The sequence below is a fragment of the Macrobrachium rosenbergii genome, chromosome 47 (assembly GCF_040412425.1).
Source record: "Macrobrachium rosenbergii isolate ZJJX-2024 chromosome 47, ASM4041242v1, whole genome shotgun sequence".
Lineage (NCBI taxonomy): Eukaryota > Metazoa > Arthropoda > Malacostraca > Decapoda > Palaemonidae > Macrobrachium > Macrobrachium rosenbergii.
In genome coordinates, this window is record NC_089787.1 from 11,658,263 (window position 1) to 11,730,351 (window position 72,089).

The window sequence follows — 72,089 nt, forward strand, 5'->3', positions numbered from 1 at the left end:
ACCCTCATGCTAACCATTTAGCATTTCCACCTGACTTTAGTTTCCTTTGCATTCTTATTCATACCCTTGTATGAATAAAGGCTTCAGGAAGTGTCGAATAAATTAACTAAATTAGCTCTGATAAATGATGCTTCATCAATAAAAACAAATAAATATACCCACTGCCCCGAATTCAGTAATACTTACCGAATTAATTCAAGAATATCTATATAAAAAACTTGTTTTTCTTCTCAAGCCATCGTGACATTTGGTTCAGAATGTGGAGAATCCCTCTCAAATTTGCAGAGAATTCTAAAGTCTCATAAATGTGGTATAGATTGCTTTGCTTTGAATTTGTTGTTGCCGTAAGCAGATATTATAGTGACACTTTGGCAAGCATATAAGACTCTTACTGAGAAGAAAATCGAAATGAATTTTGAATGTAAGCGTTCAAAAGTAAGTTTTGTAAAGCAGCTCTGGGATGCCAGGGTTATACTAAATAAGCAAGATGCTATTACGACGGAGATCGATGATTTTGCAAAGTCCCTGTGTCCTACAGACAGGAAAGTGCTACGAAGATTTTCGGGAATGATGTGGTTTATCAACCGCCAAAAATAGAAACCGAGAGAAGACAAGACCTCGTGAATTGAAGGGCCTGGCAAAATCTGACTTTCTATCTGAGAGTTTTCACTCTTTGTGTAATATTGTTTTCCTTATATGAAGGTGTCACTATGATCTATTATTTTCAACTTCTCAAGTACGTCCTTCATTAATCCCCTTGTCTTAAGTAACCTCAGTTCAAAGATAAGATGAGAGGGGAATTATTATTCGTCTGAATTAGCTGCAACTGGCTTCCTGACAATTGTGAAGTTAAGAAAAAGTTTCTCTCTTCAATTATAGGACGATAAGCACCACACTGAATTCTGCCTTTGAATAAACGTCGAATGAATAAACATCAAGAATCCTTCATGCTGGGTCAGGGGAAAGGAAAACGCTCCCTGGATCACTGCATCGTTTCTCTACAGTTGTTTTCGAAGGAGTGACATGAATTTCAATAAGTGGTTGTGTTATTAAAAGGATCCCACTCGTTACTACATCACTACGATTCTACTACAACGCTGTTAAAGAAGAGGATGAAGTCTCTTAATTCATGTTGTTCTTCTTCACATAACTTTAGTCTAGCCCTCCAGGCGCGTTTTCCCGGAAGGGGTTAGTGCTGTCGGTGCGCCTCACGCGCTGCGTTGTAGGTATTACTTAAGGTTCTTTGCAGCGTCCCTTTGTCCCCTAGCTACAACCCCTTTTGTTCCTTTTACTGTACCTCCCCTCATACTCTCTTCCACCTTGCTATCGACCCTCTCCTAATAATTGTTTCGTGGTGCAACTGATAGGTTTTCCTCCTATCACGCCTTTCAAACCTTTCTGCTCTCAGTTTCTCTTTCAGCGCTGAATGACCTTAGAGGCCTTTGGCCTAATTCCTATATTCCTATCCTTCCTTCTAGGTGTGTCGGCCACTCCAGTCCTCCTCCTCCTGGATCTCGATCCCGTGTTTCCTTAACAATACACCCAATCTCTCCTTTCATGTGTTTCTGCACATCCCTCCCTGTCCCTGTCGCTCTCCTTTGAGGGCATTTTAAAGTGATACTCCCAAGGAACAGAAAACTGACGGGTCTTTCAATAAGCTTCCAGGGAGATATTGACGGCCTTAGAACGAAGAACTTCTCAAAGAACTCAGAGTTTCACAACAGGTTATCAGGACCGGCCTTTTCATCCGATATTGAGATGTTTAATGAGATTTATGATGTCTTGTGGTGCAAGGCAACGGAAATCTGGGTCCGCAATTTTTCACCCACATGAATATTCGTAATCATTGTTTATGTTCAGGTTCTAGAGTCTTCATCATTTCACCTGTTGTATATTAATAATTATTAACTGAAAGAATGGATTGTGGATTAGGCACTAATATCTGTCGTGTTTGGTTATTTTACATGCCACCCCCTTCCCACCCCTTCTCACTGCCACTTCCTATTGGGCTGAACTTGGACTTAAAGGGCATCGGGAGTGTCACTTTTCATCTCAGCGACCTTGAAAACTTTGGATTAGACACTAATATCTGTCATTTTCGGTTATTTTCACATGTCACCCCCTTCCCACCCCTTCTCACCCCACTTCCTATCGGGCTGAACTTGGACTTAAAGGGCACTGGGGGTGTCACTATTCATCTCAGCGACCTCGAAAACTATGGATTAGACACTAATATCTGTCATTTTTGGTTATTTTTACATGTCGCCCCCTTCCCACACTCCCACCCGCCTTTGGTGCCAGTGATGTCTTACCCCCACAGTGTTCTTTTCGAGATAGTAAGTCATATGTATACCAAGTTTGGTTGAAATTGCCCAATGCATTTCAGAGTGTATGTGGAACATACACACACATGCATACATACATGCATCCATTTTATATATATATTTATATAATATATATATGTATATATATATATATATATATATATGATATGTGTGTATAAACTCTAACACTCTCATATAAATTTAAAATAAATATTAGAAAATTTGCAGAAAAATCAAAAATACTAATCAGAACTATTATAACTGAAGTTAGTATCACTTCAAATAACTTTGCATGTTTCTTCAATTTGAACAATAAGATTAGGGATGTTCAGAGCAAACATAAGCTACATCTTATAGATAAGGCTAGTAGTAGTTTTGGTTTTTCATGCAAAAGCTTCTATGCTCAAGTTTTAATCTCATCATGAGAATCTGTTAAGTCATAAAAAGTGGTATCTTCTTCTTGCAATTTACCTTTCATGCAAACCATATAAGATTTTATAATAATCCCATAAATCTTAGACATATAATGGGCTTAGAAAATCACATGAATAAGAATATAAGTATTTTGCTTAAATTAATTGTTGATAGACTTAATGATATCATTGATAATAGAAAAACAACTGTTATCACTGAAAATACCAGTAAAATACTAGAATCGATTCCTTTTCAGTGTCTCTCTTGGTAGCATTATTCACAGGCATGCCACATATCTAATGATGAAATCTGGCTTATCAAATAAGCCTTTATTCGGAATATCGAGTAATTATATGAAATATAAAGATGATATTAGGACACATAGCATTTGACCAACCAACATTAAGTTTCCGACTGCTTGCAAGTTCACTGTTACTAGATAAAAAAAGAAGTTAATTGGAGGTAAGTTCATTTTTCATTTGCTTCCTTTTTAAGGCCACTAATCATCTACCTAAGTGTCATGTCATCTTTTTATACATCTTTTTAACCTTGTTCTCGTTTCATTCATGTACTTTTGACAAGCGATCCGTTTTCAAAAAATTCTTTGTTGTTAAGCACCTCACTGGTACTCTTCGGAACCTGCAACCAGCTGAAACCTACGAAGGATGAAGGCTTTCTGCATCAATTTAAGATCATCCAGAGGGATGTTTGCCTTTCCTAAACACCTGGAAACATTCCTCAGACCTGATGCGTCCCCTCAAAAGTTTTTCTAAGAACCTTTAAGAAAGAAACTCAAGCCGTGTTTATATGTGCATTCCAACGAAGGTTATTTGAGAGGCAAACTATGTCAAGAAAGGCGTGTTACTTTACCTTGGATCTGTTTACTCTTCTTCTTCAAAAAGTTTTACGGCAAGAACGCCACCAGGAGGACTGGATGTCCTGGAGAAGGAAAGGCGGAAATATTAACAAGTATTCAGACTTTTCGTCCTTCCTCCCCTTTCGTCTTCGAAGGAGGAGGTTTTAGTTTGGCTTCACATTATCCCCCATCTTAGGCTTATTGCTGAGATGCGAATGGTGAGATTGTGGTCACATTTTAAAAGCCTCCCTCACTGTTAGACTGGACGTGCCTATTCCGTGAATCGCATTACTTAGTCATCACAGTATTTCGAACATTTACATGCAGGCCTCAAAATTCTTAATCTTTTTCACGGTAACAGTAAATTACATCAGAAAATGTTATATATGTACTCTCTAAGTATCACTCAGGAACCAAATTTAAATTCGATACACAGTTTTGAATTACAAACAGAGTTATATTACTTATTCTGTCAAATTTATTCTGTTTCTTTCCATATTATTTCATTATTTCTACTATCTGATGCATTTTCACAGTTATAAATTGTTCATAAGAAAATTTAATTACTTGATACTACACTTTCTTTTTGAGGTAAGGGGGTGCGGAATTGAGACACATATTAAGCATATTTTTTTTTTAGGATTCTCCTTGGATGTCTATCAACAGTCACCAAGTAATCTTCATGACAGCGTTTATACAAGTATTTACGTACGAATATATGCGAATAAATTGCTTTACTTTTTATTGACTTCGAATCCCTCCTTATTGTTTGTCCTTCATCTGTTTTATTCCAGTCTCGGTAAACCTTTTAGAAACAAGTTCATGCTGTTATTGGCTGGTGAAGTGAAAACTGCAATTTGTTGTATTTAATTTTACATGGCTACTTAATGAAATAAATGAAATTTAGACAAATAATGGTTTGGCCATGTGGAGAGAACGAGGGAGGACGGGTGGGTGAAAGGAAGGAAGGTGTCACTGGGATGTGACAGGAGAAAACAGGAGAGGAAGACCTTTTAGAAGGAAAGTCTGGGGAGTTGGGGTGCAAGCGGTCTTGGAAAGGAAGGGTCGGGATGTCCAGGAAGCACCAATGAGTGCAAGAGAGGTGGAAAACAATGCAGAGTGTGGACCTGTTAAGCAATGCTAGGTTTGGTCTGTAATTGGAAAGGTAACCACCAAAAACTGAAATACGCTGTCAGCACACAGGTTGTTTGAACATCCACGTTAGAGTATGTAGGGCTAGCAACGTCATCCCATAAATACATGCTAAAATGTTATATATATATATATATATATATATATATATATATATATATATATATATATATATATATATATATATATATATATATATATATATATCGGTAGATTCTGAGGATATACTGTAGGTCAGAATACAGTGTATACTTATTTTATTACTGATCATTTCTTGAAAAATACTAAACGTAAAAGTGTGTAAAGGAACTGTGTTTGCTGTAATAGATAAATAATTCTGGTTTTTATAGTAATCCCCTTTTCTGTATTGCAATCGTGTCCTTTAAGGTCGGCATTCGTTAATAATGTAAATAATACTAAAAGCGTAAATTTTGTGTTTATGAAACATAAAACTTCTATTTTAATATAAAAATTGTTTGTTTAATGTAGTACTGGTATTATTAAATATCTCTATAACTTTTTTCTTAATTAATATGAAATATTACGTTTGCTTCGAACTCGCCCTGAAAATCTGATGATATAGTATTTTGTTATAAAAACAAAATGTATTCTAATCATTATATTTTCAAGTTTTACAAGGATAAAATATTATGTTGTTAATATTATTTTATATTATATTTATTTAATAGAGATATTAATCAAAACATGATAAAAGTGATACAATTCTTAAGCGTCGATCATTTCTCATTACAGGAACCAGGACAAAACATTATTGGAACATGACGAATAACAACAGTGGTCACTGGTCAGTGGGTCTGGGTCCGGCTGTCAAAGAACCTGAAAATTGTCGATAATATATCATATTGGTATGTCACACGTAAGCCGCTTTAAATATATTATCATAGTATATCTTTATGCGTAAACTATCTCTAGAGGAGGGCCATTAATTCCCTTTCTAATTCCGTCTGCATCACTAGAAACGAGAGAAAAGTTTTTGGTCTTAATGTCCTGTTGTGGTTTGCCTTTTTGTTTTTTTGTCACTTCCGTAGTTAATCGGGTACTGTATGTCTCTCACACCTTCTGCTGGATTAGCTTCTTGTATTTGCATATTTCACGATTCTGTGGTGAGATTAGGAAGTGCTGGACTCAAATACTGTGGACGCTGAGGATTTTTGTCTATCTGATGGGAGTCCTCGTTACTGGGAAGTCTAGCTATCCTGGGCTAGACTGACGCCCAAGGTTAAGTTCAACTGATTGTCAGACTGGATGAGGTGTCCACAGCTTATTTTACCTGAGTAGTGTTATGGTGAGCCATTTTGGTAGAACTATAGTAGCTTAGAAGTGTGTGAACATACTGCCTCTAACACAACTTTTCTAAAATTTTTTGGTTTCTAAATGTGAAACCATTTACCTTTAATTTTTGGCGCTCGATATAAATTAACCTGTAATTAACCCGGAAGTTTATCCAATCTATTTCCTAATCTTCGCAAGACAGAGCACGGGTATATACGTCTGTTGCGAACGGTTCATATCCCGTCCGGCAAAATAATGTACTTATTAAATCTTGGTATTTAAGTATCATAAAACACTAGCGAAGGACATTCCATTTGGCGGACAATCCCAGATGCATTCTGCCAATATCAGAAATTAAAAGTGTAAAAAACCGGTTGAAAAGGATAAAAACAGGCATGTAGAGCTAATATAGTATTTTGACCTTTAAAATTTGGAGAATGGCGACTTCTATAGCCACAGTTAGTATTTTATACGGTAATTCTGAGCCGGCTGTCTGCAGTGAGCTAGCCTATGGCAATTGACGTTTTCCTATGTTATTTGACGTGCTGAACAAGAATTTAAAATAACAATTTGGTTTCAGGCTGTAACTAAAATGTAATTGACCCTTGAAAACTGCAACTCTGCAGTGTGGGTCGCATTTTGCTCAAGGGTAAAATACAAAATAGCATAAGCCTGCCGGCAAAATGTTTTAAATTCGTGTAAAGCAAGCAAAAATGACAACACAGAAAAATGTCAATTACCATAGTCTTTTGGACACTATTCATTGCTTGCGACCGGGGTTGAAGAAACTTAACAGGCAAACAATGCTGCCATCTTGGGTTACGTAACCACTAGGGAGCCATATGTTGGGAGATGGGGTTAACTGCACAAAATACAAGTTGGTAAAGTGACGTGGGACTTACGTAGAGACGTGGCGGTAAATAACAGTTACCCAAAAAAATAACACTTCCATATAAAAAACACTCTGGTAAATCTATATATTAGCTCCGCGCCTGTTTTTACCTTTTCACCTGGTTTTTCTACACTTTTAGGGATTCTGATACTGGCGATCTGTTTGTTGTCGTTCCAAATGGAATGTCCCTTCGGCGGTTTAGTACTGGCCCAGGGTGTTGGGTACCCATAAAGTTAAAAAGTTAATGCACTTGCCGGATGGGATATGAACCATTCCAGACATCAAAATGCTCTGTCTTGTGAAGATCGCGTATGGAAACCCCTTGTTGGATGGACTTCACAGGTTAATTACACTCGAGCCCAAAAATTAAAGGTAAATTCATAATTAACAACCAAAAACTGTAGAAAAGTTAAGTTAGAAGGCAGTTGCAACCGTGGGAGCTACCATATAGTTCTACCCTCTCTGTCAGGGGCATTGGGTGAACTGAAAGCTCCCCTGTATATCGGCGCGTGCGTGAAAAGTGTCTTTGGAGCGGCTCCCACTGTCCATTTATTCTGCCTTTTTTTATGCTTCTTTTTTGTGTTCCAAATGGCATATGTAACAGGAAACACAACAGTTTAGGTGCAAACCTTTTCCCAACATTTATAAACCCAGAACCCCAGATTCAACGGGTCCCCCTTGAATTAGCTATTCTCAAAATGTTTTCACCCACCCAAAACCCAGATTCCCAACAGGTCCCTCTTACCAAAGTTGGCTACATTTCTAAGGTAAATTACAGCTCAGTTACTTTTGGCCAGCTTTAAAATATTACCTTGAATTTTTGTTCATAAAGTTCTATAGAAAAACGTCAATGCCATGACTAGCTACCACGGACAGCCGGCTAAGATCTACCTTTTATACTTGCCCATAATTACTAATGTTCTTTCATAGTTTTTTGGTAAAGTTTTACTTCAACCAGAATGGTATTCCTGGGTCGAAACTGCGGTTCGTATGTTAAAATGTGTGTTGTGAATGATCTGACGTTTCAGTAGAAAGCAAGTAGGTTGAAGAGGTACCAGATCCCCCTTTCATTCTACAAGTATGGGGAACCTCAGAGGAGTATCCTAGATTTTGGATGGGGAAAATACAAAATGAATAAAATTCAGGGGTGTGGTCTAACCTAACCTAACCTAACATAATGTCTGGGACCTTACCCGGTATGGGCCCTCCCTTACCCCCCACCCCACCACCTAACCTCACCCAGGGCACTGTAAATTAAAGTGAATAATAAGACTGCAGATTTGGTTTAGGTAGTATGTAGGACAAGGTATAACGGTTGTATATGTTAATACAATCCCCAGCTGACAAATGGTATAGAATGGAAGTTGCTCAGTGTGTTTTGAATTCTCCAAAAAACAGTAATTGGTCAATAATTGTTTTTTTTTTTTTTTTTTTTTGATAAAACTGTTGTAGTCTTGTTCCCGTGTATTTTTGTGAAGCTTGCCTGTAATTACTGACACAATTTTTATATTTCCTTGAACATACATACATGATTGGTGTAGGTATTTTCATTTTTTTTATTACATTGATCCAGAATTAAAGATATTTTTGAAATGAATCTTACCTGTCAATTATGATAGTTGAAATTCCTGCATCAGGCAGGAGGACAATAGTGTATTATAATTAAAAATTTAACAATCATTTAGTTTAAACTGTCTGTTGACCCATCCCTTTCAGGTGATTCAAACGTCTATTGTTTACCATTCAATTTTTTTTCTCTGGATTTTGGGTTTGGCTTGTCGTGGTGTTTGTCATCATTTAGGATGTCTTCCAAAGAGAATAAAGACAACTTGTTTCTAGTCTGTAAGGAAAGAGGATGTAATACCCAGCTTTACTCCTCAGTTTACAATGGATTATTCTTTATTCTCTTAGTAATCACTGTGATCAGTGTATTAATTGGCCAGATGAGACAAAGAGTGTTTAATTGAAAATATAAACAGATGAGAGAAGCAGATAATAAGAAAGATAAAAAAAAAATTCCAACACTAGGGCAGGAAGTGAAGATAGGAGTAAGAGTTCCTCATCTTTTCACAAAATGTCAGACAGTAAGTCTTCCTGCTCACCCTGTTTTCCTAGTAATGTTTCTCCATCAAAATTAATTCTCCTTCCAAAGCTTCCTGTATCATTCTAGACATATACAGTAGTAGCTAGTTTTAGAGTTACCTTTGAAAGTTTATGGGGGCTAACTTCCTCAACGATTGCTGCATTATTGGCTTAGTTTAATTGTCCTTTTTCAGGTTACCCCCTTCTGGCAGTGAAAGTGCCAGTGTCCTCCCTCCCTGTTAGCCATACCTTAGCCACGCCCAGTGATGCTCCCCCTACTGTTGGAGGTACAGGGAAACAGAGTATGTCTGGGAATGGAAGCGGTTTGTGGTTGTTGTTGTCTTCCTGTGGCCAACCTGGTGCATGCTGCGTACATGGTGGTGCTTGGTCACCCAAAGTTAAGCGCACTCACTCAATATCTGATTCCATTTCCCCTAGGCCCTACCTGGAGGCCAAGTACTTGTAGCGATCCTTTTCCAGGATCTCACTGTGGTCCTGCAAGAGGATTAGGTGTTCTCTCCGAGGTGATTGCCTAACACCGGGAGCTCTCCTCGCACCCGGTGCTCACATGCTGCTGGCTGCTCACCTGACTCCAGGGAGCTCACCTGGCACAAGGTGCTTGCCTGACTCCAGGTGCTCACCTGATTTGGGGAGCTTGCCTGTCTCTGGGTATTTGCCAGGCATTTGTGTCCTTGGTCTCCCGGGTGATCTGGTTATGCTGGTTTGTCTTCACTCCCTTTATCTGACGTGAGGGAGGTTTGTGCAAGTAGCCATGATCAGCTGTGTGAACACATCTGTTCCCCACGTTCACCTTCCTTTCTCAGGTGTTCTCTTCATTTGAGACTTCGTAATATAGCACTACTTGCTCTCATAGATTGCAAAAGTAAGAGATCATATGTTCTCCTTGTTCTGTCTCACGATAGCTGTTGGCGACGTTTAAGGCTTGGGCGCCACATAGTTCCCCTTCTCATTGGGTGTCGTGCTTCCAGTCTCATTCTCCTTCTTTGGCACCTCAGGCTGCTCCTGAGCATTCTAAACATTTTCTTGTACCACTTATGACATTGTTTTACCATGAACTGCTTCCCAGCCATTGAGGCAGCTTTTGAGGTACATGCTCTCAGGCCACTTTTAGTCACTTTTGGTTGCTTCTTCAGTGCCGATGATGGACGTATTCGACTGTTAGACAAGCAGATCCTTTTTCTTTGATTGCCACTGTCTCAGTAGTAGAACAGACTGGATTGTCTTGCCTTTCTTCAGATTCTTTTATGTTGGCTCATATGTCAGTTTTAGTTTTACCTTCCACTGAACTCTGTGTCAGTGCAGGATAGTGTTGAGTACAGGAAAGCTTCTGTTTCCTGCACAGATGATTCTTTTTCTCCAAGGCCCAAGACAGTGCCAACTAATCCTGTGGTATGGAGCAGTTTTGTTTTCTAATTAAGTAATTTTTAGAGTTGAAATTCCTTTCATCTTTGGAAGCAGGGGTTTCTAATGTCGCTACCCATTCTTCCCCAGGATTTCCTTCTAGAAGAGAAGGTAGAGTTATCAGCTTCTTAGAGATTAAGGTCTGTGCCAGCTATTTTCAAGGTGCTTTGGTGGCTTCTTGAGAGAGCTTTTTTGGCACCAGGCTCTGTCTCTCAAACATTTGGGTGTGACACTGTTGCCAAGTTATTAGCCATGTTTATTCACACATCAGGGATCAAGAGTACATGCCTAATCTGTCTGCTCATTCTAGATTGCTGTCCCCTTTGGTGCCTCACTGTGCTGGGCGTCACATTTGAGTTCTTGTTCTTTTCTGGTGGCACCACTCCTTACTAGATCCCCCTGTTTTGCACCTTGAACCCCTCACAGGTGTTGCAAGAGTGTCCGAGATGGCATTCTCCATGGATGCCATGTGTTCCTTTCCTGTCTCTGCATTTATTTGCTAGTTCTTTTCAGGTGCACTGAACAGGTTTTGAACCTGCACATTTTGAGGTTTGCTCCTGATCAGCCCGGTTCTTTCATCATCGGTGCTTCCAGCAATTTCAGCATTAGCGCCAGCCACCACAGCAGGTGCTACCTCTTTGGGTGCCAGTGCCTCATCGGGCGTTAACTGTCACATTGTCGGTGCTTCAGATGCTTTCATCGTTAACGCCAAGTGCCACTCAGCCACCAGCTTCTCCTTGGGCATTAATGGCTACATCATTGGTGCTTCAGACGTTTTAGGCGTTAGTGGCAGCCACCACAACATCAGTACTAAAGATGCTTTTGGCTTTGGTGCTGGCCACCTCATTTGGCACTGGCCGCCACATTGTCAGGGCTTAAGTCTCCTTCAGCATTGGCATCGTCCTCCATGTCATTGATGTGGGAGACTGCTAACATAGAGTTTTCTGCTTAAATAGAACATGTTCTGAATCCCTGGGCAAGTCCTTGCACTTCCTTTCAGTGCAAAGGTTGAGCATTAAGAACTTTGTTCTCTTCTCATTTCTTGAGTCTCTGCCTGAGACCATTGTAATTGTGACACCTGCTCATCCTTTACTGACAGATTTGGCTTTATACACCTATGTGAGTTTACCCTTCCTACCAACACTATAAGGAAAAGCTCCATATCCAGAAGTGAGATGTAGAGTTTCTTAAGCAAGGAACAGTGGAATTTGTTACAAAGTCGCCTCATGGCTTCTACAGTTGCCTTGTTTCTGGTATCGATGCTTTGGGGAAGATAGAGACTGGCACTGAATGCCTCATAACAAACCTTTTTTGTTTGCCTGGCTCTGATTCCATTGACTCTGGAGGTGACAAGTTTGGTTTTAGCAGTGATCCAGAGGAAGATTTGTTGCAGTCAGTAGACTTGCTGGATGCTAATTTCCATTTTTGCTTTTCCCGAAGTTTTTACAGGAATCCTGCCCTAGTTGGGCAAGTGGACTCGCCTGTTACTCCTCTTCTTAGACAACTTTCTGAGTCTAGTGGACAAGAGTTAATCTTGTAAATTAGTAGGTATGTGGAGAATACAGTCAAACCTCTTAAAACCGGCATTCTGTGGTCTGGAAACTCCTGTGGTTTGGCTCGATTTTGAATCAGCTGCCATTAGTTCATTGAGCGGCCACGAGGGCGGCACCACAGCAAAAATTTTGCCATATCTCTTTTGTTTTTATGAAAATAGTTGTTAGTAATAAAGAAGTGTGAAGTCAAATATGTTTTCGATATTAAATTTAAATGCATAAATATATTTTTTAAAGATTCCACTTGAGAAGGCTCTGCCAAGTCAAAACTTTTAATCAAAACAATGAGAGATTTGGCAACGCACGAATTCCTTACTCAGAGTGCTTGAAAGACCTCATTTCTTTTATGTAGCTATATACTTACCCGTTCGATATGCTACCCCAGAGATCTGATGATGCTAGAGGTAAGAAGCGAAACATAAATCTTTATAAATCTTTTATCTCTGCTAGAAAATGTTTCTATCCTTCCCTTTAGTTGGCAAATGTTTAGTGTATTTTCCTCAACATATGGCAGTGAGCTTTGTTTACTTTCTGACGGCGAATGTGCTGAGTGATTGCCGAAATTCATTCTTTATTTTTTGTCATCTCGTTACCCTCTACAGTCAAAATAAATGACAAAGAAACTAAAAGCAATAATTATGTAGATAGTAAATTTAGGAGATGAAAGTCACCGATAATATTCTGTAGATTCTGAGAAAAGTTTCAATGATTTACGGTTTAAGGCTAACTCGGGAATGTAAACTAAGAGTGTTAAACTACACTATTTTAAAGAAAATGATACAGTATGAAGTTATAAAATGATGAAGTGAAAATATAAGAGTAATAAAATGATAAAAAGAAATGATAAAAACTGGTGTTAGAACTTATCCAAGTAGTAGGCTAAGTCAGCAACTAGGCTATTTGTATGTGGAATTAGCTTGCAAGACTATGTATACATTTTTTAGGGGTGTATTCTATATTCCAGGTTTTTCTGTGGTCTGGTAGCATTTTCCCGAGATGTAACCTAGTACCGGAACCTTTCCCTGAAAAAAGCAGGACACCATATCTTAACAGCTAACAATAGAATTTTCTTGAAATAATCTCATTATGTTTCCCACATCCAAATTACTCTAGAGGTACGAATCCAATCTATGTAACCTAACCTAACCTAACCTAGGGGCATGGCAAAAAAACTGGGGCTGGTGCAACACATCTTAGGAATTTGCGGTCCTGCAGTGGCCTGGTCCCAAGGTTCCCTGATTTAAGAGGGTGGACTGTATATAAATACTCCAAATGGCTGTCTATGCTGGACAAATGGCTTCCCTAGAGAAACTGGAACCAAAATAAGGATGAGGCCAATCCAATTATTTCTGAAGAATCAATGGAATAAGAAATCAACCAATTTTCAAGAACTTCTGATCACCAGGGATTTAGAAGCCCTTGAGATGGTAGAATGATTGACCTCTTTGTTTATGAGGTTCCTCCCTCCAGTTGAAGAGCTCAGAGCTCACATGGTATTCAGGCATGTCGACTGAAAGTTGGAGTATGGTTGCAGCCAGCAGAAGTGTCAGGGGTTTGGTCTGCAGAGGAATGGGAGTTACGTATAAATTGGAGATGTTTACAGTGTAGATCCTTTTTGCATTGGAAGAGCCAGTGTAGGGTAAGAACTGGCTTACCTAAGTAATCAGTATTGTGGCTGACGTCCTTTCAAACGAGTAATTTATAGTTATTCCAAATTTTGAGGAAAGTCGTATGGAACACCTCTTATTCAGGAGCAGATCCTTCTGTCCAACAAAATAAGTCATAATAGTTATAATTATTAGGCCTATATTGCAATACACTCCCTGAACACCTGAATTTGCCCTTAATCCCACTAGCCTGAACAACTCTCAATTACCAATCCCACTATTGGGGAATTTTAACAGCCAGCATTACCAACGCTGCAGATCAAATCTTGTCACTTGAGCTACCAGAGCAAACAGTTGGCAACGCTGACACAGGTGTGCGCCGACACTCCCACTTTCGTCAATTGCTTTTTGTTCGTGCTGCTGGAAGGTTGTTTCCTTCTGCAGTGTGAGGTTTTAAACCTATTGCCTGACTTCTCTGTATTTTGGACTTGTGGTGAAGACCTGGATGGTATTACTGGTTTCTTATTCTGGATTTTTTGGATACCTTCGATGTGGAACGTCTTTTGGAATTGGACTCACTGGTTCCCGGTCTTGATTGGTCATCATGGACTCTTTCACCTTCTACTACCGCGCCTTCAGCTTCGACTTTGTCCTTGAGAGGTATACAAAGTTTTGTCAACCTGTGGATGCTGGAGCTCATCGCTTCTTCTTCCTGCCAGAGACGGATGAGTACCTTGAGACACGATAGACATTCTGTCAGGTATGTAGGAAGGTTAAGTGTGATTTGCAGACTCACTGCGGTGAATGTTCCGATTGGAAGGCACAAGAGACAGGGGATTACATTCGTCATCACAAGTCTTTGGCAAGTAAGGGCGGCAAACGTTGGTCAGATTCTTGTTGCCTCAAGTGTCTCAGGCTTCTGGTACAGATCAGTTGATGGATTTAGCGAGTTCAGAGGTAGTCAAACAGATAGAGGATAGGATTGATTGCAAGTAGTATGGAAAATTTAATAGCTAGTCTTCTTCAGCATTTCCCAGATAGGGATAGTAGTAGTGTTAGGATGTCTGATCCTTCTTCCTTAGCTCCCTTGCCTGTTCCAGAACCAGCCCTAACGGGTGCTGAGGGTAATGATAGAACTGCATTCATCTGAGTGGGTAGGGTCTGCCAGCCCCCTCGGCACGGAGCAGGCAGTGAAGGATCCCCCCCTCCCAACCCCCTTGTAGTATTGGTAAATTTAATGTTGATAATGTTTGTCAGGATCAAGATCTAGGTGTGATAAAGGAGGATAGGTCTGGGTGAGGTACTGAGGAGAAGGTATTATGGATGCAGAGTCATTCTCCTGGACGGGTTCTGGTTTTGGGTTCGAGTGGTTTTTGTGCTCTGGCAACAGTTTCACCTTCATCACTTCTTTTCAGTCTGGCTCAGTCTCAAGTCAGTGTTTCTGTTCTGGTGGTGCAGAATCCATCTGCCCTAGCTCCTAACTCACTTCCAACTGTTTCTGAATCTTCTACTGTAGTTTCCCCATTCTCTGTGTTTTCTACTCCTCCATCTAGTAAGGCAGATTCTGGTGTGTCCTTTTGGCTTCTACAAGTAGTTTGCAGGACCTGCAATTGGATGTCGTGGAATATAAGGGAGATTTTGTGGGTTTTTCGATGGTTACAGACCTATGGTGAGAGATTATTTTTTGAATGGTTTCTCTAACATTAGAGAGCATGTGACACAGTAGTGTCCAGAATTCATGTTGGATATGTTTCAGGATTATCGAGGGGGCGGATTCGGTGTACCTTCTGCCCTTTCATGCTAAGCTTTCTTCTGGGTTATCTGCCGCTTCATCTCCTGCTCCCACATTCTTTGTTGCTCCTCTTCGATCTTCTCCTCATCTGCTCCGGTCTTTCCTGCGGCTTCCCCAACTTCCGTTTCCCTCCTTCGACTCTTGGGTTTTCCTCTTATCAGGCAACCTTTTTTATGTGTCTGCTATCCCTCTGTCTTCTGCCTTTCCTTCCTCAGTACAGTTGGGTTATCTGTCGCTTTATCTCCTGCTCCCACATTCTCTGCTGCTCCTTTTTTTTTCAGTCTCCTCTTCGGCCCCCTCCTCTGCTCCGGTCTTTCCTGCGGCTTCCGCATCTTCCGTTTCCCCGCCTTCTTCGACTTTGGCTTTTCTCCTCTCAGGTAACTTTTTTTACGCATCTGCTATTCCTCTGCCTCCCGTCTTTCCTTCCTCAGTACAGTCTTCTCCGGTAGGAGGAGCTTCCGGACAGGTGAAAATGCAGTTTCGGCAGAATTTGGCCCCAGGTGTTTTATGTTCCATCCCTTCGGGTATGCACAACCCCTTGCTTCCGCAAGCGGCTTTTCCGGTAGCATCAGGTATTTCACAGGGTTTGCCTGTCATTTCCAGTTCGGGTTTGCGCTCTGTGGTTTTGGCAGGGCTTGCGGTACCTTCTTTGAGCGGCCCGCAGCTTTCATCGCCTGCATTTTCCATGGCGGTAAGTCCGAGGGTAACTTCTACCTCTTTCATTCTCCCTCCTTCTTCTTCATCATCTTCTGTCCCCCACAAGTGGTTTTGTTTGCACATCCTCCCCCAGGGTTTAGCAATGTGGGTTTGGCTACTCTCTCTTGTCTTCCCCCTGGTAATAATGGGGAATTGGCTCCGGGTTTTTCTCAGTTCAGCCTTCTCTTCTTCCCGGCATGTTTAACTACACGGATTCAGCTCTGGGTACCCGTTTAGGTGTGGGTCCGCAGCATTCTGGTTAGGATGGCCCGCTTGCGGACTCTTCATTGTTGTCCGGGCTTCATTCAGTTCCTCCTCCTTCATCGGACTTAGACCGTTCGGACATTGCGGAATAGTATTCTTATCCAGAGGTGCAGGAGATTCTGGCGGACTTAGAATGTTGTCTTGCCAGTAGTAGCGATTACGGATGTATGCATGAGTATGTTACTTCTTCGTACCCTCAAGTAAGAGCTCTGGACCTCCCAATTTCGTCAATTCAGTCTTTTTTTGGGGTCGGGGGGGGGAGGTTTTTTATGTCACTAAGCCAGCTCCTGCCTCTTTTTCATGTAGGCTGGTTTGGTTTGAACAGGTTAGACAGACTTTGGAGGAGGTGGACAGGCTCAACAGAACCCAATACTATAGCACAGAGTTCTGAGAGGGTGCAAAGAACGAAAAGCGTCTCTTCTTCCCCAATTTATATCGGGGAGTCTCAATACTGGCAGATTCGCTAAGTCGCTCCTGTCAGGTATTGCGGGGGAGAGTGGACTTTGGCTCTGGAAGTAATATGTCAGGTTCTCCAGAAGTGGCCAGCAAATGTGGACTTATTCGTGACATGATTAAACCATCGTCTTCTGGTTTATTTCTCACCAATGGTGGTCCCTTTGTCGATAGGCACCGATGTGACGTTACAAATTGGAATCACATGCAGGTGTATAGTCTTTCCTCCATCTGGTCTCATTCATCAGGTAATAGGGAGATTGTGGGAGAGTGTCAAGATGTCTATGACTCTAATAGCTCCCTGCTTGCCCTAACACGCTTGGTTTCCAGAATTCCTAGAGCTCCTTACGGAAGTTCCGATGTCCCTACCCATGCGAAAGTTCTTCTCAGACAACCGCACTCTCAACATTATCATCCAAACCCTTGTGTGCTGTACTTAGTTGCAGGGCAACTGTAGAAAGAGCATCTAGACTGTCCAGACTCCTTAAAGCAGTGGCTAGACAGCTTTCTTTCAGCTTGAGAAAGTCAACCCATAAGCCTTACCAGGTTCAGCTGGACAAGGTATAGAAGTTAGTGTCATAAGGAAGGTCATTCCATCTCAAGACCTTTCATAGCCAAAATGGATGATTTTCTTTTATTCCTTTGGAAAGTCAAGGGTCTTTTGTATTTGGCTATTGCTGACTACCGCTCAACGATTAGCGGTACAATTAGTTTCCACCTTCCTGAAATTTCTAGTAATAAGATAATTGATGATTTATTACGTTCTTTTAAGGTTGAACGTCCTGTCTTGCTGACTTGGGCCCCTCTGTGGGACTTGTTGGAAGTACTTAAATATTTTTCTTGTGTTCTCCTGCCTTTGAACCCATTGAAGCTATAACATTAAGACACTGACTAAGAGGTTGCTTTTTCTTACAGCTTTAGCTTCAGGTAGAGGGTTGGGCGAGCTTCAGGCAGTTTCTAGTTTGGGTTCCTATGCAAGAAATGATACGTATTTGTCTGTCTTCCTGAATTTGTGGCGAAGACAGGGTAGGAGGTTAAAACTCTGCTTCATTCACTTGAAGTTCTTTATCTGCAAGTGTTCATTACCGGCGATCCAGCGGAGATATCTTTGTCCGGTATGAGCATTAAAGTCTATTTATCGAAAGTTGAGAAACTCCCTCGGCTTCCGCGTACACTTCTTGTCTCTCTGCAGAATCCTTCCCGTCTGCTGTCAAAGAATGCGATTAGTTACTTTCGGAGGGAGGTGATTTCCCAGGCTTCTCAGGGTTCTTCTTCGTCGCCTTCAGCTTTGTATTTCCCCGACCGCACAGTATTTGGAGTATGTCCACTTCATCTTCCTTTCCAAGGAGTTATTCAGTGCCTTCTATTCTGGAGGAAGCTACTTGGAAATCCGTCTCGGTGTTTACTTCCTTTCCTTAAGAGACGTTTAATTCACCTCACAGCATGTAGCGGTGAAGTCTACTGTCTAGGGTGCGTTCATTTAGCTGAAGTGGTATTCGCTTAGTGCGGAGGTTCGGAGGGTTATTCTCTTAGTCCACGTGTAGCGTCGAAGTCTGTTATCTAGGGTGCGTTTATTTAGCTGAGGTGGTATTTGCTTAGTGCGGAGGTTCAGAGGGTTATTCTCTTAGTCCACGTGTAGCAGCAAAGTCTATTATCTAGGATGCATTCATTTAGCTGAGGTGGTATTCACTTAGTGAGGAGATTCTTAGGTTAACCAGATAGAGGAATTCCTTTTAGTCTTTAGAATTCTTGGGCAACAGTGACAGTATAATCACATGAACTTAGGTTTAGTACATTTTAAGTATCTTAGTCTTTGATAGTTTCCCTATGAGAGTCCAAAGGGGTGCTCTAGTAGGCTAGGCTCTTTCGTCAGCACTGAGATACTTCTTCGCTTGTCAGTCGTCAGGCCTTATTGCACCCAGATGGCGGAGGGTCAGCGGTTCGGCACACTGCTTCATTTCCCTCCATACATGAGAGGCTCTGAATAGCCACATGGGAGGTTCATCATACTCCTCCGTACATGAGGTTCTGAAGAACCACCTGGGAGGTCGACAGACCGAGACAGTACGGATCTGACGGGCGATCAAAGTACTCTCCAGCATGTCTCGTCACCAAAAGCATCGATTGATAAGGTGAGTGTATAACTAATTAGATATCCTATGCAGAGCAGATCGGTGAGCTGCCATCTCTGCAGTTGTAAAAAGGGGGTGTGCTGCAAACTTAGATGGTTCTCCTGGAGGGCCAGCAGCTCTGCACTCTGCCTCATTCTCCTCCATACATGAGAGATTCTGAAGAGCCACATGGGAGGTCGACGGACCAAGAGTGCTGACCTGACTGTTGATCAAAGTGCTCTCCAACATGTCTCTTCACTGAAAGCATTGATTGACATGGTGAGTGTATGACTAAATGGATATTTTGTGCAGAGCAGATTGGTGAGCTACCATCTCTGTGGTTGTCAAAAAGCTGGCAATAGAATTGATCCCTCCTCCAAATGTTGTTAATTGGGCTAATTCAGGTGTTCAGGGAGTGTATTGCAATATGAAGTTTTCATAATAAAACTTATATTTTGATACTTACCTTGAACACCTGAATGATTCCCACCCTCCTTTCCCCACATCAATTTTGACCTTGAATAAAGCAATTGACGACAGTGGGAGTGTCGGCGCACACCTGTGTCAGCGTTGCCAACCGTTTGTTATGGTAGCTCAAGTGACAAGATTTTACCTGCAACGTTAGTAACGCTGGCTGTTAAAATTCCCAATAGTGGGATTGGTAATTGAGAGTTGTTCAGGCTAGTGGGAGTAAGGGCGCATTCATGTGTTCGGGTAAGTATTACAATATTAGTTTTATTATGAAAACTTCATTTATCACCTAATGATCTTGGGTCTTTAGCAGTGTTGTTCCTTATTCTCCTTTTTTTATAGCTATGTATGCATTCCATCCTTTTTGTTGTGTGATACATGCTTTGTGCACTACTATCATGCAGCACTTTAGCATGGATTTGTCTGTGATCTGTTTTTTAGATATAGGCTATTACAAATAGTTGTGCTGTCAAATTGCCCTTCCTCAGATTCACCAGCTCAGCTAGCCATTCTGCCATTCACGTCAGTACCAGTTTGAAACTAATAGCTGAGCCCTTCCACTTGGCTTACTTAACTCCTGGCCAGTGGTCTAGTTGAAGTGCTTAATAATTAAGTGGCCTATTTCCCATAATCTCTGTCAGTTCTCATCACAGGTGGGTGCCTCCTATGTCATTCCTTGAATGGCCTAACTTGGGTAGTACCAAAGTTGTTTTATAGCATCCCTTCATAGGTCTGGAAATTTTTTTTTTTTTTTTTTTTTGTTCAACTTTTTTTTCAGCTGTGTTTACCTTCAATTTTCCCCCTTCATTAATGAAAACAGTCCACTATGGACAACCTTACGAGAGACAAAATAGGACTTGGATGACTGTCAAGTGTATTTAATGATTGTAAGACTTAGTGAAAGCTGCTTTTATTTGCTGTTTCATTTCCCTTCAAGCTATACATTCATACAGACTGATCAATTGACTCCCAATCAGTCTGTTTGTAGACCTGTACAAATCCAGTGCTGTTTCTTCTATCTCTCATTACTCTAACACTAATTCTTTTGTCCTTTTCTTCCACTGTCTGCAAGAAAACAAAGATTTTACCCTCTTGTGGCATCTGCTAGATCATTTTTTGCTGTTAATATTTCATTGGAAATAACATAATAGTGTTTGGCCTGTTAAATTGAGCAAAAGCAGGAAGATGCCTTTGTAAATCACTTTAGGCAGTCAAGTAAAGCAGATTCTACTTTTGACATCAGCTATCTGAAGTTAAAAAAAAAAAAAAACTGCTTGATTTATATGTTGTCATGTAGCTTATGTGCCATCATATGAACAGTTTGATTGGATTTGAGATAAGAGTTTGCTGCTTTTGTCCAGTTTTATAATATACATACACATACACAAGGAAAAATTATTTTGCTTTTCTTTATTCAATGACCAAAGATGCCTTGTATAAGATGAATTGTCCAATGTTCTTTGATTTGATCTGATCCAGTGGTTCTGAGAACTTATTCGTTGTTATGCACTTGGTGTATTTGCTGTTCATGCTGTTGTCATCTGGGATCTATTGTAGCTTAATGCTATTTGTAGTAGTCTGCAAAGATGTGTTGTAAGTCTTGGTAACAGCTGGTAGTTTGAACCATTGGGATATACTACATATCAAAAATGTTTGATTTTACTTGCTGCTTTTAGCATATAGCACTTATGTTTCAAGTTTAATTTTGGCATATGAAATTGTATAATCTGCTGTTTTTATATAAGTAACTTACCAAGTAATTATTACATAGCTATTAGTTTCATTTATTCACAGCAGCTTAAATTCAAATTTCGCAGTAGCGACATCTTTTTTCTGTGTAGGTGACAAGTCTTGCCCCCCTAATGAGAGAGTTATGTGTTAACATTGGGTGTTGGCAGCAGCTTTTCTTGTTTTTGCCAGTTATTTAACTGGCCTTCAGTGTTCAAGCCGAAAGTCGAGTAGCTTCAGCCAAAAGCTTTCAGGATGAGTTTTTTCCTTGTTTTGTCGTTACTAAATGGTGTCCAGTATATCAATTGTTCCCTTTTACAGCGAAAATTGCATTTAATTTTTTAACTGTCCTTTGCCAAGTGGCGTACTATAATGTAAACATTGGTTCGTTGTCGAACCGATGTTTCGTTCATACTGAACTGATTTTTTGATAATGAATACCTCTACAGTATTGAATTCACAATCTTTGTTTTAACTCACCTTTACAACAAGTAATGTAATAATGTAAAGTGTTGCCGAGTAACGTGATAAAGTAAACTTTGCATTTGCTACCATCTTTATTGAGTAGCATAATAAAACGTAAACATTGTGTTCGCTACAAGGACCGATATTATCGGTAATGATTCTGTATATCTCCGCAAATCTCAAATAATGTTTGTTAGGAGTTGAGATTTGTCTGTATGATAGTACTCTGTGCACTTTAAAGAATTAATTAAACATCACCTTATTACACTTTCCTTTACAGAGAACTGAAAACGTGTAAGGGTGGAACATAGTTAGGAGAGAAATTGTGCATTTTTGGTTGCATTGGGCTTTTTGGAAGAACTGATGTTCTTGGCAGCCGAGGATCGGCTCCGAATGCCCAGGAGCGCTCACCAGCTCCTGATTTCTTAGGTTATGAACTACTAGCCCACTTGACACCCAGTCACCTGTCGCCATCCACTCCTGGGAGCACCCAGCACCAGCTCCTAATTGTCTGGTGCCTACTCTTCCAAAATCCAATTTTTTCTCTCCTGCTACTAGCCCTCTAATTTTTTTTCTTCTTGTTCCCGTGCCTGGCTCCCTCGCTTCCTTCCCATGCCATTGCCAGTCTTGTGTCTAGGTTAACAGAAGATAGACAGAAAGTCCCTGTCAAACTCCCCTAAACCTGGGAGGAGGGGTACTGGAAGTCCAAGGGAGGTTGGGGGGTTACACACGGGTAGTCGCCCCTCAGTCAAGCCTGTTGCCGGTCCCAGGTGTTGACAGGCAGCACTGGAAAGGCATTTTACTGGATGTGTAGTGGAGAGGAAGTGGCTATCCAGCCCTATCAGATCTCCTGAACCCGGTCCCTATCAGACTCCCCTAAACCTGGGAGGAGGCATACTGTTGGTCCATGGGAGTCCAAAGGGTTATTTTTTGCCCACAGTTGGTTGCTTCCTCAGCCGAACCTGTCACTGTTTCCCAGGTATCAGTCGATAACCACTGGAAAGGAGTACAAGTGGACCCTCCCAACTTTTCTTCCAGTGGATCAGACTCTTGAGTCTTAAGGCTGCAGCTGGCATTTCCAGGATATTCCAGGCCATTGAAAAGGCTCGCGATGGAGGATCAGATTCCCTTGATCCCTTGTAAGCACCATAGGGACCAGGAGCCCTCTTGTAGTTTTTGGGACGGCACAGAGCTCCCAGTGGATACCGAGCTCCCAGTGGCTCCAAACGCCCAATGGCCTCTAAACGCCAGGTGGATCCCAGATGTCCAAAGGGAGCAGGTCGTCTCATGGGATCAAAGTGCCCAGTGCGATCCAAGCATCCAGGGGGACCTGATGGATCCAAGTGTCCAGTGGGATCTGATGGATCCAAGTGTCCAGTGGGATCCGATGGATCCAAGCGCCCAGTGGGATCCGAGGATTCAAGCATGTAGTAGGATCCAAGGGATCTGAGCACCAACCTGTTGTGTCGGTGCCAGTTCCTCTTTGATTCGGCACTTGAATTTTGAGGACACGCCAATTCTCATTGAACAGGGACCAAGTCTACCTGTGGACAAGACTTATGGGTCAGAGTTGTTGAGTTGCAGAAGGAAGCTCCCTCCTTTGGGCTATTTTCTAGCCATCCAAGTATCTGTCAAGGTTGAGAATGGCTTTCGTTTAAAAGGAGCAAGACAAGTGTCTTTTTGTCTTTCCCCTCACTTTAGTGCCTCGTCAGATCTAGACTTTCTTGTCAAGATTGTTGTTAATCCTAATTTTCTGGACTGACATCAGGAGCACTGGCCAAAGTCCTCCTGTCAACTATTAGTTGCATCTCTCGGATTTTCGAGTTTTTCCATCTGCAAAGATTCTATGCTTTCAGACAATATGAGAGTTTTGCCCTCTTTTCTCCCTTTGTGCCTGGGACATTAGTAGTGAGCCTACTCTAGCTCTGGCGCCCACGAGTCGTTGGCCAGATTGGACAGACCTAATAGGACTTTTGCAATGTGTCCTCCAATTTTCCTTCAGTTCCAAGGTTTCAGGTGAAGACTGAATGCGTAAGCCTTTTGGCTCTTCACTCTGCGGAAGATTTACATGTTGACAGTTGCTGTTCTCTACTTCCTGTCAGTGGTAAAAGCTACCTTCTTCTCATGGTCTTCTTGCAGTTTCGTTCTTTGTTGAACAACCTTTCCTGTAAGGTCCCAATTCCTGTTTACCTGGACCCTTTCCCGAGCTCCTGACGCCACTTCCTAGTGCCTGGCACACTCATCTGAGCGCCTGGCACCTGGAGTAGAGCAGCCGTCATTATATCTCTAGTGCTCGGCAGCCACCTCCGTACGCACGGCGTAAGTTCACAGGGCCCAGGTTCTTACAGTTACGGAATTTTTTAAGCCGTTATAACTTTTCAGAATTTTTCTGTGTACAGTTTTGCATGTCTTTGTTCTGTATGAGGGTATCATCAAGTCCATGCTCAGTGTTATCAAGTTCAGTTTTTGTTGAATCTGCACGGATTTCAACGTTTTCACTTGGCTGTCATAAAGTCTGCAGAGTTGGTAGCTAGTTTGTCTGTGATGCTGCATGTCCTTCTATTAGTTTGCTCTTTTGACTGCCAGTCTACATGATCATCAATGCAAGGCATCCCCACAGTGGATAAAGGACGAACCAGACAGCCTCTTCCTTCAGTCGTCATGGTTATTGAATGGATTTTAGAGATGGAGGAAGCACCCTTGCTTGTTCTTGCCAGATATTGGCCTCCTGACAGCACTAGTTTTCTCTGGAATCCTTGTTCCTCTTGTATTTAAATACTTATAGTTGTCCAAACGTAATATTTTTGAAGGAAGTTCCTTCATTCGTGAACCTAGTCCTGGATTTCTTTTCAGTGCTTCTGTTACAGGTTGGGTAGTCTTCTTAAGGAACTGGGGTTTTTCCAGGGCATGGTCCCCGGAAAGACAGATCCTTCACTTCCTTCTCATAGAGCTGGAAGTTTCATCGCATAACTCCAATGCTTTTTGACCTTAGTGCACTCCTAGGTTGTGGTAACCATTCAGACTAGACCATAGTTTGAATGTTTTATGTAAGCAAGGCTCTACCCCACGTCTCCCCACCTCTAAAGAAAGAGCCCTGTTTCTGTGGACAGATCAATCAGGTCTTCTAGCCATTTGATCAGTTCATAGAACTAAAGCCCTATCAGACGTACTGAGACGTCAGAAGGGGACCGTTGATCCCCCAGCTGCTGAGATCTGTGGAATCTGTGGGACGGACCTGTCATAGAGCAGTTTGCCCCTTCAAGGAATCTTCGTTTTCTTCCTTTTGTGGTCCATACCATCCCTATAGCATGTACAACAGACCCCATGCTATAGACAGATCCGTTGGACCACCTCTCTTCGCGCCCTTCATCATGGTCAAGGAGGAGCTAACTCCAAGTTACATTGTCCGCTTAACCCATGGTCCTTGAACCTGCTCAGTTGTGAGGATCCTCCCCCACTGTCTCTCCTCGGACAACCTCGCTTCAGGAGATCTACCAAGGTAGTCAGATCTTTTCCTGACAGACTCCAGACTGTCAGAGGATTATCACTTGATCTTTTTAGATGTATTGCAGAGACCATTGCAAGATGTGGAAGTCAATCTTCTCTCCTTGTCTTCCAGACCTGGGGATTGACTTCTAAAGTTAGTATCTCAGGCCGTACGTCTCCTCTGCAAGACATCCGTGTTCCTTTTGCAATTACCCCGCTGAAGGATATCAAACTATGCATAACTCGTGTAAGCATGGAGACCTAGTTTGTTGGCATCCCTATCTTAGTTTCCTTTGAAATTCCTGACATGCCCAAGCAAGGAAGAAGGAGACATGGTTTGCTCATTTCTCCTTGGATTTTAGTCTAAGGTCTGGGACCCATCCAAGACCTTGTCTGTTTTCTTTCTCCCTTAGGAATTTTACGGACATCTGTGTCTTCCAGGAGCGCCAGACAGCACCTTAGTTCACAGCTCATCTGGCACCCTGCTCTTCTGGCATTAACAATAGCCCGGTACCAGCTTTGGCTATGACATCAGCTTTTGCTCTGAGCATCCACTAGCGCTCACTAGCTCTGAGGAAGACTAAAGTTTTCTATCTAGTTTGAATGTTCAGGTTCAAAGGCCATCCAGAACCTATGGTGTAATGGCAAGAACTACTTTCTCCTTTTAATTAGAACTCCTGGGGGCAACTGCAACCTGGCGCCAGCACTTTCTTTGAGAGCCAGAAGCGCTCACTGTCTCTGGGGAGGAATAGAGAGCTCTCTTTCCCAGCTGGATGGTATGGTATTGCCTAAAAAGCTGGAGGTCCTGGGCCATCCATAACCAAGGGAGTTAGGGCAAGAGCTCGTCTCATCTTGTCCTTTATCCTAATGGACTATCTTCTGAGACATGCTCAGATTTAGGAGAAGCATTTTCCTCCTTATAGTGAAAGCTAAAAATGTCAGAACAGCCTCTATCTTGTCAGCTTTCAAACACTATATATTCCTTACGTCCATTCAACAAGCAGCTTACTGGTAGTATGATCATTCTTTGTTTCTCATAATTTTGAGGGAGTTTAAACTGTGTTTAAAATTTTTCCAGTACCTTGCGATTTTTAGTTACAGGCATGGTATCACGGAAGGAAGCATAGGATTTTCACCTACTGCCTGTTCACCTTGTAGTAAACTCGAATTTTGGGGAGGAGGGGTGGGGGTTACAATGTACCCAGAGCACCCAGCACTCTAGTTGATGGGTTGTGGTTTTACTTCAGTGTAGGTGACAACATAATCTGGTTGTTTTTGTACATGCAACTTACCCGTCAGATATATACTTAGCTATAGTCTCCGACGTTCCCGACAGAAATTCAGATTTCGCGGCACACGCGACAGGTAGGTCAGGTGATCAACCATACCCGCCGCTGGGTGGCGGGAATAGGAACCATTCCCGTTTTCATATCAGATTTTCTCTGTCGCTGGTTCCGGCAACATCTGTTGTTGGTTCCTTCTGCTTAGACTTTCATTTTTCGCTTGCTGAGGATTATTTTGGACTGACCTTTGGTGACGTATTGGATCTTTGGCTTGGCATACGCTTTTGTGGACTGTTTTTGATTTTGGCTTTGGTATTTTCTTTAAGAATGTCTGATCAGAGTGTTGCACCTGTGTTTCGTGTGTGTGTTAGGTCTGATTGTAAGGTGAGACTACCGAAAGCTTCGGTAGATCCTCATACTGTGTGTTCGAGGTGTAGGGAGAATGATTGCTCTATTGAGAACACGTGTGTTGAATGTGAGAATCTCACTGAACTGGAATGGAAGGCGTTGAACTCTTATGTACGCAAGTTGGAGAAGGACAGAGTTAGGAAGGCTTCTTCTAGAAGCTCTAGTAGGTCTCTTTCCAAGGAGGTAGATTTAGAACCTAACACTCTTCCAGATTCTCCTGTCACTCCAGTTGTTTCAGCTCCTTCACCCTTCGTCAAACCTGTGGATTCGTCGTCGGAGATGGCTGCAATGAAAGCTACGATCCGCAAGATGCAGTTGCAGATGCGTGCTTTGGAGGAAAAGAAAGTGAGAAGTGATAGTGATGTGTGTAGTGTCCCCAGTGTAGTGGAGGGGGCGTCTGACCGGCTCCGCATCGCTCCTAGGCCTAGACCTCTTCCAAACTCCCAGACCCAGTGGAGGAGGAATGTCGACAGCCGCAAGGGGGATGAAGAGCGCTCCCAACGGTCAGGCGTCCCTTCGGCAGCGCCTGTTGACGCGTCCCAGGCTGCCTTAGATCGCCGTAGAAAAGGGATCTTAAAGAAGTGTTTCTCTTCTTCTGCTTCTTCTTCTCCTAAACGTGGTTGGAGTTCGGCTGAAGAGTCTCGTCCTTTGAAGAGGTCTTGGAAGGCTCCTAGAGGAGACGCATTGGACTCTAGCCCTGAGCGCTTCCCTGAAGGTTCTCCTGTTTCTAAGAAGAGAAATCGAAGATCTCCCTCCTCTTCTTCGGGTGTTCAGGAGTCCACCAAGCAGATCCTGGTAGGCCTCCAGGCTCAACTCGCTGCTCTTGCTGGCTCTTTATCAAAGAGCTCCTCTCGTCGGAAGGATGCCTCTCTTCCGATCAAGTCCTCCAAGAGACTCTCTTCTCCCAGCAAGTCGTCTTCTGTGAAGCGTTCTTCTCCTGTTAAGCGCCCCTCCAGCAGCAGGCGCTCCTCTCCTTCCAGGCTCTCCTCTCCTGGTAGGCGCTCCTCTCCTTGCAGGCGCTCCTCTCCGTCCAGGCGCTTCTCTCCTGGTAGGCGCTCCTCTCCTTGTAGGCTCTCCTCTCCTGTTAGGCGCTCATCTCCTGGTAGGCGCTCCTCTCCTTGTAGGCGCTTCTCTCCTCGGCGCTCTTCGTCTCCGGATAGCGCCTCTCCTCCCAGGCGCTCGCGCCCTCGTCATCGTCGGTCCTCTCCTATTGGAGAGACTTTCTCCACAGTCAAACGCTCTGCTCGTTCTTCGCCTTGTAGAAGTTCCTCTCCAGCCTCCCTCTCGTCTGTTAGGCGCCCCTCTCCCAGCAAGGGCTCCTCTTCCGTTCGAGCTTCTTCTCATGTCAGGCGCCAGTCATCTTGCAGGCGCTTCTCTCCGGATCGTCGGTCTCCAGTGGACAAAGGCTCCTCTCCTTCTAGGCGCTCTTCTTCTGGCAAGTGCCCTTCTACTTCTAGACGTTCTCCTCCTCCTTCTGGCCTGGAGGCGTTATCGGAGGACGAATCCCCTAAGGATATCACCATTTCCGATTACAAGAGGTTGACAGCTCTACTGGTTCAGGAGTATGGAGATTCCCTCAAGCCTGCTTCTCCTCCTTCTCCGGGTTCAATGCTCTCGAGCACCAAGGCCTCGAAATCTTCCTCTTTAGTCAAGATGCGTCCTACGATCTCCATGAAGAAAGCGCTTAAAGGTTTCGGAGAGTGGCTCTCTTCGAAGAAGGATGCAGGCAAGACTGTCTTCTCCTTGCCTCCCTCTAGGCTTTCGGGAAGAGCGGGAATGTGGTACGAGACTAGGGAGCCGATGGGGTTAGCTCTCCCCTCTTCTGCTGGCTCTGACTTTTCTTCGCTTGTGGATTCTTCCAGAAGACTCTCCCTTAATTCGGCCAAGGCTTCTTGGGGACTTTGTGAATTGGACCATTTCCTCAAGGGCCTTTTCTGCGTGCTGGAAGTTTTTAACTTCATGGACTGGTCTCTAGGGGCCTTAGCCAAGAGGAGTCTTGAAGAGGATTCAGTCAGTATGGAGGACCTCAGCAGTGTGTTGTCTTGCTTGGACAAGGCTGTGAAGGACGGCTCGATGGAGATCGCTTTCCTGTTCGGCACTGGCCTGCTTAAGAAGAGGTCAGTATTCAGTGCTTTCCTCTCTAAATCGGTCTGTCCTATCCAGAGGTCTTCCCTCTTGTACGCTCCTTTGTCTAGCCATCTTTTCCCACAAGAGACTGTGAAGGAGGTCTCTCGTTCTTTGTCTGAGAAGGCTTCTCAGGATCTGCTGGCTCAGTCGTCGAAGAGGATGAGACCTGCTGCTCCACTTGCTAAGAAGGAGAAGACCCCCTTTCAGGAGCCCTTTCGAGGATCCAGGTCTATTAGGAGGCGTAGACCTGAAAGAAGATCTAGACCTTCAGGACTCCCTTCCAGGAAGTCCAAGTGAAAATCAAGTCCTCCAGACTCCAGTAGGTGCCAGACTTCTAAAGTTCGCCGAAGCCTGGGCACAGAAGGGGGCGGACGAATGGTCCCTCTCTGTTTTGAGGAAGGGGTACCTCATTCCCTTCTTTTCGAAACCTCCCTTGACAACAACTCTGAGGGAGTTATCGGCGAGATACAAGGATCCTGTGCGGAGGCAAGCCCTTCTGCTAGCCATCGAACAAATGCTAGAAAAGGCTGCCATAGAACCGGTACAAGATCTTCACTCCCCGGGATTTTACAACCGGCTTTTTCTTGTGCCAAAATCTTCGGGAGGGTGGAGACCGGTCTTGGACGTGAGCTCCCTGAACTCGTTCGTCGTAAAGAAGTAGTTCTCTATGGAGACGACATCTTCAGTTCTGTCGTCTCTTCGTCAAGGAGATTGGATGGTGTCCCTGGACCTTCAGGATGCTTACTTCCACGTTCCCATCCATCCCTCCTCCAGGAAGTTCCTAAGGTTCATGGTAGGCGGCAGAACTTTTCAGTTCAGGGCTCTGTGCTTCGGACTTTCCACAGCTCCCCAAGTGTTCACGACCATTCTCAGGAATGTAGCTCACTGGTTGCACTTGGAGGGGGTGAGGATTTCCTTGTATCTCGACGACTGGCTAATTCGGTCCAATTCGAAGAACCGTTGTCTGGAGGACCTTTCTCGTACTTTAAACCTGGTCCAGTCTCTAGGACTTCTTGTAAACCTCGAGAAGTCTCAGATGATTCCTCAGCAGGAAATTGTCTACCTGGGGATTCGGATGGATTCTCGGGGTTTTCGAGCGTTTCCCTCCCTGGAAAGAAGGGAACGCTGCCTTCAAAAGGTGACAGACTTTCTAGAGAAAGACAGTTGTTCGGCGAGGGAATGGATGAGTCTGCTGGGGACCATTTCCTCGCTGGAACAGTTCGTTTCTCTAGGAAGGCTTCACCTCAGACCTCTACAGTTCTTCCTGAAAGAATCTTGGGATCGGAAGTCCCAAGAGTTGTCGGATTCCTTCCAGATCTCTTTTCAAGTAAAGGAACATCTCCGTTGGTGGTTAGACCCAAAGAAGCTGGGTCTAGGAATTCCTCTACAACCGCCGAGCCCTCGCCTAGTGTTGTTCTCAGACGCGTCGGAGTCGGGTTGGGGAGCGACACTAGGCTCGGAAGAAGTGTCAGGCACCTGGGACACGGATCAGAGGTCCTGGCACATCAACATGAAAGAGCTGGTAGCCATTCATCTAGCTCTTGCCCGATTCGAACTTCTGGTCAAGGGATCAGTAGTTCTAGTCAATTCCGACAACACCACAGCCCTGGCTTATATCAGGAAGCAAGGAGGGACGCATTCCTTCTCCCTGTACATTGCAGCAAGGAACCTTCTGTTGTGGGCGGGGGAGAGAAACATCGTTCTCCTCACCAGATTTGTTCAGGGAGAAAGGAATGTGAGAGCGGATCTTCTCAGCAGGAAAGACCAAGTTCTTCCCACGGAATGGTCTCTTCATCAGGAGGTTTGCGAAAGGCTGTGGTTCCTGTGGGGGAGACCTCATATAGACCTCTTCGCAACCCATTGGAACAAGAGGTTGGAGAACTACTGCTCCCCAATCTCGGACCCCAGAGCAGTAGCAATAGACGGCCTTCTCCTAGATTGGGACGGTCTGACGGCTACACTTTTCCCCATTCAAGATAATAGGGAAGTAATAAGGAAGTTCGTTTCGTCAAAGGGCACCAAGATCACCCTGATCGCTCCCTTTTGGCCATCCAGGGACTGGTTCACAGAGGTACTGGAATGGATGATAGACTTTCCCAGGTCGCTCCTCTCAGGAGCGATCTTCTCAAACAGCCCCACTTCGACAGATATCACAAGAACCTTTCCGCTCTAAACCTAACTGCCTTCAGACTGTCGAAGGACTGGTTAGAGCGAAGGGATTTTCGCACAAGGCTGCGAGGGCTATCGCCAGAGCCAGAAGATCTTCTACCTTGCGCCTCTACCAGTCGAAGTGGGAAGTCTTTAGGAGATGGTGCCGATCTAAGAAAGTGTCCTCTTCCAGTACCTCTGTAATGGAGATTGCGGTTTTCCTTCTTTACTTAAGGGAGCAGTGTAACCTGGTGGTTTCCACCATCAAGGGGTATAGGAGCATGCTGTCTTCAGTTTTTAGACACAGAGGTCTGTACATCTCTGATAATAAAGACCTTCACGACCTTATAAGGTCTTTTGAAACTTCTAAAAGCAAGTCCCCTAGACCTCCCAGCTGGAATTTGGACGTGGTCCTAAAATTCTTGATGTCTGATAAGTTTGAGCCTCCTCGATCTGCCTCTTTCAGGGATTTAACCAGAAAATCGTTGTTTCTTTTTTGCTCTTGCTTCTGCCAAAAATTGAGCGAATTACAAGCTTTGGAAGGTTCTGTAGGCTTTAAGAAGGACTCTGCGATCTGCTCCTTTCAGCCTCTCTTCTTAGCAAAGAACGAGAACCCTTCAAAACCTTGGCCTAGGAGTTTTGAGGTCAAGGGACTCTCCGATCTTTCAGGACAGGAGCTAGAACACACACTCTGTCCAGTAAGAAGTCTTAGATTGTATCTGGAGAGAAAGAAACAGCTCAGAGGTAACACTGAAAGTCTTTGGTGCTCGGTCAAGGATCCTTCAAGAACAATTTCCAAGAACGCCCAGGCTTTCTTCATTAAGGATCTTATCAAGGAGGCTCATCTTTCATGCAAAGACGAACATTTTCAGCTCCTAAGAGTTAATGCTCATGAGGTGAGAGCCATAGCTACTTCTCTGGCTTTCCACAAGTCTTGGTCCCTCCAGTCTATTGTGGACTCTACGTACTGGAGATGTAACTCAGTGTTTGCTTCTCATTATTTGAGAGATGTTCGTGTTACATATGAGAAGTGCTTCTCTCTAGGAGCTTACGTATCCGCGGATTCGGTGCTGGGTCAAGGAGCTGAAGCTAATCCTATTTAATCTAGTTGTTATTTTTAATTATTTGTTGTGTTTTTATGGTCGGCTGAAAGAGAGTGTTGAGGGTCTCTCTCTTTCATCTCGTATTACTAACAAGGTTAGGCTTGGTCAGGTGGTCGGTTTTGGTTGTTAGCTCCTTGTAGTTTTATTACCTAGCTCTGTCATGTAAGAGGGATAGCCCCCATTGATATGATTCAGGTAGAGGGCTCTGTCTTGTAAGTGGGTTAATCCCCATTGACACGATCCATAACAGGCTCTGTCATGTAAGGGGGTTTTTTCCCCATTGATATGATCCCGAAGGGCTGTCAGTCTTAGGTCACTTCCTCGCTGAAGCTCTTGAGGCATGCAGACTCATAGACAGTATCCATGAAGTCTTCTGCCCAATCAGGTAAGAACCATGGTTTTTGTTTATTCCTACAACATATGTTGTTTCCCGTTTTTTAGTTATTAGCTGTCTCTTGCCCTCCTCCAAGGGTGCCAATCAGCTAAGTATATATCTGACGGGTAAGTTGCATGTACAAAAATGATATTTTTATGATAAAATAAAGTTTTGTACATACTTACCCGGCAGATATATACGTTTAATGGCCCTCCCAGCCTCCCCTCAGGAGACAGGTGGAAGAGAAAATCTGATATGAAAACGGGAATGGTTCCTATTCCCGCCACCCAGCGGCGGGTATGGTTGATCACCTGACCTACCTGTCGCGTGTGCCGCGAAATTTGAATTTCTGTCGGGAACGTCGGAGACTATAGCTAAGTATATATCTGCCGGGTAAGTATGTACAAAACTTTATTTTATCATAAAAATATCATTTTTATGATGGTACTGTGCCCAAGACAAGGGCACCTTTAAATTTCTGCTAGCCATTGGATAATTCCTTGCTGCATAACTTCACTGATGCCTTGGTAGCAATCGGAGTACTCCTCCGTAACAAAGCTCCCTCTTTAGTAGAGGTGACCCTCAGCTTTACCGCCTGTCCATGTATCCTACTTCCCATCAGTGTGGGATTCAGCTATGCAATTACTTGTTAAGTTAATTATATAAAAATGACATTTTTGTAACAAAATAAAGTTTTATATACTTACCAAGTAATTATGTGATCAGGGCCCTCCCTCCTCCCCTCTGATAGACATAAGCATATACAGACTGAGGATTATCTGCTAAGTCGTTCCTGACTCTCTCGTTAGGGTGCGAGACTAGTCACCTACACAGAACATTTGCTGCAGCTTAAATTTGAATTTAAGCTGCAGCAAATAAATGAAACTAATAGCTATGTAATTACTTGCTAAGTATATATAAACCTTTATTTTATTATAAAAATGTCATATTTTTGTATTGCACAATAGATCTGGATAAATCTTTTCTGCCTGTGGGGCTTAAAGTACCATAATTATAATACTGTACGTCCAAGAAAGATAGTTCCTCCAACGTCTCTTGGAACTTAGACGTTGTACTGAAGTGGCTCTCGGGTCCTCAATTCAAACCTCTTCGTTCTGTTTCCCTCAGGAATCTCACGAAAAAGACTCTTTTTAACAGCTCTCGCTACTGCCAAACGTATTAGACAAGAGAACAGGCTTTGCACAAGAGGAGACAGTTTGCTCTCTTTCTCTTGGTTTCCTCACAAAGAACAAGAACCCTTCTAAACCCTGGCCTAGGTCCTTCGTTGTCAAGAACCTTATGGATATCTTAGGACCTGAGGAAGAAGAAAGACTCCTCTGCCCAGTGAGGTCCCTCAGGTACTATCTTCAGAGGACGGAAAAGATTAGAGGACCTTCGAGCAACCTCTGGTGCTCTGTTAAAAACCCAGTTCGCCCGCTCTCCAAAAATGCCATATCATTTTTTCTGAGAGAATTAATACTAGAAGCCCACTCTCAGATCCAGGAAGAAGCTTTTCCTCTACTTAAGGTTAAGGCTCACAAAATTAGGGCAGTAGCAACTTCCCTCACTTTTAAACACAACTTTTCTCTTTCTTCAATCCTACAGTCGACGTTCTGGAGATGCAAGTCCATATTCACCCCACACTACCTCAAGGACATAGAAACTGTATTTGAAAATTGTAGCACTTTAGGAACTTTATCCGTGGCTGGCATGGTGCTGAGAGAGGAAGCTTGAGGAATCTATCTGTTCCTTTGCTATCCACTCGCCTTGACCTAAGGTTTTGAGTCATTAGGAAGCCTGGGGTACATTGTACCTGGAGTACCCACCAGTTCGTACTTTATCTTTGATAATGGTTGGGTTTTTTTGGTTTTATTCTGTGGTGTAGGTGAGTGTTTTCATTTTGTATTCTGGTCTTCCCCAGGGCAAGGGCATCTTTTAGAAACTTTGTCAGCATATGGTGTACTTCCTCCGCTGCAAAGTTTCCCACTAATGTAGTGGCGACCCTTGGCTATACTGCCACATCCACTACAAGTTGAGAGAAGTGCCGACCAGAGGCAGTACCTTCCTGCAGCAACTTTCTCAACAGGTAAGGAAACAACAAACGTTTATTCAGTGTTAGCGACCTTTCTAGTTCAAACTCATTACTTACTCAATATTTGGGAGTAGAATATGTCCATGCTCTTTCCCACCTCCTTACAATGTGGAATCAGCTGTGTAATTACTTGGTAAGTTACTTATATAAAAATTACATTTTTATGATAAAGTTTTATATATACTTACCAACTAATTATATGATCGGAGCCAGCCGTCCTCCCCTTGCATGAAAATAAGAGCATAAAACAAATTGAGCTATCCGCTGGTTTGTTTCCTCGAGTCCTGGATAGTGGCAGCACGTTGTCACCTACACACTAACGATAACAGTGCCACCGCGCGAATTTTTAATTTCTAAGCTGCCGTAGGTTAGGGAACCAATAGCTATGTAATTACTTGGTAAGTATATATAAAACTTTATTTTATAATAAAAATGTCATTTTTCCTCACTTGTGTCACGAAATGTAGCAGATCAGCTGAAGCAGGAGGATCAAGTTATGTCTTTGGAATGGATTTTGCATCCACAAGTCAGCAAGGGTCGATGGGAGTTCTAGATCTCTTTGCCACAAGATTCTACCCTTGTCTACCAGTTCAGGCTCCAAAAGCTTGGGCAGTAGATACATGCTCTTGGACTGGTTTTGTCTGGACATCTAAACTTTCCCCCTTTGGCTATGATTCAAAGGTTTCATACAAATTCTGGCTAACAGCGAATTCGCACATAACCTTGGTGACTCATGCATAGGTGCCATGCAGGAAATGGTTCCAAATTTTCTGTCTCAGCTGATAGAATTCCTGTGACCATAACCACTAAGGATAGATCTCATTCTCCCTGGATGCATGAGATTTCACCAGAACCTTCCTTGCTTCAGCTGACCTTGTGGATACTCATGATTGTCTACAAGGAGTGGAGAAGAGCAATCATTAATTTTAGAAGCAATCAGCTAACGCACTGTATGAGAGACTGTGGTCAGTCTTTAGAGCTTGGTGCTTTTCCAAGAGGATTTCCGGGACAGATACCTCTATAATAACTGAATGAAGTTCTTTACTAATTTGCACTATACTAAAGGTTTGTCTGTTCATGCTATTAAAGGGTGTTGCTTCACGTTAACATCCGTATTAAGACATTCCGGTTTGGATCTCTCTGTTGACCTGGACATTAAGGAAGCCTTTATTTTCTTAAATCTAGACTTCTTTATGTCCAATTAAACGTAATGTAATGCTAATGTATTTAAGTATACCTATGTTTAAACCCTTAACTCAACCCTCCTTAAAAACTTAATGATTAAGACTGGATTTTACTGTTAGTGAACTCCAGGATTTCTCCTTCAGTGTGTGCTTTACTTCCCAAGGAACAGTCCTTCCTTTTTGCCCTACTTCAGGGCAAAGAATGAATATTAGGTCTTGGCTCTTTCTCGTTTTCTAAAGGCAAAGGACTAGGGACCTCAGACAGCTTTCTAAGTTGGATTGACCTATGGAAAAAATTGCTGTGACCTCTTTGTTTGAGAACCTGGTCAAGGAAGCACACACTAATCTAGACCCCTCTTTCTTACCTCTCCTGAAGGTAAGCTTCTCTAGGTGAGAGCAGTGGCAACTATCTTCAGTTTCGAACTTTGAGTGTTGTCAATGTAGCCCAGTGAAGATGTAACTCCATATTTGCCTCTCACTATTTTCAAGATGTTGAGATTCAGTACAAATCATGCAGAGTACTTTTGCCCCTTGTATGACGGGAGTTCGACTCCTGAATGTAGATATACTCTAGCTTTTCCTATTTACATAGGAAATTTTTTCAGTAGTAGGAAGGTGCCATTTTGAGATAGGTAAGAGCCTTCATTCATTTAGTCTTTGCTCTGCTGGCCTAGGCACAAGGCCTTTTTTTCCACTTTGAGAGTGGTATCCCTTGCAAGGAGCCTCCAGCATCTTTCAGAGGTCCTTGCAGCCTAATGAATTATTCCTCTCTTGGCAACATTATTAGCGGATGGATCCTAATCATTAGGTAAGAAGTGCCTTATTCCTGGTGGAATTCTGTTGTATCCTCGGAAGTTTTAATTATTAGTCCTCACACCTTTTTCCCTTCTCCTCTTCAGTGTGCAAACCAGCTGTCATAATACAATGGTGAGATTTATTTCAGAAACAGAAATTTTTATTATAAAATTTATTTTTTAAATACCTCTGTTATGTATCATCCCAACCTCGCCACTCGTAGATGGAGAAGAAACAATGATAAAAAACAGGCTTGAATCACCCAAAGAGATGGGTTACAAGATAGTTCAAACTAAATGATCCTATCAATTTTTTTAGTTTTCACACTCCATCATCCTCCGCTTGATGCGGAAATTACAACTATCATAACAGAGAAGTGTGTATTTGAAAAATTAATTTTATTTTAAAGATTTCTGTGTCTGATTATCATAATAGTTTTACCTAAGTTTTTAGTTGGGGAGACTGATATGCAAATGTTAAATTGAATCAAATGTATAAAAAGTAACAGAAGTTTTGTTTAAATGTACTATTCGAAGCCAGGTTATTTGATGACTAGACTGGGAAGCGATGGTTCTAAGGCAGACAACCTTTGTTCATTCAAAAGTGTTGGCTATGTGGTCGCCAAGTGGCAAAATTATAGCCATCTTGAGGTAACCCAGGATATACAGTCATTTAATTAACCTTTGTGCATTGATTTAATCAAAATTTCTTCAGTACATTCTTATATGAATTTGCTGTTAAACATCAAGCTCCACTAATGTACATAAAAAGCAATTGGCTCATTGCATAATTAAATATTTCCATGCTTCTAATTAACGACTGGTGCAGATTGCTGTTATTTTCAGTTTCCTATTCTGTTTGTTGCTTTTTTACAGAATTATGGCCAATAAGAAATTACTCTATTTTCCCATGACAAATTCTCGTTGCTATTTTGAGAGGAAGAACCTCAAGTGTTGAAAACTGTTGAGGTACTGCATGGCACATTTGCTTCTTCCTTCAGCAGGTGATCACTTACAAACACTGGAATGAGTGAATTGTTTTGGAATTGTTTAATAACTGGATTTCTGCTTCTGCATTCCAATTTGTTTATTTATTTGCTTTGCCAAGCAAGAGTGTCTTATTCCTTGTGAGGTGTTGATATGATGCACTGGCCTGCACTGTGTTTCTCTTATTCAGGTTTCCGAAAAGGGCTGAGTGGTCTTGATGCTGTTTATGTTAAAAGTTGTGGACACAGTACCCATCATTTTATGTATTTATCATTGCCCATTGTGTATATAATAATCTGTTCTTTGATTTGGCTTTAATCAAAATTGTTCTCTTGCTTTATGTCTAGATATGGACATTTATTCTTTGCAAATTTGATATATTTAATGGCTTGTCGTTTTTTTTCATGTGAATGGTTTCCTATTGTGAATAATGATATTAAAAAAGTTCAATGATATGCACAAAATCTGTGACAGTTTTGAAATCTTTTTTTTTTTTTTTACAGTTTGTTTGAGCAAGGCAGTCACCATTTGTGAAGATCCACGAGGGAGGACAAACATGTTCAAGATGAAGCTTTTTTTATTTTATTTTAGAGAGAGATCCAGTCAGAAATTAACGTAAACTTAGTTAATTTTTGCACTCTTGAAAAAGTTTCAAATCTGCAAGTTGTGTTTTGTCCCTCATTCAAGCTTGGAATCTGACATATCTTTACTGATTCTTCAACTCCCAACCAACATTTTTGAAAGAAATTGGGCCAAATCTTCATTTTCCGTTAATCCTGTTACAGTATTAAATTTTAAATGAATTGTAACATGTTAAGTGAAATCTTGTATGAAAACCAACACTTTGTGCTAGCTGTATGAGTTGATGTCACCCCAGTGGTTTAGTTAAACTATTTATTAACAATACTAAACAATAAAGCCATTGGTTTAGTTCTGTTAGTGCAGAAGTTGCAGACAGTCTGCGTAAGTTTTATACTGAATAATGTTGAATTTAGTTTAATTAGAAGAAGTCGGTTTTTTTTATAGATTTACATACTAATAATATTTAATAAATCTATATGCTACTTATGCCTGGCATTGACATATATCCTAAACTTTATTCAGTAATTGTGCAAAGTGTTATGTTGATATGTTGATCATTTCTTTTCTGAACAAATTACATTTGTGGTTTCTTCAACTTCACAGTTTGTGAAAAGGTAGTGTGCACCTTGGCTATATGTTCAAGTGATTAGTTCAGTCCTTTATAAGAAATTTGATGGTTTTAAACATTTAAATTTTTTATATTTTAAAGTTTGGTTTACCATCATATCTGTATTTTACTAACATTCTGGCCTTCTTCATTTCCTTGGCAGATCAGAAGTAAGCATTTGCTAAGTATAAACTTTGTATTTACCCAGTATTTACTTGTCTTTCCACTGTTACCAAGTTGTCTTGAGAATAACTGACTTTAAGTTGTGGGTTTTCTTTGTTCCACAGAGTTTTGTTAAAGTAGAGTAACAATTGTTGTTCTTATGCAGTTGCTTGAGTAAGGAAGTTTGTTCATGTGGATGATAAATTAAGAGCCTTCAACTTTACCATGCTTTGTGTGTGTGTGGTTGGTAAGTTTCTTTTCCACTAATTTCACTCTGGGTTATAGTAGGAGGGGGGTTACTAGTAGGAGGCTAATAATTGCAATTGCTTGATCCTTTTTTTTCAAGTTGGAGATCTGGTGAGAGTTATCAGGGTTTAGTTTTTGAGGCTCAATTCTGGTCATCCAACAGGCCTCTTATTTGGTTGCTAAGGTTTTTTTTTTTTCAAGTAGCTCTGTTATGTCATCACTTGCTATGATGCCTTTAGTTTCTTTAGTGTTGGTGCTTTTGCATCTTTAATCTCTGAAACAACTTGATAGCTTGAATGCTGTGCTTTCAAAAGTTTTAGCCTACTAGCCTAAAACAATTTTCCTTCTTGCTTGCAGAGATGTTGCATATGTAGGCCTAGTTCACATTAATACCAAAGCTGTGGGTGGTAGGTTAGGTCTGGTCTAGTTTACTGGGTCCTGCAGGGTGCTCGTTGAAACCAGTGTTCGAGAGAAAGCCTGGACTAATGATGGCTGATTCCACACTGTAAATTCCAAGGCGGCCTAGGATGCATTTGAGGTGATACCTGCATGCAAGTTAATCATCTGGATTCCATCGAGTGTAGCCTATGTAATGACTTACACTAGTCCTGAACATCCAAAACAAAGTGCAAGGCAGACTTTTCAGTGGGTATTATCCTTCAGTCAAGTTAACAAATATTTAGTACATCAGGCAGTGACTGGTTGTACCTGGCTAGAAGTAAGGGAACCTACTTATACGCAATCCCATTTGGAAAAATGTGATTCCTGTAGCAATAGATGAAGACCCTTTTTACCATTTTTTACTACTTGTTGTCATGCAAGTAAACTACCACAAGACATTTGCCCTCTTGTGCAGTTTCATATGGAGTGTAAGCCCCTTTTGCTCACTATCTTATTCGTGTGAACAGCCCTTGCATGTGCCTTTTAATGTTTTGTAATTTCATTGTTATTCTAAACTTGCTTCTCTTTCACTACTTTGTCAAAGATTTGTGCCTTTAGGTTATATATGTGATTTCAGTTTCCTTGGCTAATTTTAATTCTGCTCGTTTTTCTCATTTACTTCAATGGTCTGGTTAAACTCTGTTTATATTGAAAATAACAATTCACAAAGTTCCTTTAGTTGTGGTTTTCAAATCCCTTTTGAGGGTTGTTCATTCTGTAGTTACTTTGTTTTCTGCAATGGTAACTTTTTTAGCATTCATTTTCATTTAGACCCACATCCAATGAATGCTTTATAGCATTCATTTGTCCGTGTTTGTCTGTCCACAGATGACTAGTGTTTCCTGGGGATTTTACTCATGGTATTGTGTTTGATGTTTGTTGCTTTGCTTGTAAGATGGATGCATTTTGACGTTGGCACTAGGTCATTATGCCAGTTTCTAGGTATTGTGTTTTTAGCTTTTTGTTCTTCATACATATATATTTTTTGCCTAGATGCCATATATATATAAGGTAATATAAAACTTATTTTACCTCTTGACATTTCATCACAGTTGAAACTTAAAAAGCTGCAGTAAAAATACAGCACTTGCCAAGTCACCAATTTTCCTTGGAGAAATTTTGGTTTGTTGAAATTTACTTTCCCCTATTGTCAGGTTTATTATTCTTTCCTGTTACATAGTTTTACTTTGGCGTTGAATGGCCTTCAAAAATTATATTGTTAAGTGGATACCGTTTGCAGTATGCCTTATGCAGTCTATAAAAGTTAGGGCTAAAGGCTCTTGGCGGCAGTTTCTTTGGTCCTTAGCTGTGTTGCTTTCTGGTTTTTGCTCTACATCCAAGTCATTTGGTCTCTTCCTAACTAGCCATCTTAGTTTCTTTAACTATTTTACCTCGTTTAAGAACAAAATTGGAGTTCTTACTCCATTGAAGAGGTAAACTCTACGGATATATGCTACATTAAAGAAGAAAATGTGGGAGTTTTTGCTGAGAAGCAAAAATTCGTAAGTTTTGTTATTTAATGAGATCCAGTAACACTTCAACACAATGTTCCCCAACTTAGCGGTCTCCTGGACGTATCAGCTTCGTTTTTATGATTATTTTTTGCTGTGCTCCCATTTTAGGTACTACATTTTTAGATAAATCTCTTGAATTGAATGTTCAGTGTGAAGTACAGATTAGTTTAGGTTAGGAAAGATATGGGATTGCTGTTAACTGTAAGATACCTAGAAAGTGTTCAAGTGCGGGCTATATAATATATGGTCTTTTAGCAGACGTTATTACTTATTAGAAAGCCCGACCCCCAAAGCAATGTTTGTAGATTTTACTCTTGCAATTAAACAGAATTCAAGTTTTGTTCTTCAGTAATGTAAAAACAGGGGGGGAGGGGATTTTTATGCTACAGTGAAGTAAATATCATGTTTTGTTTTTCAATGAGGTAAAATAGGTGAAGAAACTAAGACAGCTTCTCTAAAAATATTCGGTTGGTATGAGTGTCCAGAAGTGTAACTCAATTAACAACGGGCAACATGTGAGGTTCTCATTTGATGTCCTGTTCCACCTTTTGTTTCAGAGTCCCCTTTTGGTTTGGCTAGGTCAGGCCATGGGTGTCATATCCCAGTACCCTTTTAAAATCCACAAACCATTAAGACTTCACACTGAACTTGTGGTAGAAAATTGCAAAAATCATAGCATGCGTATGCAATCCTTCTACTACTGATGATTGTTACTCATGATTTATGTGGTTTCAGAAGTTTGATAACTGTAAACTCTAAGTGACAGTTTCCTTGTTCTGAGAATAATCCATGAGAAGCCATAACATGCACAAATACCGTTACATTCTCTGTAAATGTTGATAAGAAATTGCTCAAAAGACACCCGTATTATGAAGTCTCGCTTTAACTGCAATAACTTTTGGTTTCTCTCTCTCTCTCTCTCTCTCTCTCTCTCTCTCCATTAAAATCAGCTTCATTAGCATAAATATTAACATCCCTGAACCTAATGTAATATGATATAGTACTATAATTTGTTGTTACACCCATCTGTGCAAAACATAAATTGCTGTCTTCAATTAAATTGTCATTTAGCTGATGATGTTATTAAGTAGTACACTAAATTTTCTCAAGATCGTAGTTAACTGCGAAAAATAAGTGCATTTTGTTTAAGAAAAACTTTATAACCACCCACTTGCAGGTTCTTTATTAGAATCTCAGTACAGTACAGTACTTTAATTGCCATAACTACTTTCAGTGCATTGCTGTCAGTTAATTTCATGTGAAAAACCAACATTATCTTCGCAGTAATTTGCTTCCTTTTATCAATAAACTTTGTTTACTTTGCACAACAATTTGTACTTGTTTCAAATCTCATGATTTTTCTGATCTGAAAACCTTTTAAACAAGACTCCAAAGGCATTGTGGTTCACAAAGTGTTCAGGTTTTTATCTTAAGTTTGTGGCAAGCTGAATCTGAAAGACATTGCCTTAGTCTGTCAGAAATTTACAAAGAATAGCTTTTGAAAAATTATCAGACCAACATTGTTGCACACTTGGAAAGATTTTTAGTTCTTTCAACTGCATAGCATTTTGGCACAAATATTAATAGATGCTTAAGTGGGAAGTTGTGTATTATATGTAGAAGTAGACTAGAGAATTGAGGCATTGAAGTACCACAGAGAACAATTTCCAGGTCAGATCTCATGGAGAAGCTGGTGGAGACAATGCTTGCTTAAAACTAACTACTTTAAATTAGCACCATATTGTAAAAACGAAATAGCATTTTCCTCTCGAAACATTAGCAATTTCAGTAAAGCCTCAGCCAGTGAGGAATACACATACTGTTACTGTAGAGGCGGACAAAAAAGTTCTCATTTTAACCAACACTTTGACTAGATTGGTATATTATCTAGACAAGAGTAATTTTGCTGGAATTTTTATTTTATTTAGACAAGCAGTTTTGCTAAGATACTTGAGAGTTTGAAAAAGTTTTAGAGTTGGTTGGTTGTTCTCTAGAGAGAGAGCAGTTGTGACAAGTTTTCTGAACAAAATTTTCTTGTATGCCTTGTTGGATTAAAGTTATGTAAAATTTGTTCAATTTCAGGTAATTTTGAAATTTTTACATATGGATAAAAGAACTGGTTGTTGCTGTTTGAGTTATTATATAGATATTTTAAATAATTTAGTGCCCAGGTTCGGAAGACGCTAGTATTCTGTAATTCAACTTTTGGTGTTGTCACAAGATTGTCCTTTGTAACTGAAAAAAGTCAATTTGGGGATTATAGCTTAAATCACACTTTCAGAGACATGAAGTCTTTCCCTCTGTGTATACAAGAAATTATTTACTCTGAAGGGAAAAATGTTTTGGAACTGTCATTTTTACAATCCCCAAATTTGGTTTTAATGTCCAAATTATACAGTTTTATACATTACAGCATCATATTTTACAATGTACACATGCAGGATGTGCATATTATGTAGACTATATACCAGAGAGAACCATAGAGAGGTCCGACTTCCTATGTGCAGCGTAATTTGGCCGCCATTTTGATTGTGTGTAACTGGAGCTGCAGTGACAGCAACGTTTTGTAAACAAACATGCTCTGAGTGCACTGCAACCCACTGTAGGGCCAGCAGTTTGTCTTTGTACTGGAACACAACAAACTGCCAATGTTTATTTATTTGACAGCTTTTATGATTGTTCATTTTATGGACGTATATCAGAAAATAAGGGGGTACAAATAGGCCTATATAAGTATGTAACAGTAAGAGGACCACTCAGATACATCACAGCCAAATGTGACTAGATCAGCAGAACAGACTTTGCTCCAAATAATACCTATTTAGGTAATTCCTTAGTGGGATAAAAATTTTATTCTTCTCAGATATTCTTACAGACATGTATGTGGTATATTTAGTGTATAAACAAAAATAACCCATAAATGTTTAAACAGTTTTATTCAAAGTTCTGTAAAATAAAATACATATTTTCAAACATTTAGGCTATGTAAAATTACCTGTGAAAGGACTGCATCTGGAAAAGTAATGATTGTACTTCAGTGTCATTAAATGATGGCAGATATAATAGGCCCCAGGAGAAGAACATGCTAGCAAAATGTCAAGCCTTCACAAATACCATGCCTTAGCAAAATATGTACAAAATGCTATGCCTGTGCACACAACCTATTGGAAATAGGTAGTATTTAATTACTAATCACGTACCACTACCAAAGGCATCAACACATACACATAGCACACACTGTTTAGCATTAAAATCACCACCAGTCCACCACCAAAAAGCATTAACACACACACAAGCTTAATCGAGTTAAACAGGGCTATACTTATCTGTCAGTGTGAAGACCTGTTAACAAAATACTTCATTTATGGGAAATTTTCAACAGTTTTCTGTTTTTACGTAATTTCTTTTCTTTGGATGCTTTATTCTTGATTTTCAATTGATATTTTAGTCTCATTGTAACATACAATTGCTTCATAAACTGTACACTTTGAGAACATGAAGGTGTACACAAAAGATCACAGTTGACATTGGAAGCTGCTGCCGTTAGCTTTTGCAAAACATTGGCACCAGAGACAACATTGGGATACATTTCTCTGAATACACACTCCATCGACTCTGTGAAGATAAGCAGTTTGCTGCTTGGTGGAAACAGTAATGGTGTAATTCTTGCACCTGAAGAATGTGTACTTCTCTGCCAGTTGAATTCTCTCTTCGTCGGTGGCTGACCACATAGCACGGCAAGTATCACATGGGTATTTCTTGACAGCTCTGCAACAGAGGTAGCCTGCTAGGTATACTGCTATATTTGCCTCTGTAACATCCAACTGTGGCTCATGCAACATTGCTGCACGTTTCTTTTGGGGTTGGTAAGCACTGGCTTGATGGGCCTAGGCTTTCATCTGCCTGAAAGTCCAGAAATATACAAAATCAGACTACTATAATATTGAAAAGTTTGTCACTTAATACTGGCAGAGGTTGTCAACTGCAGAGTTCCATGGGAGTTCTGATTCTCCTGGGCTCTGATCACTACTACTAAATGAGCTAGCTGTTGAAGACTTCTGCAAAATAGAGTAAAGCATACAGGTCTATATGGTACCATTTAACTAAACCTTTGCAAAATTTAGTCTGTGGCTAATGTCCTCTAGATTTTCAAGGCAGTCTGTTTATAAAAAAAAAAAAAACATAACTACTTATACTGCTAGAAATTTTACCTTCTTCCGTCTGGATTTGAATGCTGGCTTAGCAGTGTATTCGCAGCTAACAGGCTGGGCTATGTAATGATGATCACACAAACCAGCAATGACTGGCACCTGGCTGACTTGCAGGCACACCTGGCTGGCTCCACCTAGACAGGCACCTGGCTGGCTGACCTTGACAGGCACCTGGCTGAGCAGAGCTGACACCTGGCTGGCTCCACCTATGACAGGCACCTGGCTGACTTGCAGGTTGCTGACACCTGGACTGGCTGACTTGCAGAGCTGACACCTGGCTGGCTCCACCTATGACAGAGCTGACACCTGGCTGGCTCCGCCTATGACAGGTACCTGGCTGACTTGTGGAGCTGACACCTGGCTGGCTCCGCCTATGACAGGCACCTGGCTGACTTGCGGAGTTCACACCTGGCTGGCTCCAACTATGGCTCCACCTATGACAGGCACCTGGTTGACTTGCAGAGCTGACACCTGGCTGGCTCCACCTATGACAGGCACCTGGCTGACTTGCAGAGCTGACACCTGGCTGGCTCCACCTATGACAGGCACCTGGTTGACTTGCAGAGCTGACACCTGGCTGGCTCCACCTGGCACCTGGCACACACCTGGCTGGTTGACTTGCTGGCTGAGCTGACACCTGGCTGGCTGACACCTATGACAGGCACCTGGCTGACTTGCAGAGCTGACACCTGGCTGACCTGTGGAGCTGACACCTGGCTGACCTGTGGATCTGACACCTGGCTGGCTTCATCTATGACAGGCACCTGGCTGACCTGTGGAGCTGACACCTGGCTGGCTTCATCTATGACTGGCACCTGGCAGTAGTCTGGGGCTCCTGACTGGAAGAGATTGCCCAACTGAAGCAGGATGTGGGTTTCTGTTGGTTTGGTGTTAGTGTTGGCCCCTACTGCCATAACACAATCGAGCACTCCCTGCCTGTAATCACAGCGAAAGTTACAGGCATTTGGGTTGTCACGATGCCCCCTTTACTATGGATCACAGCGAAGAAATGCTCTAAGGTGACGTGTAGACAGGCTTTCTGCTCCCATGCCTAAAATTTTACAATTATAAGTTCTTAATACAACAGATTTGCAAAGGTAACACTGGGTCACTATTAATTATTTACCTGTTAATATTCAGGGATGTACAGATTAATTATGATATACAATATTGTGCAACTAAAGAGTAACCTACTCTTCAGATCTTCCCAAAGCAGCTGGATGGCTGTCAGATTGTGTTTCCAACCACTAAGACTGGGGAGACTTCCACTTTTGTTGGCACAAACTATGGTGTCAAGCCATTCCCGACACTCCTGTAGCAACGGCATGTGAGAATGTTGTAGAGGTCTGTATGAACCACTGTTAAAGCAGTCAAACATCATGTTGAAAGTTTCAACAAACTGTGCAGTGACTCGGGCTCCCTCACCGAATCTGCCGAGGTCCACCAGGGTCATCAAAGCAGCAGCCACAGAATGGCTCAAAACCTGCAAAGATCAAACATAATATACATTCATGGTAAAGTGTGAGGATATGTAATGTTATAAAGTTTTTTGTAATTATAACCTTATGTAATTTTTAATAATTACCTGTGTTGCAAGCGATACTTTCATGGTGGAGAAAGGCGTGAGAAATATGTGGTCTCTAGTGAGCCGTGGGCACATCCTTATTGGCCTACTGGAGTCGTGCTTGTACAGCTCAGCTATATGTGACCAGTCAGCCAGTTTGTCTCCAATAAGAAACCCATGGTTCCGTAAATTGTTTCTCACACTTTTGATCAGGTGAGGTGTGTCATACAGATAGTACACTTTGTTGTTGTTTACTTCAAAGTATGGGTGTGTGGGAGTAACACCAAGTTGTTTCACTGCTGCAGAATTGTTTGTGCCTTGGTCTGTGACAAAGCAAACTGGGATCAGTCCTGTGTTCATGACATGTTTCACACACAGCTTCAAGTACTCTTGTCTTCAGTACTTAAGCTTTCACAGATCCTGCACTAAGGAAATATCCAATGGGTTGCTTCCATTTGCCAGTTATGCTCCTCAGCATGAAGACCCCTGCATGATTGGCTGTCAAACCATCACAGTCTAGGCCTTCTACTGAATCTGATGACACATTGTAAGACATTTTCTTGAAGAGCCATTTCATCAAAGGATATGGCCACCAGTTTGTCAGTAGGATTTTTCAATCCTCCAGCTTTGTGCTGCAACATGTACAGAACAGAATCATGCCAGCCTTCTTCAATGCTGATCATATTGAGTAAATCAACCAGCGTGCTTTTGGATGGTAGTGTGAACACTTTACTAAGGATTCTGTAAGCCTTTGGGCTGGCATTCTTCAATTGCAGGGCAACACTCTTCGCGCAGTCACTCCATCGGATGCCATTCTTGTGTCTTCCACTGACCTGCAGTTGTTCAATGACAAATTTGGCAGACATTGTCTAATTATGGCATACACTTGTGTCATGGCTGTCTTTGGGACCTTCTTTTGCAGTCTTGACAACCTTGTTCTCAGTGCCTGCACTTTCCTCTTTAAACCACACTGCTGTGTCGACAACTCTGCTTCAGCTTGAGCAGTTTCTGTAATTAAATTAGAAAAATTTGAGTTTATGCTTCATAGCACACATCTCAACACACACCATGAGCACTATCTTTGATCCTTAATCATCACACTGAGGCTATACTGATTTTAGGTGCAAGGATTCCATATGCTAGATAACTATCACAGTTAAAATTTATTACCATTCATGGAACTGCTGTCATGGTCTTCTACTGCAGCAGACCATCCCCGATCGTGTGGCTGCTTTCTCCTCACATCACCACTCTTTGGGGGTTAGGGCAGTCAATCAACCACAGTATGCTATTTGGCAGCAACCCAGATTTCCTGTAATTTAAAATATATCATCTTCTATACATTCTTCCAGGTTCTTACTTTGCAGAAAAGACTAGATCAACACAGTGTGACCAAAGTGATCATTTACAATCCATGGTTTGTTATTGATAAGTTGGTGAGCCATGGTGGCAAAATACAGTATTGGCCTGTAGTCAACAACAATAAAATGTGGGTATTCCCCTGTAATTACCTGTCATTGGGGTTTTTGAATTGGGATGTGGCAAAATGATCACTGCAAACTCTGCGCCACTTCATCTGATCTGGACTTTTGCCTAGCAGGTCCTCTCTCCGAAGGTTTCTAATCCATTCTGCACACCTGAAATAAATTCAGTAGTTCCAGGTTATGGTAGATCTAAGCCGGCTGTCTGCGGTGAGCTAGGCTATGGCAGTTGACGTTTTTCTATAGAGCTTTATCTGCTGAACAAGAATTTAAAGTAATATTTTGTCGCTCGGCTGTAATTAAGCTGTAAATTATCTTAGAACTGGTGTGGTAAAACCCTGAGAATAGCTAACAGTAAGGGGGACCCACTGGGAATTCAGAGTTTTTGGTGGGGTAAATAACTTGGGAAAAGGTTTGGGTACCTTATTGTTGTATTTCCTGTTATATATGTCATTTGGAACATGAAAAACAAGCATAAAAAGAAGGGCGAATAAATGGATAGTGGGAGCCGTTCCAAAGGCACTTTTCATTCATTACTAGTACTACTGATTCTAAGCCTTAACATGCATGCGCTAGCTTTCAGTTCACCAATCAGCAGCTGCCGGTTTTCTGCGCTTAACGAGAGCTGCGAGAGACTGGCAATTGACGTTTTCCCGTGTTATTTTACTTGAACAAGAATTTAAAGTAATTACCTCTTGCCAGAACATACGAGCTTGCAGGAATCTTTAAAAATGCAGATAAGGCGCGCAGCTTTCTTCCACGGCGACCTATAGAGGCCACCAAAGTTGAAAGTGGAAATGGTAATGTTTTGTTTCCTGTTTACGAAAACTTCGAATAGTGTGCAGTGGAGCTACACTATGGCAATTGACGTTTTTCGATGTTATTTTACTTGCTTTTCAAGAGTTTAAGGTAATATTTTGCTGGTCGGCTGCTGCTAAACTGGAATTTACCCTTGAGCTGTGTGCGACCCACTGGTACAGACGTGCAGTTTTCAAGGGTCAATTACATTTTAGTTACAGCCTACTGCCAAAATATTATTTTAAATTATTGTTCAGCAGGTAAAATAACATAGGAAAACGTCAACTGCCATAGGCTAGCTGACCGCGGACAGCCGGCTTAGAATTACCCAGGTTATTTTTCATACATGATGATATAAAGAGACTGATCTGTGATGATATTACATTGTATATACTGTAGGTACAGCAGCAAGCTTACAAACAACTACAGTGTATAGGAGCTTGCATGATGGGACTGACTGTGATTTTAGAATTTTGCATCAGCTTTTATAATTGCTTTGGGGTAGTTTTATGAATAAACATTCTATCCCACACATCCTACATGGCCTATCTGTCTGTTTACAAGAGTAATCATTATGAAAGTAAGGTGTAATGAACAATAATGAATAGTATATAGCAGTAAACAAGCTGCTTACAAGCAGTTGGGCTGACAAACTAATGTGCTCACCTCATGTTGTCCTTTGGAAAAGAGTAGAAGGCCACTTCTTTGTTTGTTTTTGTATACTTTGTACAGTTAATGGCAGAACACACTCTTCCTTTTGATCCAGAGGTTTTCTTGGTGTGGCCTGTGTAGTAGTGTAAATGATCCAAGGAGAGATAATTTGGTGTAGACTCGGCTGCAGTGACAGAATGATGTGTCTTTAGCAACCTCCAGTTACACACAATCAAAATGGCCGCCAGCGCTCAGCCAATTACAATGCAGCACATAGGAAGTCGGCCCTCTCTATGGTTCTCTCTGCTATATACTATGCTATCCAGCTTGTATTATGCTAAAGATAAAAGGCCCATAAAAACACACTATACTCACATTGCAACCTAAGTATTTCGGACACCAGTACTTCTGTAATCCTGATCACGGGTGAAATTCACCAGTTATCAGGAATACAAAAGTATTGGTATTCGAAATGTAGGTGTTTTTATGAGTTTTTAGCAATAGTGCACGTTAGATTACAGTGAGACATTCATGTATCATGATATATATACTGTAATTATGCATTTTGACATGTGATGTAATCATGAATTGTGACGTGTTGTATAGTCAATTCAGTGAATTATGTGCTGTAATCATGAATTTGACATATGCTGCTATCATGTATTTCGACAGATGAAATTTACAAAATAGTACTCAGCAAGGAAATAAATTCTAATTACAGTACTTAAACAACATGCTTTCATTTTCCTGAAAACCAAAGTATATGAAAATATTATTACAAAGTAATTTTTTTCTACCAATACTTGAGTGTCCCCCCGAAATAGGGGCTGACCTCATAAAACTTTTTTTTTTTTTTTTGCGGTACAAAAGAGCCTTTAAACAAGGGCCCCTACAAACCAGAGGACTTGTATAGAAGTCAAACAGTCCCAGGGTAAGTCATGATGAGTGTGTTTTGTGTCGTTTCTCTAAATGGGAACTGAATAAAGTATTTGGCAACACAGTAACCCAGTCACCAAAACTTCTTCCAGCTGGTTAGCATTCACTTAATCTGAAAAGGTTCCTAACAATCTAGAGAAACGAAACTTGAGACAGGAACATTGACATTTTTCCTAAATGAAATTCAGAGAGGTGTTTTAAATTACAGAACCAGAAATAGTCTTGGATATGGGATACAGGAGGACTTGAGAAAATTCTGCTGTCACTCTTGTTACTTGTCTTTTTTTTTCAAGTTCCACTTAACTAACTTGACAGCATATTTACCTCTTAAAAGACTACCTGAAGTAACAAATAGAATACTAAGACCATTTTTGGTAATGCAGTTTCATAATGTCTTCGAAGAACAGACAGTCAAAATGCCTCCCACTTATCACTATGACGTAGAGAATGCTATGCATGAAAAGTATATTCAACATAAGACCAGTTCTTGGGTATCAATAACATGAAGCTGACTGGTGTCCTCTTCATAAAATGATTTACAGAAGGCCAATTAGTTTTGCTACATATCCTGACTTCTATAATGCAATGTATAGCCTCAAATCTAAGCCAAGTTCTTGAAGATGGAATATTCAGAACCCGGGAACAGTAGCCATAGCTCCTCCACACTTCTTTGAGAGTGACGACACTTGGATAAGCAGAGGAACGTTCGAACTCCACAAATGCCAAATTCACCAAAGTAAGAATGGATCTCAAAAACGACTTCAATAGTCAGGTAAACGTTTACCTGAGGTTATGATCAAACATTTGATTATAAGGAAAGTATTTCATTACTTTTGAAGAAGATATATATGTCTAATTTGCCCTTAATACGAACTGCTTTTACGTGTTCACTCAATAAAACAGAATTAGGTTAAACTGTACAGTATTAATTTGTGTGGTTCACGCAGTAATGAACTGATAGTCTATTTATATCAAACAATAAATCAGTAGAAACACTGTAAAGCCACTGGAAGCCGACACAGTAAGTACAATACCACGCCCAGGTAACGATATTTTTGTGAATGTTGCAACTTGTTTAATGTGAAGTATTAAAATGAATATTTCTTACGTTACCTTAGCTTTTATATTATCTTACGTAACCTTAGTTCTAAAAAACATCAAAACCAGTAATTTGTAAATGTAATTTATTCAGTAAGAATTAAAACGCACTTAAATGTGAATGAAATATCATTAATGTTCAGACATTTTTAGTTTACTTAAACGTCAACCAAGGACACCACTGTAGGCAGGAGTCGTTATTTAAAGCTCATTTTATTATATCAGGCTAGCAGAAGCTCCCCAGAGAGCAGTAAGACCAAAGACACGTCCGAGAGTTCCGATTCACGCGATGCTTCTCGTATGAGCAAGAGTTCGGAAAAGGGGATGCCATCGAAGAAGGGTACTACCCTGACACCCCTGCAGCTTCACCCCAGCCAATAAGGTGTCAGATCGGACTGTTGTCACATTCCCCTTACATTGACGAGTTAGCACAGGCAGTGCCTGCACCAAGGGAAGGCTCTGAAGGACGTACCATTGGTATGAAGGTAACCCTAGACATCAAAAAGTAGCATTCAGATACCCTCCTTGAAGGACAACTACCTGACCTTTACATTAAATTAAAATGGCTGTGTATAGTAAAGCTGTTTCCTGCATGTTCTGTAAATCAAAAGGCATAAAAATATTGGTCCCGTAATGTGCTCTTTGTGCAAACAATACAGTGTCCAGCCTAAAATATCTCTCGAATGGAATTGCTTGAAAGCAACACCTGCATGAAGTATGAAAGAGTTCCAACCATTAAACGAAAAGTTAAAAACTAAAAGAAAAGCAAAGTAGATCAAAAGCTCTTCTTCAAGGCTTCACTTCATTCAACAAGGAAGACTACTGCTGTGTACAATGGACCTATTTTGTACAAGAAGGCCCCAAGCAACAAGCATTTTAGCAGCCTCATAGGCTGTGAAGAAAACAACTGCTAAGTAAATCACTGTCTTCCCAAAAACAAAACGGTATAGAGAGAGTTATCAACAGACATTAACAACCAATACCTAATAAAAAAAAAAGATGGATCAGAACATTGCTGCAGGAGTCTCAGTTCAAGATTTATTTTTATTTTGCAAGAAACTTTCTTCAACCTAAAATGAAAAGATCACCAGAGCAATATAGGAACCAGGGACAGTCTCAGAAACATATGAAAAGACGGGTTGAAATGAACAGCATGTTCAAGCAGAACAATGAATGTCAACATGAACTAGATTCCTTATTCTAGGAATTCAGAGGAGGGAAGGAAAAATCCTCAACAAGGAAGACCAGAAGTCTGCTACTAAATTTTTAAGGCTTCCCACATTAATAAGCCTGATCTTTAGCTACACTTCACTGAAAACAACATTCTCTGAGCTTGTAGACTTTTCAATGGGCTCCACAAAATCTGGAACTATCAAGGAGCCTCCATTTGCAAACAAAAATCGTAGAAACATACCATCCTATTTCAGTTAAGTAGTATAAATATCAAGAACAATAACAACAAAAAGACAACCATTCATATCCTAAAAAAGATGGATCAGAACATTGACAAATTTGTGGAGTCTCAGTTCAAGATTTAAATTTGTTTTTATTTTGAATGAGAAAAAACATAAAAACTCTGAGATGATTCTGGAGGCACTCTTGCAAGATTACAAATGGTCCTAATTATAGATCAAAGGCAAGATCAGATCAATATGCTTCCTTTCTTTGAACCAAACATGAAGGTACAAAATCGAAGAGATCCATCTGTCTCTCAGAACCAAAAAAAAAGAATGAAAAGAGATGGGTCTGAAATGAATAGCATTTAAGAGATTAAAGGGGCAAAAGAAACAATAAACACCAAAACAATGAGTGTCAAAAAGTATGAAAAGACAACTACGAAAGGTAGGCCTTTTTATAAAAATCTGAGGAATTCAGAACATGGAAGGACCTGAAAACAATTAGCATAAAAATCAATCCTCTGCTGAAGGCAAAAATCGTCACTCACAAATCTGGAACTACAAGCAGAAACACTCGTAAAGCACTTTGGCATGTCTGGACAACAAATGAAATGGATTTTACCATAAGAGAAACTAAAATCCATTTTAGCAGACAAATCTTTAGGGAAGGTAAATCTTTCACAGGATTTAGAGTATATAAGCTTACCTGAAATCTTTAGCCAACAATGAATAAACCCAAATGGAGGACTCTAAAAAAATGATAACAACACAAAACATCTGTGAGCTTGTATCTGGAGTACTAATCAAATGGGCTCCAAAAATTTGTTCAGACAAAAACAACTACAAAGCCATCAAAGACAAAAATCACGGAAGCCTCCATTTTTTTTACAGTTGGAAATCGTAGAACTCTCAGCAAAAAATTGTAGAAACTGATGTTCCTGTGCATCAAGCATAATCACAAAAAGCCTGACAGCAGGATACCATGACAGATAGTTCCAAATCTGGAACTATTCAAGACAAAAATACTATAACATTAAGAAATCTATTCAGGTGACCCAAATGATACTATACTAAAAAAAATCAAGAACAATAAATCTAACAGTCAAAGCCACAACAAAGAAGACATCTATTCCATCTAATAAAAATCAGGAACTACATATTCATTGGTTTTTGCAACAAAATTAAATTATAACCTTAGGTGATCAAACTTGATTAGGCAATGGAACAAAAGCAACAAGGAAAATTAACGGGCTGTTGTGCTTATCTGATTTGGAACAAGAAAAGGAAAAAATCGTAGAAGCATTCTAGAACTTTCAATTTGTTAACAAAAATCTTTAAACCATCCTTCAAATCTGGAATGTATAGAAAGCCATTTGCAAGACAAAAATCTGGGTAAAATCTGGAAACAAAGAACATTAAAGAAAATAAGGAGGGGCAAGACTATAAAGGGCCTTCACATCCATGCAAGAAAAAATCAAGTATCTGTTGTTTTAAATTGGTACAAATACATCTAAAAAAATCAGAAATTTGAAGGATTAAAAGCAAGATCTTCCTCTGTCTAAAAACAAAAGAAAAAGCAATTTTGAATTGCAAGACAAAAATCTAAGCCATTTCCTAAACAACTGCTACAAAGTAAATAGATACCATCCAAGTAAGAAATGAACAACTAAAACACAAAGAAACATTTGCAAGAAAAAATAGATATGTGGAGTCTCAGTTCAAGATTTATTTTCCATTTTCAAAAAATGAAGAAAACATGCAACTAAAAATGGTCCTAGATAAAGAATATAGGAACAAAAAGACTCCTTGAAATGGAACTACAAATAAAAGATGGAAACTTTGAAAAAAAATTATAGAAATCTTAAAGATAAAAAAATTTAAGACAAAAATCTGAGATCCAACCTCTCTTGAACTCAAAACATCAAGAGACTTGTTTAAAAATCTTTCCAATCAGTATAAAATCCTAAAATGAAAAAGCCATAAATACTCCATTTAAGCAAAAATTGTCCTAAAAATTTGGAACTACTTGTAAAAGGCAAAATCGTAGAAGCATACCATTAAATGGTGACCTTCAAGAACAATAACAGCAAACAACAAAAGACATCCATTCATCAATGGCATCTTTTGCAAACAAGTTTTAATAACTTAGGTAAACTTGATTAGGCAATGGACAAAAAAAGAAAATTAACATGCCTGTTGTGCTCTGAAAAAAGATGCAAAACCTCAGTTATGTATAGAAAGCAACATAAAAGTCATGCTGGGTAAGATGGAAACTGCAAGGGCATAGACTAAAAGAAGATTACAGAGTATCTGAAATTACAATTTAATGAGAGCATATTAAAAGAAGATCTTCCGTCTAGAAAAATATGAGCTTTGAGAAATATGCATATAGAAACTGAAACAAAATGAGAGAGAGAAGAGAGACAAGTCTTTAAAAAGCAGATTTCTTTTAAGAGATTAAAGATAAAAAAAATATAAAAGAAAAATTGACAAAACTGATCCATTACTTGTTTAAAGTAGAATGAAACCAATACTGGGCAACTGTCTTTACTTGTAAACAAGATTGACACCTTAACAGCATTACAAGCAAGTATACTCTTATTTATAAAGAGATTGTGACAAAATAACCCTCTTGAAAATGGAAAAGTTACATCTGTAAAAAAAAACGAGCAGGAAAGCAAATTTCATAAAAAAAACAACAGAGGCTGATGCCTGAATCACAAAAATGTTCAGCCTCTTGACCTACAAGCAACGTCCAAAGAAACACTTCAGAAAGGAGCTGTGACTAAAAATGTGAGCTTATTTCAGGCAGACTTTGGCGACTTTTAAACTGGATTTAACTACGCTGGGACTTTCAGGTTGTTTACAAAACACAGGATGAAATCCATAGTGGATTTAGATAAGAGCAAGTACTTAATGAATCTTTAGAACAGGAGAAAGCAATATAAATCTTTCATGCCAGGAAAGGTAAATCTAGACAGGATTTAGAATCATAAATACAAAATAAATCCTTTAGACGAGAGAAAGAAACCTAAAACAGCCCTGTTAAATCCCTCAGAGCGAAGTAAATCTAGGAAATATATATGTGCACAATACTGAATAAATCCCCCATAATGGAGGGAGAAAAATTCAAAATGGATTTAAGGTATGCGAACACAAAACATCTCCTTCTGACCACAATGATATAGAGTATGAAATTCATAATAAATCCTACATAATGGAAACCAGTTTTAAAACAGACTGAGGAAGATCACCTCAAAGAGAATTAAATCTCACGTGAATTCATTAATGGAGGACGCACTAAACACTTAAAAATAGTGAGTGGATTTAGGAATGCATCATAAGAAAGCAAGAAATCTTTACAACCACAGTTGGAGGAAGTGTGAACTCTGCTATAATAGTGTTGTAAATTGTGAAACTGATGTTCCTGTAGATATGAAGGGGATATATTGCTTCATAATCTTTGGATTCTAGGAGGCAGCAGAGCTACTGACAGAAGAAGTGAACAGCAAAATTGCTGAACAAGAAATTCAAGAAAAATTTAGTGTCAGAAGATGATGAGGAAATATTTTGTCACTATAATCTTTAAAAGTTTATTGTGACCTCTTTTCTGATAATTAAGACCGACCAAAATCACCAGCACAACACACAAAAGACTCCATATAAGAGAAACAAACTGAGCATGACCATTCAAAACTTTCCAACTAATGTAACATGCAGAAAATTACATAATTATTGCTTTAGTGTTTCAATACTGTAGTCCTATATGCTCTCAGTGTTCCTGATTTCAACCAAAACAATGACTATACAATGTTTTTCTTCCTTTATCATTAGGTTTGAGGCAATAAATCATAAGACTTCAGTCATGGATGAAAGAGTGGTAATTCCTTTCACTCCAAAGTGAAGAATCTCTTATGTTCTGACAGGTTCTTAAAGGGTACAGCCGAAAGAATGAGTACAGCAACATACCACCTCAAAGATATCCACTTAAATGTGAAGAGCGTAATACTAATGCCATCTTTAAAATGGTTGGTATACTTATCCTCTTGAAATTCACTGACAAAGACTTGAGGTCAGCTCTTTAAATCCTAATAAATTCCAAACATGATAAAAACCATCATTATCCATTTCTATGTCAGTTTTATCCTCTTTGGGACCAGATATAGAATGAATTCTTTCAATCTCTTCTGTGCTGTACACTTGTAGGCTAAAATCTAATTTTACTTCATGCCATTCTAGACCTACTAGCAAATCTAAGATTTTTCTGGCTCTGGTCCCATGTCACCTAGTAGTCCAAGTTCTCTAATAACATGAACATCTGTAGTCTTATCTGGTTGACAGTCTTACTGGAAACTGAATAAATATTATCGTATAAAAAAAGTATTCATCTTTATGACCTATCAATCCCATTCAACTGGAGCTTTAAGAACCTGAAGATCATGTCTGATATAATATTCATGAAATGCTTTTCATTATCAACGTTTTATGATTTAAAACTAGATGAAATTCATTTAGGAACTACAAAGGCTTCCACTATAACAGTAATAGGTGCAACAAAATTATTTAACCCCTCTTACAAAGACAACACGAACAGTTGTCATTCTGTAATCTAGTTTAAAGCACAGCCTTGCTTACAGTATTCCACAGCACACTTTATCTTTTGACAGAACCAAGCAACAACTCAGTTTCAACTCAGTTTATAAGAGCATCAGGCTTTCACCTAAACATCTGTCCGTCTGTCAATCTCAAACTGGGAGTAGCAAACTCTGCATGAAAGGCAAGCCTTACAAGTCCAAACTCCAAAGAGAGTTTCACTTCACACAAATGCTGCAGTTCACCAAAGTTAACTGTCAATATGATGAGGAAATGGAATACTGAAGACAAACGATGAAGACAGAGAAATTTGAGACCACAACACTTGGCTACAATTAGAACTTCCAAGAGACAGACATTCCCCTGACACATTTTCATAAAGAAGAACGACTCAGCTTTTGAAAAGTTCACCTGTACACATCACTGCCGGACAAAATCTATTCCCTATCTTTAGAAATAGCTCAATACACACTAGAGACAACGGTAGATAAAACCTTGGTAACATTTATGAATTCATGACTGTAATTTCTATTCAGAGCAAACTTACTCCAGTCAAAACAGTGAATGGTACCTTGAGTAGTGGAACCACACAAATCTACTCTCAGAATTATTGTAGCCATTTTACTCAACCCTTTTGATACAGATTAGCAGGAAGCAACAATACATGCACAGACAAGTTTAACAAAATGAAAGGTTGCTGCACCAGTTCTGAGTGAAATGATGCAACCATTTGCATGTTGCACTTTTCTTTAGTCAATTGCACAATAAGACTCACAGCATGCAAAAAGCTTGAACGTGTATAAGATGATTCTGATCCTCTTTCTAGAAAGTTTTTGATAGCCTAAATATAAGAAATTATTTCCAAAACTCTTTCTGACCCTTCACGGGACAACGGTACAGTCATAAACTAAAAAGGCCCTAAAATTAATGACACTTACATTCACATTCTTTGTGTTTTTACGTTTCCACACATGCAGTACTATAAATAGATGTCAATTCGTTTAGTTGTAAATACAGGGAAGATTTTAGACAAGGTCGTATTTGAAATACATTCACATTTTGGCAAGTTCAGCATCTTAACAGCAGAACGTATTCAGTTTATCCAAATATTTTTTCTCAAAGCTATGTGGAAGACCCACGCCTGATTCTTTTGCTTTCTGAAAATTCCATCTTCATAAGAACTATACTCACAATCTTGTTTATGCATTCATCATAGAAATCAGGCTACACAACAAAAACTAATTATACCTCTGAAAAACATCTTATAAAAAGGAAACCTTCCACTTGCATGGTAAAGTTCCTTAACAATTAAGAGTACTCATGTTTTAAAACAATACTTTTCAGGTATAGGACTTATATCTGTCATAATTTAAGTATGGAACCAACATGAGCAGCAGAAGTTCTTCAAAGGGACTACGGACAGCATTGCCAAAGATGGTCTTAGATTACTGAAAGTCTTAAAAATCTTAATCTACATGTTTTCTAATCAGCCATCATTTAGAAAGGTAACTTTGCTCCAAGTTAGCTAAGCAAAACTTGAAAATTACAAGTGGGTAAGTTACAAGTTAGACTCAAATTTTTCTTAAGTCTTCCTGTGACCAAGAATATCTTTGGTTCTGTGACAAAACACCTCTAAAAATTCCAAGTTTAAGTAAAAAAATAAACTCTATCAGTAAGTAAAAATGTCAACATCACAGTCTTAGGCTATCTCTTTTATGAAGCTGATTTCAGACACCTATTCCAATAAATATTAAAACAACTGGAGGATGTCCAAGTGACAAAATGCTTCCAGTTACCACACACCTGTCAAACAAAACATTTCCATTTAGAGAAGACTGACACAAACCAAAATTGTCATGAGAGTTGTTCTGTGCTGTTTGGCTTCTAAAAGGCCTCTGGTAGCAGGACACCTGCCAGGAAGACTAATTTGCACCAGCACAGTCCTACAAGGTCAGCCCCTTCCAGTTCATCTAAACTACAGCTGGAAAAGAACCTCAACCTTACATTACAATGTAAACTTCCTTTTGATATAAGCATGGGAGTGGGACCACATTTAACCTTGGAGCAAGTTTCTGTTGAATAATATTCACTAAGAGCCTGGTACAACAAATTACAAAATACTCTGAAATAATTTTATGTATTCATCTTCCTAACACTGTGATGTATGTCATCAAATGATATATAAACTTCCTTTACCTTAAAACTGCCTAACAGAAACCAATATCTCAATGCTTTTGATAAACTGCTTTAAGCTCCAGTACATTACTTATTCAACTAAATGGTGTTATTTTTCCAGACTCCAAGATTTGACATTACAAATCAAACAGCTTTCTACCTATCTTGTCCTAAACTTTCCTTACACTTCCTCTCTACTCCCACTAATCAACATTAATCATTATTATTATCATTACTGGCCATCATGATCATCTTCACAGACCTTCCTATGCCAGAAATTTCAACCTCCCAATATAGTATAGACCTAATCTATCATCGTTTTCCAAGATATCCTGGGCTTTCCTACAGGTCTTTTAGGTCATGCTATTTTTATATCCACTACTTTTCTGACATAATCTTCCATATCCCCTTCTCATCACATGTCCAAACTATCTCAGTCTTTGAGATCTCAGTCTGTTCACAGCCGCTGGACACAAAGTATTTCCAACATTTCCTCGTCTGTCTCCAACACACACTGGCTATAAATCTCAATATCCCATAGTCACTCCTCTACAAAATGTCCGCTTTCTTCGTTACAAAATTTCTTTCAATTTCTTTGTTATTACGAGTTGACAAAACTATAAATTACATTGATAAACTCATAATACACAGTCTCAGGGCTTGTTACTCAGTTATAATATTGTAAAGCACACCTCATGGTACCTACAATGACTATAATTCAAAACCTTATGTCCAACTTGTCCCATTAATTTAAAGTTCATTTATCTCTAATTACTGTACCTACAGCACCCATGAAAATTGTCTATTTAAAATATTTTTGCAAATACTTTGAAACTGAAATATGGATACTGTGCTGTAAAACTACCTTCATAATCTGTACCTAATACATCATTACTGGCTCATTTTGTGTCCACAAATTCTAGTGAAACTAAATAAAATATCTACATATTACAATCCATAACTAACAGTACTACTGCAAAGCATTATGGTAAGCCTTCCTTGCTAATTTGTAAAATACTAAACCATAAGTCTTGCTCTAGAGTTAAATATGGAAGTTCATTCTTATATCAAAAGAAATTTCTGATGACAGAGCACAGCTAACATAAGACTTAAGACTTATGAAAAGTTCTCTTTAACAATAACCAAATTACAGCCAGGAAACCTTTTATAATGTACAATACAATATATGAATTACCTGAGATGTACCATAGTGCAGCATTGGTCAAATTCTTTTACTGAAAAAGCTTTTAAACTCTTTGTCATTTCAGAAAACAAAACCCTTAGAAATTTAAGTGCTCACAACATAAAATACTGCACTAGTAAGCAATAAAGATTAAAATTGCAAGAATTACAGGCAAGGAGCTTTGCAAACTAAATTCATAAGCTAAAAATGTATCGTTAACATCGACAAACTTGAAACTGGCATTATAAGTTAAGGCAAAATCCACATTACGTTTTACTATGAGAAACAGACCACCGTTAAGTTTAATAAAAGGAAAACTAATAAAAAGGCCACAGACATTAACAGACCCTACCAGAAAGTCCTGCTCTGTAAAAAATAAAAACTGAAATGAACCTTTTTAAAACTATAAGGAGAAACATCACTTTAAACATTAAAAAAACAACTTATACGAACGTCTAGGCCCGAAGAAAACTAAGGAGCAAGTTAATAGGTGTAAAAATCATCAAATCTAAGTAGTACCTGATGGGTGAACACTCCCTTGATTTGGGGAAGCCCACTGTCTTTTTTTTTTTTTTTCTTTTCTTTTATAATAACTTATCTCTTCTTTCTGTATTTCATGTAACCTTCTGTTACTTCTTTAAAATGATACAACATTCTTTGGAAGTTTGAATTTCAAGTCAATGGCCCCTGTGGGCTTGTTCCATATGAATAGAGGTTTATCCTCTGAATAATAATAATAATAATAATAATAATAATAATAATAATAATAATAATAATAATAATAATAATAATAATAATAATAATAATAATAATAATAAAATCAAGTACTAGAATATGAAACATGAAACATTTCTAAGTAATTTTAAGTGTTTGTGTGTAAAATTAACCTAATGCTTACTATCTATTTAGGATTGACCTCTGAGATATTTGCCTGCAGTATCCATCCAATCAGAGGCTTTAAAGCAGGCGAGTGACACTTGCAGCTAGATTTGCTTTGATGGTCGTTTATTCAGATTTGTTAGATTATCATGTCTCACCATGACTTCTGGAATATCACTGAGCTGTGTGTCTCCTGAGACCTAGGTTCTGATAAGTATAGTTAAACAAACCATAAGCATTTGGTACATCTTTTGGGTGTCAAGGTACCGTTTGAACTGGTGAGCTAGCATCACAAAACTTTGAGAAACCACGCCTCAGGGCATGCTGAAAAGGTGCTGTCATTGTTACAGGTTATATTTCGAAGACTGTATGCAGTGGAAGCTGGCTGGAACTTCCAATTAAATTATTTCACTGCTTGAACAACAAACATCTTATGCTTGAACCTTTAAAAGTAAGACAATGACTTTATAACCTTTGACTTTCGTGGGATCAAGGTTCTGTTCAGATGATCACACAACTAACAGTTTTAACAAAATGGAGTTTAAACAGAAGTGAGACTCATACTTCACAACCTTGGACTTTTGTGAGACCAAGGTTCTGTTCAGGAGATGATACACACATCTGATACTTAAACAAAATGGACTTTAAATAAAAGTGAAACTCTAACTTCACAATTTGGGACTTTCATAAGAACAAGGTTCTGTTCAAGAGATGACACACACATCTGATACTTAAACAAAATGGACTTTAAATAATAGTGAAACTCTAGCTTCACAATTTGGGACTTTCGTGAGAACAAGGTTCTTTTCAGGAGATGATTCAAGTAGTATGTTATAGATATCCTGCAACCAGAAGGTCGCCAACCTTAACTTACTTGCTTTGATGGCTTCAAGTACACTTTGGAGAGCAAGTAATGGGCATGGAAGGGTGATTCCTACGCTAATTTCCCACAACTACTGGACAGAGCAAGGATAGCAACTGGACTTGTGATCTCACTTAGGATTTACATCTTAGCTAATATCTGGAGCATGAGAAGATGACCACTAATGGCCATCCCCAATAGCATTTGATTTTCATTCACCCTCTTGAAGAAGCTTAATAATAGCAGCACAACTTTTGGTATGAGACCATTCAGTGACATCCTTCTCAAAGGTTAGTGCAATCCTTCAGGTAAACTTCTGAAGTATCACTCACCAGTTAGACAGTGTCCTGCTTGGCTTTTGATGGTAAAATGTAACATGGACTTTGCCTTAAGTTATCATTCCTAAGCTCAAAGTGAATTTCTGAGATTCTTGCAATCAATACCAGAGATTCTCCAAAACGAAGCTTAACCAGTCGGCTGTTTTTCTTATTTAGTTTGACTTAAATTTGCAATAAGGCCTATGTAATATACCCTTTGAACTACAAGAACAGAAAACCCTTTCTTGGTTCATATTAAAGGAAATACCTCAAAAATACTGAAACAACCAACCCATATCCACTTACACATGAAAACATCCATGAAATATGTACTTCTTAAATAATTCAAAGATTTGGCCAATGCTGCACTAAGGTACTATACTAAACTTAAATAAAGAGTATAAACAGGCATATCACATACTGATACCCTTCAAAGCATATCACATACTGATACCCTTCAAAAAGGACAAATAATTTTACTTATTCCAAAAAAATAGGTATGAGAACATTCATGACCCCCCAAAAATTGCACTTTTTCTAGTTTTAAAAGGGTTTGAGAATGAGATGTTAAACCCAAAAATCTCTCAGCCAACATGAAATTCGAACAGCTAATCAAAATAGCCTTGATAAACACAGATTCATATTAGCAGTATGATGCAGCAGATTCAACTCTATTAAAACACTCATTCACAATCACTCTCCTTTAATGATGCAGCTCTTTCAACTCTCTTATAGAATCACAATTATATTTTGCTAATGATGTCCTGAAAATAAAAATCAGTGTTATGTGGATTTTGAGCAATTGCTTAATAAACTCTGACCAACGTTGATACAACGCCAAAATGTCGTTTGATTTATAAGGGTTTAGCTATAAAGCCAAGCACTGAAGGGGCACTTTCAGCCATTCAGTGTTTAAGACAGTGAAAAGAAGGAATTGGAGTGGTTGGACAGCAAGACAGAAGAAAGGAAATGGGAATGAAGGTAGTTGAAAAGGCTAAAATGTGGGTACAGCAGCCAGGGGCAGAAAGGATGCTACAAACACCCTTCAGTAGTGCCTACAGTGCACCATGTGAGTAATTTAAAGGGCGAACCACATACATACGCCCACAGGAAATTCCTGTAGTTGCAGATGCATAAAATTATGCAAAAATTAATATGCCCCATGCAATCCATTATATAAGTGATTAAGCTCTCTGACATCTGTACAAATTAAAATTATTACAATTGCTTAAAAAATCAATCATCATAAACTCCTAATGCAATTACATTGCTTCTTCTATTCAAATATTCCAGACATTTTACAAGTATACAATATCTCAAGCACCATCTATATTGCACAAACATCATAGTATTACTTTTAGACACCTTCTAGTTAGTTTTATCAAATTACCTAATACTGTACCAACTTCCAGTTTCTGACTGTTTCTATTCCCTCCAAAGAGTGTGCACTTTCATTCAAAGTCTCCAGTTCATTACTCTTCTTCAGCCAAAGCCCCTAAACATTCACTGCTATGAAAAGTGGTGTTCTAGGGTCATTTATCTAATCTGAATATAAACTGATGACTTTTACAAGATAAGATCACACAGAAGGAAAAGGATGCTCTGCACAAAGTATCATTTTAAGGGTTCTGTCTGAAAATGACATTACCAAAACAAGTATTGTACAAAACTCAGAAACTTTTAAACTATTAGAGAAACAGACTAACAAACCCTTCATAGTCCAGGGGACTAAGCCTTGGACACAAGAGTGCTCAAAAATTGCCAGAAAAGGTGAGGTTTCAAGACTCTGATATTGACAAAAGAAGAATAAATTAATAATGAATAAATGAATGAACCTATCAGTCAATATGCAGCACAGCTAAAGGTCAGGCAATATACCCATTCAGTCATCAAACAGTATCAAGAAATTTTTTTCCATATCCCCAGGCACCTTGCAAGTCATCATCATTACATAGGTACACAGGTACCTTTGAAAAACCATAAAAAACTAACAAATATTCAGGCCTCCAAACATATCACCCACACACATAACTATATCCTACAGTTTGATGTAAAGATATAAAAGTCATTATAAAATGCTGAAAAGCAGCAACAAGAAATTATAGTTCGTTAAAATATTCTCATTTGAGAAAAAACTTTTCCATGAATGTAAGTTCGGTAACAGATTGGAAAAAACTTGACTGACTGCTTGTTAGATGAAGCTGGCCTTATGCCAGAATGGGCTCTTCTTCGTTAAACAGCGCAAAAATTATGTGAAGTTCTCTGTCCGACAATTCTTCATTGTTATGAGGAAATCTTTAACTTTGTAAAATAACCTGAAAAGAAAAAAACCAAGGTTTTAGTGAAGCCAGTAAGAACACTGAATGATAATTCTGACATGGAAAGACTCTGATGCATTTACTATCCATTTCCTCTAATTCTATACAAAAGCTGCTCCAATGCAAAAATGCTCAAGCTATATATTTTAGAAATATGTTTTCAATAAGATTCGAATCACTTTTAATATGTATCAGTACAACTAACTGTATAACTCTTAGCTTTTACACACAGTAATCTTCAAAAACGTCTCCCACATAGCCATCTGATATCTTTAACAGGACTTGGCTTCAAATTTCACCTCTTGTTGAAGAAGGAATTCTTCAGGAGATCCCTATGAGGGGGCGTCCTAATATCTGATGTCAGCTTATTCATCGCCACAAGTCTTACAGAACCTACATTACAAAATTGTGGATCAGCCTCTCTGGGTGTTTGATGGATGTTAATTCTTTTGATGAGTTTAAGAGACACTTTAATGTTGCTTTGAAATGGACTGCACCATTATCTTCATATTTTTTTTCACTTTATCACATTTTTATGTGCGTAGGTTGTCTCGTGTTCGTCTCCTAATCTTAATCTCTTGAGGTTTTATCTGCATTACTCTTTAGTGGGTTTATCACTCACTGATGTCTGTTTAGTCCTTGTAAGTTTGGTTGGAAAATTAAATGCCATTTTGTTAAGTACTGTCACAAAGATAACAACAACAAAACCTACATTAGAGCAAAGAGGATATAAAATGAAGGACATATACACTGGTGCCTCTGTAACTAAAGCCTACTTAATAAATCAAATTAATATATACAAATTAAAAATGAAATCATGGACAGAAAAATCTGTGCTTGAAAGCTAGAGAAAAACAGTCCACTAACAAGAAACACTAGACTGAACATGCTTGAGAAATGATAAGCAGCACTGTACAACACAAACAAAATGATTATGAAAAGAAATGAGGATAGGTTTTGGAAACACTTAACAGAAGAAAGAGAAGAGACAGCCATTGCTTGTGTTTATAGCAAAACTAAGTCAGGAGTACAATACTCACCATAAGATATCGTCTTTCAGAGGATTGTAGGCTGCTTGAGAAATGTCTGGTAGTGCATCTAAGGGGGTATATAAACTTGGCTGCTCCTGGGAGTGAGCTACAGACCTGCAAATGGAAATGAACACACGAATGTTTTTAAATATATGATCTGGCATACCCCAAAAAACAGAAATATTAAAGTAATAAAAAAATCACTACACAAGCTAAGAAATTTTACAGTGCATCTGCCAGCTTAAGGTGATTATGAAAAATAAAAATAAAATAGTTATATGAAACAAATTATCACAAGAGGTTCCTACAAACAAAAAATGGATGTAGCTCTACTTATAGCATGGCCTAGTGAACTACACACTCTTCACCTTCAGAACGACACCAGCACCTCAGAATCATCACCTCCCAACGCGGATTACATGCACTCAAAAGTGATGGCTTCCTTTTTCATAAAGATACCCTGTTTACCATTGTCTATGGGTTTCAGTTCAAATGGAGCTTCCACCATTGCTCTCAGAACCTGTCCTCCATAGTATCTGCAGCTTTATCTTGTTGAGGTGTCACATTATCAGTGTTGTTGTAGATTCAGATGCTTGTCATTTCCAGCTGCTTCAGTTGCATTGAGGCCTTTCTTCCCAGATGTTTCTTCACATACAGATTTGTTTATTTATCTTGAATTTTATTTCAACTGTATTTTATATATTCCTCTTCCCTGGTCTTTGTTTTTCTCTCCTTTATTTTGCAGTTCTAGTCTGTGGTAACATTCTCAGCTAGAACAATAATGTCCTTTTTATCTTGTTCCAAACAAATGTCTCTTCATTGGTGTTTTATCTTGGAAACATCTTATTCGTTATATTTTCTCTATATTAGCACAAGTTGAAACCATAAGATGTCTTAGCAGTATCTACTAATACATATAGAGCAATACTGTATTAATCCCCTACACGACTGACCAGAAACAGACTGAATGCAAAGTACTTTGTGTGGCGAACTGAAGACCACACTAAGAGCCCTTTGCTGTGAACCTTTGACTCAAATTACAATGCTTTCAGTTTTTTAAGTTTCTTACTTTACTCTTTTGTCTTGTCCCATCAAGTTCTCAAATTTTTAAAACTTTACTTTTCACCCATGTTTGTCTCCTTTTCAAGGGAAAACACTTCAGGCCAGCCTTATGAGTTAGTTATGTGACCTAACTGTCTTGGCAAACTACTCTAATGATAACAACACCAACAGAGACAGATCAGTACAGTACACAGGGATCATGTCAAGATTAGCGAACCCAACATCTCCATGTCAAGAACAGCAAACCCAGTGATCCCCATGTAAAGAATGGTCAACCCTTTCCAGTCCAAACTCCAATTCCACATGAGGGCTAGTACTTACCATGGCAAAACAGTGATTCATCTACACTGTTTCGCCGTGTTTAGTACTAGCCCCTGGGGGTCAAATGAATTTTGCCTTGTTTAGTACTAGTCCCTGGGGGATCAAATGTCTGGTACCAAAGTGTTCATGTCTAGAACAGCGAACCCGATTATTCCCATGTAAAGAATAATGAACCCAATAATCTTCTTGTAAAGAATAGCAAACCCTGCTGTGAGTGGGTTCGCTAATCCTGACATGACCCATACACAGTATAAACCGGATTTAGTACACTCAGAACACATACGTGATTTGGGCTAAGAACTTACACTGCTAAGCATTCAACCGAGCCAGGCAGCTCATGTTTGGATTATTTCACAAGGCGTAATCCAGAAGGAGTAGCATGTACCATGATACCGTTAAATTCACTCCATTATTCCTCATGTTTTAAATGATGATTTGATCTCAATGTAATGGGAACAGAAAATAGCTGGAGATCATGTTATTCACAATTTGCTGTTTTACTGCTGACATGCTGATAAATATTGTATTTGTTTGTTCAAGTCCAAATACCTCTAGTTACTCAAACCTATTCAGTCCTCCTAAAGTTTTACATAGCTAGCTCAGAAGGCATGTCAATCAGGTACTTGTTGTATTTCTATTGCATCATAGCAAATTCTTTTTTCATTTGCTCCCATCATAAATAGAGATTTGCTGAGAAATAAGTCAAAGGCCAGCACCAGGATTGGTAAATACACAGGTCTTCTTCCAACAAGAGTCTAACAACTCACAGTTCTTTCCTTCACTCATTTCAGAATGTGACTCATCTCTCTACTCAGTCTTTGTCGTTCTACAGGAGTGTTTGGAGCTGTTCCATCAGAAGTAACAATTTCTAATTAATTTTAGGCTCATGAGCACCATAACCAATTGACATTCCCTCTTCTAGGAACACAAAAATTTGAGATGAGCTACCTACGGTCAAACCTCCATTTGAGTATCTTTTTAAGTAACCACCAAATAAATAATTCATTGTTACCTTTAAATAAGAGCCAATCACCAGTTTCTTGTAGATGCTCACTTTTTGCAAGATTGGCCACACCTGTCAGTCTTATATGAACTACATAAAGCTCCAGTAACAACATAGCAAAAGATGCTTCAGTTAATACCTCCAGCAACATACATCTTTGAAGAAACCAACAACAGCGTAATGTTCCTCATACTTGGTCTTATTCCTAGAGGTCTGAAACAAAACAGAAAATAAAATACTGACGTGCAGAGCTCCAAGAATTGTTCCATGAATAACAGTGCTCCTAATATTGGAGTGAGACTTATAGCTGAAATAAACATGTGGTCATGTTAAAAAAACTAGTCATGGGCAACTAACTCTTGACTTTCTCGATAACCAAAAGCTTGTACCCATTATAAGAGCAGAGTAATGAGTTTCTTCTCTGGAAAGCAGGTATCACTCACAGTACAGTATTAGGTAGCAAACCTTGTCTTTTACCCAATTCTCAGCCATAACTAATTAATCCAAGAAATTCCAATAAACTTGAACATAAAATTTTGAACACAAAATAAAGATATTATCTAAATGAAAGACTGGAAATATTCCACTGATAAAACAACTGTAAATTTTAAATTCCTAAAACTACATCTGAATTCTGAACTTTCTCAGTATTTAGAAAATGCTACTCTCAGTAAGAACAAAACAATGAATTTCTTAAATAGAAGCCAATATCATGTAAAAGTCACAACCAATCATATACACATTAGCATTCATACCTCAGGCAATAGAACATAATAAAAAAAAGTTTTAGAATCAGAAAATAATTTTGATCAATAGCATACTGAGAAATTACAAAAAAAACTGCTCACATTACAAAATTGCACTACAGAACTCCCAGTATACTGTTTAAGATGGTTCAACATACAACAAAAGGAACTAAAAATACACTTACTTTGTGTAGGGTTTTCCTTGGAATGAGACCAGGACCCAATGGACCTCTTTGTTGCCTCCACTCTTGATTATTGCAGTCTGTGTAATTGTTGAACAGACTGACCTGAAATATAAATAAAGATTTATGAAGTCACAATGCAGTTACATATATTTCCAGAGACACATTTTACCAAGAATATAAGGTACTTTATCATAAACAAGTAAAAACTATTTTCTCAAAGCAGTCTCCCTGATGTAGGTCTGACAGAAATCTATAGCAAATAGAACTAACAATCTGCTTAAGTTATTTTCTGATTTCATAGTTGCAAACCATTGTTTTCTAAAAATCGTTAGTGAAGGTCACATGTAAACCTTAACTTTCTACGTTATTACCTTATCTTCTACAGAGGACCTAAATGAAACTTGTTTGCTGTAATACCATTTTTTTTATAAATCAATAAGCAAAACTCAGGGGAGTACTGGACAGAAGTTGTCCAACCTTCATATGAAAACATGAACTTTCATAAATGAAGCAATATCATCTGACCAGTCCAGTCCAGTTGTATCCTGCATTATCCACAGAGGCACAGGTTCCACATCTGCTATTTCATTTCTTGTCCCTCAAAGAGTGTTTGGTCAGAAACTCATCATTTAGTTAGAATGAGCATCATTTCCCTCCTTTCAACTTGCCCTCTTACTCAGCACTGTGATGTGGGATGAAAAATGCTTCCTGCATTTAACAGTCAGGGTCTTTCATAAGTGTGACAACCTAGGGACTTTAATGTGACCTAAATGCAGGTAGTCTTGCCCAACTTGGAAGTCATTACCATGCTTTGTGTCATCTTTTGGAATGCCAGCTCTTCTCACTAGAATCTTTTAGGCCAAGAACTCCCATCATCAACTAAGCAAATTTCCATGCCAGTTGTTTTGCCAAGCTTACCGGAATTAACAGGCTGCTTGGGTTTTACTATGTGCTGTATTCTGTACACCTGGAGACCATCAACTGGGACTAAACTAGTCGGCCTAAAATGGGTCACCTGATTATCTCCTTGGCTCTTATTGTGACTAGAACAGGCATCCTTGTAAGTTCATCATCTATTGGATGTGCTTAATTACCTGCTTGTCATTTGCTTGTAACTCTTGCCTTGTTCTTTTATGTTCCCACAGAAACATGTTGTTGCCATCTTTTTTCCACGATCTCAGATTTTGTAGGATGGGTTTTAAGATTTTTGTAACCCAATCAAATCACAGTGAAATATTCCACTGTGCATTTAGCATAAAAAAAAAAAATTGCAGGCCATTACTTCTACACACTACACTATATCTGTAGCCAACTGGGCTGAAAGTTCATTATCCCTCTCAAGCAACCTAATGAAACAGATTCAGGTTTACTGGTGAATTATTTGTTGCCAGGATATGATAATCAAACTTTTTAGACTTCCTGGCTGCAAGTACAGTAAACTATTCTCTAAGCTTGGGAGACCAAAGAAATAAACTTGTATCAAATAACCTAAATACCGATAAGACAACTGTCCATATACTCATGACTGAACAACAATTTAATTATGGCAATGATTATCTTTGTAGGAACACAACACCTCTCTTACTCTTTGCTCTAAAAATAGAATGATATGAGAATGAGAATTACCAAATCACTGTCTATTTACTCTGACATTATAGATCAGACTGTACAATGTATGCTGACTTTGAATTATTCAGAGTCGACATTACCATACCCTCAGTACAGTAATGAAGATAAGAAAGACATGACTGCTAGTAAAACGTTGAAATATTGTATGAAAGTGAACAGGATTAATTAGTTATATTTTGTGTTTTCCTAAGAGAAAGAAATTTGACATTTTAATACAAATAAACTAAATATGTGGTCTATAGAATAGCTCACATTGCTGGACTGGCACACCCTCTTGTCAACGGCATCTGAGTCATACTAAATTCATCCTAAATTTTGTTCCAAGACCTCCCATTATCAAACCAAAAATTTCCATGTCTACTAATTTGTCAAGTTTACTAGGATCCCAGGCAGCCTGAGATTTTGCTATCAGTGTTGTATTCTGGAGTCCACCAACTGGAACTAAACTAGTCAGGAATTCATCAGCTTGAAATGGGTCTGCTGCTGATTATCTCTTTGACTCCTATTATGACTAGAACTGGTATCCATGTTGCA

The 72,089-nt window shown here is 39.6% G+C and overlaps 2 long non-coding RNA genes across 2 annotated transcripts; one reads left to right on the forward strand and one right to left on the reverse strand.

Moving 5' to 3' along the window:
- The first annotated feature begins 5,498 nt into the window (after window positions 1-5,498).
- On the forward strand, window positions 5,499-40,537 carry LOC136830544 (uncharacterized). Its single transcript, XR_010850651.1, has 2 exons — window positions 5,499-5,612; window positions 38,067-40,537. It is a non-coding gene; the product is annotated as an uncharacterized lncRNA (long non-coding RNA).
- A 23,183-nt stretch (window positions 40,538-63,720) lies between these two features.
- Window positions 63,721-69,202, reverse strand: LOC136830545 (uncharacterized). The gene is made up of 3 exons (XR_010850652.1): window positions 69,005-69,202; window positions 66,619-66,723; window positions 63,721-65,575 (listed from the first exon to the last, which is right to left on the reverse strand). It is a non-coding gene; the product is annotated as an uncharacterized lncRNA (long non-coding RNA).
- Between the last annotated feature and the right edge of the window lie 2,887 nt (window positions 69,203-72,089).